The 72,089-nt window shown below is 46.8% G+C and overlaps 1 protein-coding gene across 1 annotated transcript; it reads right to left on the reverse strand.

The window, feature by feature from the left end:
* Positions 1-5,008: 5,008 nt before the first annotated feature.
* Positions 5,009-32,708, reverse strand: LOC147732629 (uncharacterized). Its single transcript, XM_086954294.1, has 4 exons — positions 32,250-32,708; positions 17,813-18,098; positions 9,196-9,255; positions 5,009-5,385 (listed from the first exon to the last, which is right to left on the reverse strand). Exons 1-4 carry the CDS (start codon positions 32,706-32,708, stop codon positions 5,009-5,011), a joined length of 1,182 nt encoding a protein of 393 aa, XP_086810420.1.
* Between the last annotated feature and the right edge of the window lie 39,381 nt (positions 32,709-72,089).

Raw genomic sequence — 72,089 nt, forward strand, 5'->3', positions numbered from 1 at the left:
CACCGAGGGTCCTATTTAACGGTAAGACGCCGGATTGATTTTTATCAACAAGCTAAACCCGGAAGTTTTCATTCTGTGTTTCATTGCGGTATAGACCGCCATTCATTGGCCTTTTGTGCTTGTTTCTTTTCTAGGACACCTCACGGCAATAACCCCTTTAACAACAATCAAAGTAACAAACAAGTAAGCGTTTTTTAATGTTCTTCCGCCTTTTTGTTACTTCATTAGTCGATCATTGCGCTAAGAACAATTTAAATTCTTTTTGTAGATGGCCTAAGGGGACCTAATACTGGAAATAATTATCCAACAATTGACTCGTGGAGTCCGGTTGGAAATCAGATCTCAAGGTAAATTCACTTTCCCACATTTTACCAAATATTATTGGAGCCAGCCCTTAAGCAGAATACCATCATTCACTACATCAATCTCGCTCTCTCGCAGGTTGATTTCCACGGTTGCTCGATGACATTTCAATAAAGAAACATGTAGACCAGTCTGTATTGGTCAAATAAGGTATGTCGCATCGTTTGATGCAATCATTTGAAAAAGCACTTTTCCATCATTCAAAAGGTGAACCCTTTTTAAACAAATTTTCCCTTTCCTTTCCCTCACACAGTACCTGCGGATACAATTCCTTGCCCTGATGAGAATCCAATGATTACAACATTAGGATTCGAAACGCGTCGGCACTAAATCAGGCATTCAGTCATTCATGCTTGTCAAAAATTGAATGTTTTGACTATCATTCCTGTTGCTAAGTACATAAATCACTGCAATAATATTGTAACAGGATTTTGGGTTGTGTAATGAATAGTACTTACCTCCTGAAACTTTATGCATTGACTTATTGACATCGCCTTTGTACTGTCTTTTCTGACAATGGTTTTATGATTGTTGGTAATATTTTTCGTAAAAGCACATTTGTATGGTTTGTCTATTTACTTTCTTCTACACATTAATTGCATTGTATGTTGTTTTTGCTTTTTCCTTCTAAAAATTCGTGTTGGGCTTAAAGTGAAGTTGACAATGTATTTTCCTCGCCCCTAAATGTGAAACATACAACGAAAAAAAGCAATGACATAAATAAATGTCTGGGTTAACTAACTAATCATGGTTTCCCTTTGTTCAGCATTAAATGTCCTTTTCATTGCTGTTCACAGAGGCATAGGTAAATCCCCCTTTTGAGACTGACAAGGGCAGCATTGGTTGAGGGATGTATGTTGCAAGTGGTCTCAGTTGATATCTGTGCTGTGTTCCACACATACATCAAAGACACTACACTACCAATGTAAAACTACGCTGGCATAGTGGACATAGCACTGGAATGGTCCAACTGTTTCTTACCTGCCACAACCTTTCATTTAATGCATACACTCTTCAACCTCCATGTTTCACTAACATAAACTGGTTGTGTAACATGGTGCAATTCTCACAACAACAACATTTTCATCACATTAGAAAACATTACCTGCAATGTGTGTCATGTGATGGATGAAAGTATAGTAATACACACTTGTAAGCTTCACTCTGAAATCACCGTGTGCAGGATGCACATTAGCTCAGGATAGAATCTTGCAGGTGGTGCAGGGTGGCTCACTGCCAACTGCACCAGGTCAATGCTACTAAGTCTACATTATTTGATCTTGTTTGATCTCCTAGCCCCTACACTGCTGTAAAGCCATTGTTAGGCCACGGATCTTTGAGTATTGCAAGCCTCTGCTAGAGAGGCGGTGATTTACCCCCTACTTAAGCTGGGGATGTCCTCTGAGGACAACTCACTAGATTGCAGAAAGTCCATGCTCATGATGTATTTACAATGATTGACCTGGTGTCACGATTCCCCAGTCCCGCCTGTTCCTTCCTATGGAAACATGCAAGATACCCATCAGTAATGTACACCTTGTACATAACTGATTTCTTTCTCATCAGAAAAAACCCACCCCTTTCCCGTGCACCAGCACCTCTTATGTATGTGTGTCTTTGTAAATGCTTGTGTGCTTGGTAAAATGCTTTTAAATACGTTTGCTAAAATAGGATGGCTATAACGATGTAGTTGTATGAATGCTACGTTTAATCTCATTTGTGACCTCGCTTCAGGCATGTCCGTGAGTCATTTGTAGTATTTAACCTTGTTTAGACATTGTTTAACAGAAAGCTTTCACACGCGAAAGACGCGTGTGCTTTGATTCTGCCGTCTGCCGTCTGAAAGCAGAAAGCCTTCCGCTCGCGCTGCACGCGGAAGGCTGAAGGCGGTTGCCACGTGCAAGCGCACGTTGACATTTGGTGCGGAGGGTATTTAAACCGCACCCTCACCTGGAAACTCGCTTTGCCTCTGAGTTTTCAAGAAGACAGCATCGCGAACTTCATCTGCAGGATCCTGGTTCCAGCGCTCCACAGAGGACTTCGAGGGAATCGTCCACTAAAGCCTTTTGAACAGCTTATCCTGCGCAAGGACTGGAGAACTTGGCAAGCAGCTCAGGAATCCTGACGACCTACAAGAAAACATTAAAGCTAAGTTTCTTTGGATATTCTCAAGGCGCCCAACGCAAGAAAGAAAGCTATTTTAAAAATAGGATTTGACAATTATTAGTGTCTTTTGGGAAACTATTTTGAATGCAGACATTGTTTTTTGCCTGCTGAGATTGTTTCAGAATCTGATTAGTGATTTATTGTATTCACATTTCCGTTTTCTGTTTTGAAGGAATTCACAAGAAATTCATTGTGATTCACAGATTATGTTTTAGGACAATTAAGGATACGTACTTGTCAAGGAATATTCACAGAAGTCATTGTGAATTGTTTTTGCTAGAGTTGTTGTTTTTCTTGGTGAATTTCATTCTCTTAGGAAAATTTACACTAGAGCTCATCAGAAACCACCATTTAATTCTGGAAGAAAGAGTTTATCAAGTAAGTGTTAGATAACTGAAAAGGGAGAGAGAACAAGGAGAAAGGAGAATAATAGTGAAAGGCTGGATTGTTAATATTTTATTTATTTTAATTCACAGACTTCTAATCTAAAAGGACAACTCCCAAGACTACGTCCCTGACAAGACAAAGAAATACTGGACGGTGGACAGAACCAGACTGATCGCAGGTAGGAACCAGCTTAGGGAGAACTTGCTCTTACATAGAGTAAAGGGGGAACTAACTAGAAGTAGGAATACTATAAAAATAGAGTGGATACTGAGCTTTATTGTTCTTGTTAATCTGCAGGTCGACAGTCAAAGGCATAATCCTCCAGTCAACGTCCAGTACCGGCCCTCCTCCCGAAAGTTCTAGTTAATGCTTAGCTGTAAGTTTAGTCAGCAAGTTTTAGTTAGAGTTTTCTGGAAGTTGGTCCCTTGCGTCTCTGCGAAAATCTCTACACTGTCTACAAAGAATACCAGTCATTACTAAGGTAAGAGACAGCGTACTTAGGTCTTGACACCTGGATACTGCCCACTTGACTCCTCTTGCATATTGTGCCTTACATTCATCAAGATCAGGCATGATTTCTTTACACCCGTTACACTGCTGGCAATGTATGGCATTTGTTATGAATACTGGGAGAGACCTATGATGAGGAGAGGATGGCAGTGATCCACTTAGTGGATGTTTCAAAAGCCTTTAGTGGTCTCATCTATTCTGAATGATGAGGGCCTTAGGACTTGGGGAGTGTCATCTGAGATGCAAAGACAGGTTGTATTCATAGGCAAGCACAAGGGTGGGGGTTGGGCGGGGGTCTCCTTGTGAGATCCAGTGGGGCAGGGTACTCGTCAGGGTTGTTCCTTGTCCACGCTGTTGTTTCCTATTGACATATAACCGTTGTCACCATGCATATAATATCACTGTATGCTGAGGATCTGTAGATGTATATGATGGATGCGGAGTATGCCTTGGAAGGGGTGCGTTAGTTGCAATGTAGCTGAGCTCCACCCCACTGCTCAATAGTGAATGTCTACAGGATAAGTGTTGGACATTCCTCTATCACTTTGGCTGAGCGGTGTGAGGAGGTGGCAGACATGACCTCACAATCTCCCTTCAAATTTGAAGAGCAGACCTAAGTGATGTCCCCATATGCCTTGGCCCAATGAACTTGCTGCCCTGGTGAGTGATAGCGGTGACAACATTCCTGGCAATTGTGCCCTGAGGCACCGTATGTATTCTGTGGGACATGGTCAACACTGGCCAGGCGGTAGAGTCTGTATTTGAAAATGAGGGGAGAGACCTGAAAAACATTGTTTGAGGCCATCTGCTTGAAGTTCTAATGTATGCACAAAGCTGCCTGACATCTTGGACAATATTTGGCATCACAGGGATTGCCAGCACATGTACTCACAGATGCAGCTTAAACATAGCAAGATCATAATAATGACATGCACTCAAACATGAAACTTTATCCATTCAATGTGTCAACTTACTCACACTTCTAACATAGTAAATGCAGTACGTTAAAGAAGAGATCACAAAGTATGTAAGTAGAAAATTTAAATTACTTTTACTTCACAAACACACTTGTTCAAATATGTACATTACTAAAAAATTACATAAAATCAAAAAAATACTAACACTATCTATACTATATAAACTTAACCTAACCTAACTTATCTTAACCTATCTAACTTACATTACTATGCCCTAACTTACTTATCCTAAAATAACCTAGGTTGACGCAGGACAAGTAAACATCAGCCCCCACCCCCCTTAACACATAAATGTACAATAGACATACACATACTTATCCTAAACATAAACTACACACTAATCTAATCAAACCACAAATATATATTTTTTTGTATTTTTTTTATTTTTTTTAAAAACACATATAACACATCTAAGAAAACCCACCCACCCAAATAGTAAATGTAAAACCCAGCAACTACCTAATGAAAAAGAAGATATAGAAAAAGGAAACCTAACTAACTACCTAATCTAACTATCTAAACCTATATAAAATATTTAAAACAAATATGCAATAACAGTGTAGTGTAAACAAAAAGTCTTTGTCCACACATTGTCCACATACTAATTAAATCATTGAGATAATTTGTTCCAATGTCTGTTGAACCCTGTCAAGTTTCTTATCCAACGCTGAAATTTTTGCCTCCAAAGTATCAATTTTACTCTCCATGCCTGCTAACATCGTAGGATCAACACTTGCTGCCGTGGCTGCAGCGGATGTGGATGCTTGTGGGGCAGCAGCACCACCTGCATTACTGGAAACAACATGTGAATGTCCGTCAGTTCCACTTTGGTGTGTTGGTGACTTGATAACCCAGGTCTTAGCCAACTTTCGCTTTTGATATTGCCGACCCGACCACCGAAATCCCTTCGCAACTGCAAGGATGTGTCCATAGCGAGCTTTCCTGATGCGGAAAGCCCGCTCCTCCTCTGCATTCATGTTATCTGTATGAAAAAAGGGAACATGTGTAAGGCAAGCAGTACATGATGGACATCAGCATGACCTAAGTTGTACAATCAAGAGTGAATGGAAAGTGTCATGAAAATATGACCAACACTTGTGTGATGACACTCTGCAAAATTGCCATCTAGCATATGCATCCAAAGTCACATGACCACGGGCCACTAGGTGGTGCCCAAGTGGAATGACTGCCATTAAATGACACACCAGCATCTGGCCACATACATACTGTCAAGTATAACAGATGTGCTTGTCTGCTCATGCGGGGCCTTGGTATCCCACGCTGGTTTATGTTGAACTATCTTGTCTTACGTTTTTATATTGCAAAAGATACTTGTGAGGGTATCATAGCGCCATGAATCCTTGAGGTGAAGGAATGCAAGTTGAGAGGATGGGAAAGATCACATTGGGTGAGGCGTGGATACATTGTAATGGAAGAGCACGCAGTCTTAAGTCCAAGGTATATGTGGGACAATATAAAGCAGAATACACAGGAGGTGCACCTTGTTAAGGGTAAAATCTCCATGTGGGATATAATTGTAAGCGTATGAAAGGCAAAGCAGATAGGTATGTGTACACACTGTCTCATATTATTTGGATTCATATAGTGGCCGCTGATACACATAGTGGCCAGTTACAGGTTTGGGAAGCAGAGGCACAGGCTTTCTTTGAACACCGTGTACGAGGAGCAGGTGTACGCTCTTGGTAAGGATATAATGGTGTGGAAGTCCGGTGCGCTGTAAATGAAGTGGGCCTGAACAAAACCCCTGGGGGCTGATGGTCTCACCATCAAGTTTGACTTGGGTAATGTCACCATTCTTGCACCTCAGATGCTATTGATGTTTATGGAGGCTGGCCAACTGGGGATGCTGCTGTCTACGACTAGGGTAGCTATTATAATCCCTTTCCTCATACAGTGTGAAGTCCAAAGTGAGTTTTGTGGGTACTGTCCCCTAATCATGCTGACCATGGATGATGTGATGACAAATCTCATCCTGTCTGCACGAGTATTCCCACACACGTTACACTTGATACACCCTGATCAGGCTGGTTTAATCCCTACCAGCAATATGGCCAATAGTCTATGGACGTTGATATAAATGTTGAATACAGACCATGCGGTGGACTATTGTGCAGAGGACCTTAATTGGATATAGCTAAGTCATTTGATTGCTCAGAGTGGCCCTACTTGTTTGCTGTTAGGAGGGTTTTTGGGCTGGGAGAGGTAAGTGTCCACTGGATTGTAAATTTCTATTTGTCAAGCATCCCCACAGTAAAGGTGTGAATAATCATGTCCTCCTAATACCCAGTAGGGCAAGAGGGTTGCCTGCTCTCCCCTCAGTTATTTGCACTGGCTGTCAAAACATGAGCAACTTGTGCTCAATTGTGTAGGGTGGTTTGTGGCCTGAGGCTCCCTGATCACAAGCACTTCGTCTCATAGAATGCGGATGACCTTTTGTTCTTTCCAGTGGACGATGGGGAGGCATTGGAGGGGGTGCGTGCTCTCCAAAACAGGTTTGGAGACATCTCTCTTACTGGGAGACACATGTTTACCATACCCAGGAAGAACAAAGTGATGTGAATATTGTATGAGTTATGAGAGTGCTTTGGAGTAGCATGCAATTCTGGTCAACGTTGCCACGGTTGTAGGTGGGCCGAGCGGCATTGGTGACGATGGTGGCACTTTCCTGTCTGTTGTACTAGTACCATACATTACTGGTGTGCATAGAATTCTGTTATATGTTGACCGTTATTCTTACGGAAACTGGACGTGGAAGGGTGGCGTTGGAGACCCAGATGCAGCACAGGGCAGAGGGGGTAATCGCTGTCCCAGATTTTTGTTTGTACTTATTGTCAATTCCACTGAAGGGGCTCACCCACGCAGTGGCGCAGGACTTTATGCAAGCTGAATCTAAAATTGAACCAGAGGTGGCACGGCACGTCTCATCCTTAGTGATATTTATCACACAAGATAAGGATGGATTCATTGACTGAGTAAAAATTGACTCCGACACTTTGTTGTAAAAGCTACCATGGCAAGATGGGAGTGCAATGCCCTCATGCCCCAGAGGTACCATTGGGCATGTGTAAGCCACTTCCACATGTGGGAGATTGGTTGGCCCTTGCAACATGGATGGAGCTTGGCCTGTAGGGAGTGGTAGACCGGAATAGCAAGGGAGTTCTCCTGTAAAAGGACAAACTGCAGGATACATTTGGGCTGTCACGGGCTCATTACTTAATCCATACGCCCTTGGTTCAGAGTGATGGTGGGATGGGCCTGTTTCAACCACCAGTGAATGCTGCATGGCAATATGTAAGGATTGGTGTGTGTGCGATCAAGGCAGTAACCTGTTCATATTGGCAAATAATTTTGGTTGCAGAATGTGTGCCCTATGCACATGTTGTGGTATTGAATGTATTTGGTTCACTTACTATGAGGACATTTTCACAGTTTTAAAGCATATAATGGAACACAAAAATAATCAGGATAAGGGAACATGTCTCTAACATTTCTTTACCCACACTAGCAGAACAAAATTGACACGCAAATTCCTGGACTAGGGGTTGGTGTGGGCCAAATGATAAATAACGTTCCTTCAGCAGATCCTGGTGTGGCCCAGTGTCATTACACGGAGGGATGCTGTGCTTACATGGGCGAGGAGTGACAGTGTGATTTTGATGCAGCATGCAAAAAGTATCACACATTGAAAAGGCACTACATGCACTGTGGGCATGTTAAGTTTTGCTTAAATCACTGAGGGCCTGATTTATTATGCTGTTGCGCCGTAATTGGGTCAATTTATTTTACACAACAGCGGCACAAACAATGTGCCCTATTCACAACGTGACACATCTAGGAGATGCGTCACTTTGTAAAGCCCTGCGCCATAAGGAGGTGTTCCTGCGCAGGGGGGGGGGGAGGGCGTTCCTGCGCAGGAAAGCCTCCTGAAAGTGGCTGATTGAAATATATGAGATTTCACTCAGTCTCTTTTTGGCCAATGCTGCGTCAAAACCCTGTGCCTGCTTGAAGCAGGCGTAGGTCTTGATGCAGCATTGTGTAGATGGGCCAACCCCAAGCCTTGCTGGAGCTGTATTGCGCTTGCGACGCAACTCCAGCAATGCGCCACCTTTCTGGCACAGATGCGTCACACATCTGTGCCATTTGTGGCCCATGGTGCACCGTTATGTAAAAGGGGCGCACCATGGGTGGCGGAGCTGTGGCGCACTATGGCGCACATTAACTCGCGCATCCCTGGGGATGCAACAGTGAACATAAATCTCCCCCTTACTGATTTGTTGGTCTACGTGTCTTGAAAAACAGTGATTGTGAACAAACCTAGAAAGCCATGTGCTTCCACAGTACACCTGATTTTGAGCTTACACACACACTGCAACCCTGGTACCACAGCCTGTAATAATTATTCACACAACACATTCACTAAACACATGTAGTGAGCACTGTGTTCAGCATGGCTTACTGTACAGATGTACGTGTAAAAAAATTGCATTTTCATGTTGAATTCTGCTCCCTCAGTGTCAAAAATAAACAGGCATTGACTGTTACTTTGTTCCTAGGGTAATGGGCTGTCTGACACTTATGTGACTTTCATGTTGTCCATGCATGATTCAACATCTGTCACAAACACTCACAAAATGTTACATTTACTTAGAGGGTGTCAGCAAACATTTGATACAAGTGGATGCATTAAGCATGCCATAGTTGGGCACATACACAGTGCAGCTTGCTTCCACACACATTACTTCAATCTCTAGGAATTAATACATATACTCACTGGTTGCATCGGGGTCCTCAAAGCGGTGAATCTCCCCCTGTGTGTATGGCGGTGGACCACCTACAAAACATGTGCAAATATGTACATTAATGCATGGCATTAAAAATGTGATATATTGCAGCGTGCAGATTGTACGGTAACACATGCATGACATTTCTAGTCTATTACTACCCTTTCACTTGTCCAACAAAATTTAGCTAGAAAATGTACATGGACACTGGTAATGCATGATGACCTCCACATGAGTGTACATTGTTTGACCATGCTTTACAACTCACCCCCGTGTAAACAGCTCCCGTTCTGATGCAAATACCCCTGTGGTCCAACCCACTTGGCCCCATTCCCCATCCCCAGCATCCCGCCTCCCAGCAGCTTTGCCTTACCAGCTAACATTGTAATGGCATTAGGTGGGTGGCCGAAGGCGCGCATAAGGCAAGCCTGTATGCACATGTCTGGAGGGTGGCCAGCATCAGAAACCATGGACCACGCAAACGCCACAAGAGCAGACTCCACAGCGACACAAGCAGCCTCCACGTACTCATGGCAGGCCAAAAGCACTACACTTTGAAGGACACCCTGAAACGGACCCACGGACCTTGCTTGGCCCACACATGCAGGTTCACCTGTGAGTGGACCACCAAATGTCAAAGGACTGAACACACACACCTCCACAGCATACTCCACTACACCTGCTCTGCTACATTACACGCTGGTCTGCTCTTGGATCTGCCAGACACCTCTGCCCCAGATGTGGCCTTCAAGACTGACACCTGGTGGAACTACTCCTTGCCCAACAACATTCCTATAGCCATCCCGGACGTATAGAAGATCACCTGCATGGATTGTCCCAATGGAAACCGAAGTGGAATAGGTATCGTAAACAATTACACCATCAAGTTTGGTAGCCATATAGACAACACCCTCTACACTGGCAAACACATGTACTTGCAGATCCACAACAACAACAACCTCACCCTCTGAGGGACACTAATTGACACACCCCCTGGTTCCCTGGCTTAATGTACTGACTCCATTGCCAACCTTGCAAGCAGCCATGCACTTGCCTTCATGGAATAAATCATCCTTGTGGACTTGAACTTCCACCTTTACAACAATTATGACGCCAACCCTGCCACCCTGATACACAACCTTCCGAAACTTGGCCTCAGACAACTCCTCACAACACCCATCCACACCCCCATCCACACGCTGGACTACATCTTCTCCACAGGCACTACCTATACTCTTGGGAACATCTGCTACCTGCGTGAATGTTTCCACAATACAATGCAGTCCAGGATGACCAGAATACATATTGCCTACTTGACTGTTGAAATGTACATGCATTCCTGTTTGTGATGTATATTTCTGAACATTATACTGTATTAAAAATTGTGAAAGGCAATACATAGAATACAATTAGATCATTTAAAAAATATAACTAAACATCAGTGCATTTGTTCATCCATGGTGTGCTGCATTGAAAATCATAGGCACCAATGCTGGGTGATCAGCCGCACTACATACGTTGGGAATCAATAATGAAGGCCTTTTGCCAGTGGTGCGTCACTTTTTCCCCTTTTCAATGTAAGGCAACAGTGTTGCAAGATGTGCATGGAAGAGGCCCGTGGTACATCCCTGCTGATATGCAGGGATGCCCCAAAATATGTAAGTGCGCCCCTTAATGTCTGTGATACGTCACAATCCTGTGTGATATGACAGGAGGCCTGAGGGTTTGCCTTCAGCATTACGTCATCCAAGTATCATTTTGAACCCAACTCCACAATTGCTCCACCATGGCATCACAGTATTTCACACACATTGTTGAAAAATGTTGCCCCGGGATGCAGCTTACAAAGTAAAACACAATTGGGGTGGACCAGGGAGGGAAATGAGTGTTGGATGTGTGATGATGCATCCCTGCATATTTCAAAATATGCACCACAACACAGTTATCAACATACAATGGCAATGGTTGTGTTTTACTAGCCCACTGCACCACAAGTACGTCAGACTTTTGAAAGTAGTGGTGGCGCAGAGTGGTCCTACTAATTTAGAAGGAGAGGGAAACCCACCCTGTGTGACTTCACCTCTCCTTCAAAATACAGACCCTTCACACGCAGCACTGTGCGTGGAAGGGGTGTTCCATGGATGTTGCTGTGGATGTTCACAGGCAACACCTATGGAGGGAGACACATTTACAATTTGTTTGAAAATGTTTAAGCTGGAGTTGCGTAGGAATGCTACGCCACACTAGAGGTGGGGTAGCGAGGCACATTGAGAAATGTTTCCATTTCTCCATGTGTGCTCCACTTTCAATGCCTGCTGCATTTCAAAGCACTCATTGAAAGTGGAAAAAGTGCAATCATTTTTTTGTGCTGCATCTTGGCCCTCACTGTACTTACCATTTTCTCCCCATGGCGCAGGCATCCTTGCATCATAGTGCAAGGGTGCCTGCGCCAGTGCATGGCTACAGTTAGTGCTGGAGCGCAGGGGTATGCACAGACACACAACATATGATTCTCAATATGTTGCATCTCTGTGGTTTCTGAAGTAACGCAGCACAGCGCAGGAATAACATTTGCGTGACCTTGTTGAAAATTTGAGACATACTTTGCTTAATTTTGAACATTGAAACCTTTTACATATCTGTACATTAGTGAGAATGACAACATGAGTAAAAATAGAAATGTAGGAGGAGGAGCTTCGCGGGCAAGCAAGATGGCCGCGTAAGCTCGGAGATCCGGAGACCCTCCGACCCTCCGCATAAATCCTGATCGAAATCCTGATCCACGGTGGTGGATTCTTGTTGGTGAATGGTCGCTGAGACGGGATCTGCTGTCCGATTCAAAATCCGACACTTATAGACGAAGATACGTCGTGCTGAAGATTCGTGCCAGGGACGGACCATTGTCTCGGTGATGGCCGACGGCAGCGACACTGAAGCGCATGATTGATATGCCGAGTGAGTGACTCCTGCGCCAGCCGGCGGAGTAAGCGAAGTTGCGAAGTGGCCTTTCGCTGAATAAACATCTGCGGCTGCTACGCTCCACACTTGCTTGTGTATTCGAAGAGGTTTTGGTGTACCACCCTTTGTTCACTCCCCGGCTCCAACATGGTGGGCAAGGGCGACCCAGACAGAACGGTGAACCGGGTCAGTAGGAAGACGGTCCAACCCCAGACAAACAAGATTGATCGCTATGCCCAACAAAGGACCTCGCCGAATGTGGCCGCCCATTCAAAAGACACTCTACGGGCGGGTTCGCCGGCGAGTCAGAGCCGACACTCCGAGACATCATGGGGGCTATAGCTGGCATAAGAACGGAGATGCACAAGCAACACGAGGTCCTGACGCACAAAGTTGATACTCTGGCGATCGTCCTCAACCTGATCAAGGCCGACCTCGGCAAGACCAATGACTGGGTGAAATCGCTAGACATCAAAACTGCGAGCCTCACAACTGATGTCTCGGACCTGCAGACGGAGGTCCGGAACCTGAGGTCTGTCAACGATCTGTTTTCAAGGCGGCTAGAAAATTTTGAGGGACGTGCCAGGCGGCAGAACGTCCGAATTATTGGGGTGCCGGAGGGCGCAGAGGGCTCGGCCACCGATCTCTTCGTCGAGGAACTGATAAAGACTCATCTTGCCCCCTCAGGCCTCAGCCACTTCTTTTCAGTTGAGCGGGCCCACAGAATGCCGGGTGGACCGCCCAAGTCGCACGCCCCATCATAGCCCGCCTGTTTAATTTTAGAGATCGGGACGTGATCCTACAGGCCTCGAGACGACACGGGCCCCTCAAGTTCCAGAACGCGGATGTCAACTTTTACCCAGACTTTACTAGGGCGGTTCAAAGACAGCGCCAAAGTTTTGCGGGAGGGAAGCGGCGTCTCAGAGACTTGGGGATGAAGTACTCGATGATGTTCCCCGCTAGACTGCGTATTGAACATAATGGTCGTGCTGTGTTTTTCGGCATGCCTGAAGTGGTGAGCGACTGGCTGGACACCTTGCCGCACGGACGCAAGGAACGGGAAGAACATTCGGAGGGCGCCTCGGGAGGCCCCGAACGTCAGGAGTAGAACTCATTTCACTAACTTTGTCGGTCGGTGATCCTGTTGACAATGACCAAAAGCCATACTGATGCACTTTATGGTGTATATCCTTCTTCCTAAAATGGAGGGTGGCGGGGGGGACTACGTGATCTCCTTTCTCCTCTAGGGTCTTCTTGTAGTTTAGTTCATGGGGCGACAGGCACACTGCTGGTTGGGGGGGCTATTTAGTCTGCTGCAGGGGTGTTAGGTGGGGGATGGTTCGATGGTTGGTTTTGTTTGCTTTCTTTGTTTCTCCTTTCTTTTTCTAAGGCAATGTAACAAATGCTCTAATTCTTTCACTGTATCTATGAGGCCTACTGGGGTCGGCGAAGGCCCGCGATTTGATGATGGGGGAAGGAAATTAAAAGTTCTGTGTTGGAATGTTAACGGCTTGGGTGATCGCATCAAGAGAGGGGTGGTTTTGCAATTGTTTAAGAGATGTATGCCTGATGTTATTTTGTTACAGGAGACGCACTTGGTGGGAAATACGTGTTGAGCGCTTAACAGGAAGGGTTTCAAGATGGTGGCACATTCAGGGTTTTCCTCAGGGTCCCGGGGGGCAGGGATTATGATGCGCACGTCTCTCCCATTTGAGATTGACTCCAGTGTTGTGGATGAGAGGGGCGGTACGCTGCCGTCACGGGGAGATGGGAGGGGCGGTCCCTGATTCTGGTTTCAGTTTACGTTCCCCCGGGGCTACAAAACAACACTTTTCAGGACCTTGGAGGCGCCATCTTGGGCCTACCCGAGGGGTTGCTTATTGTGGGTGGCGATTTCAACTCAGTCTGCTCGGGGACCTTGGACAGACATCCGCCCAGAGATCTCCGTAGTTCACAATCCTGGTTGCCCGATTTCCTCAACACCATGGGACTGATTGACTGCTGGAGACTTATGCATCCTACCCAGAGTCAATACTCGTTTCACTCCGGGGCGCACGGTAGCCTCTCTAGAATAGATTATGTCCTGGCCCTGGCAGGACATGCGCCGGCGATTTCCGAGGCTCGCTTGCTGGAGAGGGGCATCTCGGACCATTCCCCGGTCTGGGTGTCTTTCGACTTCGACATTGTGGTCACCGAGCGGCTTGTAGTAGTTAACCCGTGGTATTTTCGAAACCCGAAGACGTGCGGACTCCTGGCCAGAGCTATTGAGTTCTATTTCTCTGAGAATACTGGGTCGGTCGCATCAGCCACCACCTTATGGGAGGCGTTTAAGACGGTTCTGCGAGGTGAGGCTCTCTCCCTTATAGCGGACGTCCGAAGACATAGAGATGCCGACATGGTGCGCATCGAAGGAGAGATTATGGAGCTGGACTCCCAATTGGAAGCGGGCCCGACGCCTGAGCTGCTCCATGCTCTTTTGCTTAAGCAATCAGAATATCGTGATATTGTCTCCGATGCTGCCAAAGTCATGGGTAGGGAACAACAGGGTAGAATTTACGATGTTGGAGATAAGGCGGGCAAGCTCCTTGCTTGGCTCGACAAGAAGGAGAGAGCTGGTCGCGTGGTTCCGGAGGTGTTGGGGGACGATGGCCTGCTTTTCACCGATCCGAGGGCAATAGTTGAGTCGTTCTCGGACTACTTTGAGAGCATTTACACTTCGGTCTCGGACCGGTCTGAGACCGACTCCAGTGCACTTTTGGCGGAAATAGATCTCCCGTGTCTGTCAGAGACGAACCGTGACGACTTGGATAGGGACATCACTGCGGACGAGATAGCCCTTGCAATTCGTTCCCTCAGACCTGGTAAGGCGCCCGGCCCCAATGGTATTCCAGTGGAACTGTATAAAATCAAGCCCGATGTCGTTTCTCCACCCCTACGGAACATGTTCTTGGAGGCGCGAGAGACGGGCATGCTTCCCCACGACCAGAGGCTGGCCACCATTGTGGTTATCCATAAGGAAGGGAAACCCAGAGATTTGTGTCAATCGTATCGTCCCATCTCTCTGTTGAATGCAGAGCCTAAGATTCTTGCCAAATTGCTGGCCAATCGTCTGATTGGCGCAATTGGCGACTTAGTGCACCCGGACCAGTCGGGCTTTATTCCACATCGCAACACGGCCCTTAATCTTCGGAGACTCCACGGAGCCCTGGCTAGGGCTCACACACTCAGGGAGCCAGCTGTTCTGGCGTCGTTGGATGCCACAATGGCGTTTGACTCCCTCGAATGGAACTACCTGTGGGCAGTGTTGTCGAAGCTCGGCTTCGGTCCGGAATTTGTAGGGTGGGTTAAACTTCTATATGCCAGCCCGCTGGCTAACGTGACAGTCAATGGTCGAGTATCCGCGTCCTTTGCTCTTCATAGGGGCACTAGGCAGGGCTGTCCCCTGTCGCCCCTTTTGTTCGCACTGGCACTTGAACCGTTGGCAGCCTGGATACGGCACCACCCTGACATACATGGCATTCGCTGGTCCCCTGGATTCGAGGACCGGGTATCAATATATGCAGATGACATCCTTCTGTATCTTACCTCCCCTTGCAAATCTCTCATCGTAGCATGTGACGTGCTTCGACTCTTTGGCCGGCACTCTGGCCTGGTCATTAATTGGTCGAAGTCGCACTTATACGTTCTGAGAGGGGGGACACCTCGTCTTCCGAGGGACTGTGGCATACAGGTGGCGAGACAGGGATTTAAATACCTGGGGATCTATATTTCAACTGACCCCAAGGCACGCTACGAGAACAATCTGCTTCCCCCTCTTATTTGTCTCCGACGTGACGTAGAGGGATGGCGTAAACTTCCTCTCTCCCTTCTTGGGCGCACGGCGTTATTTAAAATGATGTCCCTGCCCAGGTTCCTGTATGCCCTGCAAAATACTCAAGATCCGGTCCCGGACAGATACTTTGGGGAAATCGAGAGCTTGCAACGTGCCCTGCTCTGGGATGGCCGGCCACGTATTGCTATCACGAAGCTCACGCTCCCGTGGTATGATGGGGGCATAGCATTGCCCGACGTGCGGAGATACTATTGGGCCTCTCAGTTGGTGGCCCTTAATCACGGTCTTTACGGCCCGGCAGATAGTCCAGGTTACGCCATGGATCGGTGGCTCCTAGATGGCGGGAAATACCATAGGGCGCTCTACACGAGATCTCTTGATAGGCGGATGTCTGGGCGAACGAAAACCGCTGTGCACATCTGGAGAACGATCACAAAGGCACAGGGGTGGAAAGACAAGCTCACAATGGCAACTCCACTTTACGACTCCGAGATTCTGGGTAAATTGTGGCACACTAAGGGATTCGACAAGTGGGACATGATCGGAATCTCTAGGGTGGAGGATATGATGATGCGAGGGGAGGTGAAGTATTTTGCCCAACTACAGACGGAGTTCCAGCTGGGCGGAACGGCATATTTTCGGTACGCTCAGCTGCGGCATGCACTCCTGTCCGCCATGCCCGAGGGCTAGGCAATCCCCGAAAGTTCTTCCCTGGAAGATCGAGTACTGGACGGCCACATGCCGGACAGCACTATTTCCCTGACGTATAAAAAACTGATTAATATTCGCACGGATCTTCTACTGGGGTTGAGAGATCAATGGGTACGGGACGGGATAGAGATCGACGACGAGGACTGGCAATATGCGGTGTCGTCCCCCAAGGAGGTCCCTATCCCCGCCCGGCTTCGATTTGTGCAATTGAAGATTCTGCACAGAGTCTACGTCACTGGCCCCAGATTAATACATATGGGACATTCGGTTGACGGCCTCGGTCGGCGTGGCTGCGGCGCTCTGGCCACCTTCATGCATATCATTTGGGAGTGCAGTGTGATGGCTTCCTACTGGAGGCGGGTGCACATGATCATGAGTGAGGTGACCGGGGTGGAAGTACATGCGGAGGCCCGGAGATGCCTCTTGAATATCTGGGGTCCAACGGATTACAACACTGCACAAACCCAGTGGGTTACCCTTGGGAATATGGTCGCAAAGCGGGACATTGCACAAATGTGGGGAGCGACGACAGCCCCGAAGGTGGTACAGTGGAAGGCCAACATGGATTGGTGTATGTTCCGAGAAAAGACTGTGTATGTAGCCAGGGGTAAACCCAAAAAATGGCAGAAGCTGTGGGGGGCCTGGAACGAGTATAGGGGGGACATCTGCATACCACCGGAATCCACCCCACTGGAAGAACACTTGACTGCATAGCCTATAACTCCAACTGACGATTTGATATCACTACTATCCTGTGTTTCCTTCCCCCCGTGGTTCTATGCATCCATATTGTTTTGAACCTAACTGAGACCACTGTGCCTAACCGACTCCTTGATTGGGCCCCACTGCATAATAGTTTAATTGCCTTCTTTCTTAGCGCTAGTTTTGGCGCCTCTTTCTGTACTTGTTTCTTTTTCATAACAAATACAAAAAATGGAAAATTATAACCTTGACACATTCTGGTACCTTGCTTCTTGCACTTTGACCCATTGTTTTTTTGAGTTGCTGCCTAGCCTCCGGGATGTAAGGCTGAATAGCTGTGTGCACTATTTGAAAATAAAGGTTTTAAAAATTAAAAAAAAATAAAAAAATAGAAATGTACTCACCGGTTGGGCCTCCGACATCCACTCCCAGATGATCCAGTACATCACCCTCACGGCTGACGGTGTCCTGCCACCAGTGCTTTATCTGATGTACTGTCCGCTGTACCGAGTACAATTGTTCAAGGTGTCGTTGAACAAGCATCCATCTGCCTCTCCGCTCCACTGTGGGGTAGCCTTGGCTCACACGGCCACCCATGCTCACCATCCTCGGGAGATAATGCTGAACTAACCACAATAGCCCCCCAAACTCACTGTCAGTTAGGTTCTTAGACCTCCCTGACATAGTGTGCTATGAAAATGTTTAAAAATATAAAAGAATGTCAGAGACCAAAGGAAACTTAACATAAAACTGAGTGCTAACAACTAAAAACCCCACCCCTATTAAAATCCTAACTACCCCTATTGGCACACACCCCTTGACACAAAATACAAATAGACACACAAGACTAACAATAGACAGACCTAATAAGTACCAAAGACACAATAAACTGACAACAAGATACAGGAAAACACAACTCTCAGTCGCAACTCTCAAAACACCTCCAACACCAAGCACACACCCAAAGAGACTAACAGAAAGTGAAAGCAAAATCAACTTCCTGGTTTGGAAGAATCTAGAATGATGACATCACTTCCTGCCGGAGTTGCGTCACGTTTTTATGATTTGCAACACGCATTTGACGATGCGTTATTATTTCTATAGCTAGGTAAAGTATTTCAGCACATGCGTCACGTTTTCATATTTTGAGTGTCGCATCGTGTGTTACCATGCATTTACAATTATGAATGCGGCACATTTGTGATAGTGCGATGCATTTTGTCGAGATGCGACACGTTTTAGGTGATTTGCAATACTTTGATGGTAGATGCAACACTTTTACTGTAGCTTGCTATTAGTTACATTTGTGTTGATGCTACACATTTGTTTAATTGAGACAATTTATGTAACGATGCGACACTTATCTTGATTTTGAGTGACTCTTCTACAAATTGAGTGAATATTGAATTTTAGAGACTCTTGCCAAGTTAGAGGGACTCTTTAGACAAGGTTGCCTATACATCAGTGCTTGTGTGTGTAGATGTCACAATTTATTGGAGTGGTCACTTTGATGCAGAATGAGGTCGGACAGTGCAGGCTTCTGTATATAGACGTTTTATGCTACCTTGCTGTGGACTGCCATGAGACGCGCCAGTCCAGTGACCATTTTGACCATACGTTGCTCCAGCGCTTCCCTGGACGCCTTCATTAAGACCCCAAGAAGGTCCAGGCTGGTGTCTTGTGTCCTTTTTTAATATAGGCGGTACATAGTCCATGCTGGAGGAGTGCCGGAGATATTCCGACCCTGTGGATTGGACGTCTGCATTGGCACAATATTCTTGACCTTAGTCTGGATCCTGCCCATACCCTGGTGTGCAGGGCAGCGATTGTACTGTTGCAGTGGCCCTCACTCTTCTCCGGCGTCAGGATATGCTTTTGACTCCTGCTGTAGTTGTGCAGATTATGGTTGCGGCCCTATCAGTGTTGCTTGTGAAAATGGCCAAGCAGGAGTTTGCTGCTTGTCACGGTCACATTAGCACCGAGCAACATACTGCCCGGTGACCCTTATGGATATGCTACTGTGCTGTTGCTGTTAGGCTGGTAGTGAGGTAGTTCCCTCTAAGCGCTCCTATGTCCATTATTTTCCTCAGCCAAGGGGCCCTCAAGTATGCGTAAGGCGTTCAGAGAACAAGTGCAAAGCCTGTTGTGTCTTAGTGCGCCCTATGCATTAGGTTGTGCACTTACATCATGGTCGCCGATTTTATGTAGTATGCAGGACCCACCTCGTAGACGCCAGCAACACTATGCCACGTTTTGTTTCCTTGGATGCACTGCAGGCTACTGCTTCCTTTCTATTTCTACTTCGACGTTGGCCACATGGGTAAATGTTAGAGGGCAACAGCAATATGGCGCCCGCCACATTGGTCCAATTAATAACATGTGTGTCCATAGCCTATCAAACACTGGGTTGTTGGGCAGGATTCAGGAGCTACACCCACCGCAGGGCTCCCAATCAGGGTTAGTGTGTAGAGCCCACTGCAGGCTGGTCTCAAAATCTACATTCAGCAGGTCAGGCATGCATTCTCCGTGCCACAATTTTAAAGGCGCCTACCCCAGGGGACCTCAGAATATTGGCTCCGATGGCCCTGGGGGTTCAAGTTCAAGTTAAAGTTCAGGAATTTATATAGCGCACTACTCACCCAGAGGTTCTCAAGGCGCTTGGGGAGGGGGTTGATTATTTATCGAATAACCAGGTTTTAAGTTCTTTTCTGAAGGAGTTGTGGTTCTGTCTAAGGCGGAGGTGAGTGGGGAGTGAGTTGCAGGTCTTGGCCGCCAAGTAGGAGAAGGATCTCCCTCCCATGGTGGATCTTTGGATACGTGGAACTGAAGCGAGGCCTTGATTGGAGGATCTTAGTTGTCGGGTGGGTGTGTCGAAGGATAGTCGAGTGTTGAGGCATTTAGGCCCTAGTTTGTAGAGGGCCTTGTGTGCGTGGGTGAGGAGACGAAATGTTATTCTCTTGTTGACGGGAAGCCAGTGGAGATCTTTCAGGTGGCTGGAAATGTGATCTTGGCGAGGAATGTCCAAAATGAGTTGCGCTGATGCGTTTTGGATGTGTTGGAGTTCTTTATGTAATTGGCTGCAATTCCGGCGTATAGGGTGTTTCCATAGTCTAGTCGGCTCGTAACCAGTCCGTGGGTGACAGTCTTTCTTGTGTCGGCGGGGATCCAGTGGAAGATTATTTTGAGCATAGGAAGTACGTTGAAGCAGGAGGATGAGACGGCGTTGACTTGTTTGGTCATCGAGAGTGAGGAGTCTAGGATAGAGCCAAGGTTACGTGCGTGGTCTGTGGGTATGGGTGCTGAGCCCAGGTCTGAAGGCCACCATGAGTCGTCCCAGGCAGACGGGGATGATCCTAGGATTAGCACTTCCGTTTTATCTGAGTTATGTTTTAGGCGGATGTTTGTAATCCATACAGCTACTTCTTTCATGCCTTCGTGAAGATTGGTTTTGGGGTGTTGGGGTCTTTGGTGAGGGAAAGGATCAGCTGGGTGTCGTCAGCGTAGGAGATGATGTTAAGGTTGTGTTGACGCGCAATTGAAGCGAGTGGACTCATGTAAACGTTGAAGAGGGTGGGACTGAATTTGAATTTTGAATTTAAAATTTCTTATAAAGCGCACGTATACCTGCGGTTTCTTGGCGCTGTTACTAACAGGATCCTAAATTAAAAAGCTGGGGGAACAGGAAAGTTATTATTCAAAATATTTTGTGAACAGGTAGGTTTTGAGTTGGTTACGGAATTGTGGGTAGAGAGAGATGGTACGGAGTTCAAGGGGAAGGGAGTTCCAGAGGGTAGGGGCGAGAGTGGCAAATTTAGAGCCTCCCCACTTCTTTCTCCGGTAGCGTGGGATGGTGAGGAGGGACTGGGAAGATGAACGAAGTTCCCTGGTGGGAACATAGGAAACAATCTCGGAGGAGATGAACGCAGGTGCGAGTCCGTGTCGGGCCCGAAAAGTGATGGAAGCAAGCTTGAATTGAATTCTGGCTCGCACAGGGAGCCAGTGAAGTGATTTTAGGAGCGGGTAGAGTGGGGAAATTTGGGGAGTTTGAAAACCAGGCGGGCCGCCTGGTTTTGGATCTGTTGTAGGCGACGCAAACTGTAGGCGGGGATGCCGGCATACAGGGCGTTGCCATAGTCCAGGCGGGATACTACCATGGCCAAGATGATGAGCTTTAGAGCAGAGAAAGTGAAGAAACGGGACACCCTGCGTATAGTGCGCAGTGAAAGAAAAGAAGAAGACACCACAGAGCTAACCTGGGAGTGAAGAGTGAGTTGAGAATTAAGTTTTATACCAAGTGTTTTGACTGAGGAAGCGGGGGTAGTAGGGGGGCCAAGAGAAGGGGGCCAGAAAAGAGGGGACCAGGGGCTGGATGAACCACCCGTCAACACCAACTCGGTTTTGTCGGGGTTGAGTTTAAGGTGATTGTGGTTCATCCAGTCCCTGATGTGAAGCATAACAGATTGAAAGTTTAGAACAGAGGAAGGAGAAGATAGATTGAAGACAAGCTGGAGGTCGTCCGCATAATTAAATACGCCGACCTCCATCTGTTGAAGAGAGAAGATTAGGGGAGCAATATACAGATTGAACAAGAGGGGAGAAAGAGAGGAACCCTGGGGAACCCCGCACTGAACTTTCCGGACGTCCGCCGTGAAGTCACCCAGGCGAACAGCCTGGGTGCGGTCACTCAGGAAGGAGGACAACCAGACCAGGGCAGTCCCCCCGATCCCCGCCGCTCCGATACGGGAGAGGAGGATGGTGTGATCCACCGTATCGAAGGCGGCTGAGAGATCGAGGAGTACAAGGGCCTGGTGCTGATTAGTGTCCATACCCTCCCTGAGGGTGTCCAAGACCGACAGGACAACGGACTCCGTAGAGTGTGCAGGGCGGAAACCGGCTTGACGGGGGGCAAGAGCACCATGATTCTCCACAAAAGAGCTCAGAGCACAGGTGACGTGGCGCTCGAGCACCTTGGCTAGGAATGGTAGGAGGGAGATAGGACGGAAATTGGCGGGGACAGAAGGGTCTGCCCCGGGTTTTTTTAGGATGGGCACAATTACCGCAGATTTCAAGGGTTTAGGAACGATGCCTTGGGCAAGAGAGCTGTTGAGAAGGTGAAGGGGAGGGTCAGGGCAGGAAACAAAGATATGGCGGAGAATGTGAGCGGGACAGGGGTCTAGAGGAGAGCCGGATTTGACCAGGGGGACCAAGGTGATCAGGCTCTCCCGAGTGATAGGGGGAAGTGAGGTAAGCACGCCCTTGGGTGCCCTGAGTGATGATCCTTGTGGTACACCGCAGATGGTAAGCACGCCCTTGGGTGCCCTGAGTGATGATCCTTGTGGTACACCGCAGATGACTTCGGTGGCCTCTGATTTGAATGGGGGAAGTGGGACTCTCTGAGTTCTCCCAGCTAGGAACGAGATGATCCAGTCCAAGGCTCTTCCTTTTATGCCGATGTTGGTGAGGCGTTGTATGAGGGTGCTGTGACAGACAGTGTCGAAGGCGGTGGAAAGGTCGAGAAGAATGAGGGCCACTGTTTCTCCGTTGTCCAGTAGTGTTCCGATGTAGTCTGTTGCTGCGATGAGGGCGGTGTTGGTGCTGGTTTTGGCTCGAAAGACTGATTGTGAGGGGTTGAGGGAGTAGTTGGATTCGAGGAAGGCGGCAAGTTGGCTATTGACAGCTTTCTCGATGACTTTGGCTGGGAATGGGAGGAGGAATATGGGGCGGTAGTTTTTCTGTTCAGAGGGGTCTGCTGTGGGTTTCTTCAGGAGGGCGCAGACTTCGGCATGTTTCCAGCTATCTGGGAAGGTAGCAGAATTGAAGGAGCAGTTGATGACAACACGGAGATGTGGTGCGATGATGGAGTCTGCTTTGTGGAAGATGTGTTGGGGACATGGGTCGGTTGGTGCGCTGGAGTGGATGGAATTCATTAAGCGGATGGTGTCTTCAGTGGTGATTGGGATCCAGGCGCTGAGGTTGTTAGAGGTTGGTTTAGGATCTGAGGGGGGTGGAGAGGATTGTTAGTTGGAACTGTTTTGGAAGCTGTCATGTATGTTGGCAATTTTGTTGTAGAAGAAGGAGGATAACGAATTGCAGAGGTTTTGGGAGGGAGTGATGTTGTTTGAGGCTGCGGTGGAGTTGGTGTATTCTTTGACGATGTTGAATAGTTCCTTGCTGTTGTGGGCCTTGTAGTCGGGTCGGTCCTTGAATGCTGATTTCTTGGTGGAGCGAATCAGCTGGTTTTGTTTGCGTGTGGCTGCCTTGAAGGTGGTAATGTTGTCTGTGGTTGGGTTTTTTCGCCATGTTTTCTTGCGACTAGGGCATAGCTTCTTGGATTGTTTAAGGTCATCGTTGAACCAGAAGCCTTTTGGCTGTCTTGTTTGGTGTGATGGATTTTCAGGGTTGCTAATTCGTCAGCACTGTGACTGATCCATTGTTTGAATTTGATGTCAGCTTGGTTTGTGTCCGATGAGAGGGCGGGTGGATTTTTGTTGAGCGATGTGAGGAGTTGGTCGGTGGTGATTTTGTTCCATTATCTTCGGGGAATAGGTTGTGGGGGGTGGTGAGTCGAGGTGCTTTTGTAGCTGAAGTGGACACAACTGTGGTCCGTACAATGGAGAGCTGTGGTGCGATCAAAGAAGATGTGTTTGCTGGAGGTAAAAATTGGGTCAAGCGTATGTCCGGCTACATGGGTGGGGGTGTCAACAAGTTGTTTGAGGCCGAGAATGGCCAGGTTGTCATGAAGGATGGCGGTGTTGCTGTCGTTTTTATTTTCCAGGTGGAAGTTTGAGGTCTCCCAGTAGAATGTAGTTCTCGGAGGCGAGGGCATGTGGGCTGATGAAGTCAGTGATGTATTCGCTGAATAGTTTACGGGTTCCTGGAGGCCTGTAGATGAGGGTGCCTCTGAGTGTGGTCCTAGGGTCGGTGTGGATCTGGAAGTGGAGTTGTTCGGCATTTGTAAGGTTATTGTCGGAGATGGTCGTGATTTTGATGGTGTTCTTATGGACGATGGCGATGCCTCCTCCAGTTTGAATGGAGCGGTCTTTTTGGATGATCTTGTAGTTGTCCGGGATGGCTATGGCGATGTTGGGTGTTGATGATGCGTTCATCCATGTTTCAGTGAGGAAGGCGATGTAGTGTCGAGTAGATCCCTGAGTTAGGTGGCGTGTCTCTGGACCAAGCGGGTGTTCAGTAGGATGCACTTCAGGTGGTTAGAGTCGGAGCTGAGTTTGGTGTTAGTGGAAGTGGTATGGGTCTTGATGCTGGTAAATTTGCAGGAGTGGCAGGCGAAGGGTCCATGGGATGAGTCCTGGGGCAGCAACGCAGCATAGAGGTGTGCATCCAGGGTTAAGGGCTAGGAGGGTGGCGGCGTCATACTTAATGCTGTGGGGGAGTGCTTTGCGGGGGCCAGGGGGTGTGGCGCTGGGCGCGGTGCAGGCACGGACGGGCGTAGACGGGCTTAACTTTGGCGCCTCTTCCGCGCGCATGGGGTGCGTCCGCTGCGCGTGAACGCTGCGCGGGGAGGCATCTGTCATATATGGATGGTGGAGGGGGCGGGCGAGGGAGGGGCAGCTGGGAGGCCTTAGCGGGGCGGGGAGGCTGTCCACGAGGAGGCACAACTAACAAAATGGCTACAAAAACAAACATCCGCTCTGGCTGTCAGCGCTCCTCCAGCTATCTCACCACCCCAGGTTCCTCCCGACCGCCCAGCTGCCAATCAGAGCCGCACTGCGTGGCTGCATCACAAGTGCCTGCAATCGGCTGGCCTCATCATCTCTGGCTTACTCCACCACTCACGGCATATGCTTTTGCTCATGTAGCAGGCTGCACAGGCGCAAGTAGGCGTGTCCGTTCAACAGCAGCTTACAAGATCCGTAGATGGTGGTCAGGAGGTTTCGCAGTCTTCCGTTGCACGCAGAGATTGTTTGACCAATTGTGGAACATGGGATAGTCAGGATATGTAGCTTATTTGCCGGGCATTGGACGGAGCTATTCGGAAGGACGTACACCATGCTGGCCTTGTGTCCACCCCCCCTCAAGTAAGCAGTTAGATGGCCAAGACTGCCGCTGATACGGACCCAGCTTATGGATTTGGCCGGTGCACCATTGTAAACTTATACCAAAGACACAGGAGGTGAGATTGACTTTGGAGTTGTTTAAGATTCCATCAGTGCACTGTTGTTGCCTCGTTGAACAGAAGATGTGCAGCATTCTTGGGACGCTGGGAACTCGAGGTGAGTGTGACTGTTTGGTCTGCTGGTCCCCAGCAGTTGTGGATACCTCCAGGGGCGCATCGGCCTGTGTGTGTGGAAGAAGTTGTGTGGTGGAGAAGACCAGCTGTATTGCAGAGGACCTCCAGAAATAGGTTTGTGGGGCAGCACAGCACAATTGCACGTGCTACAACATTCAGCCTCGTCCCTGGCCGGGAACACACAAGGAACCAACAGGCGGAAATGCTTAGCTGCCCCAAGTGGACGCAGTCCTACATGGTGACCCCGGGTGCCAGTGGACATCACATGCGGGAGACACACGTTCCACACCATTACCCCAGTACTGATCCCTGTAGCTACAGTTGAAGAGTAGGGCGATCTATTGGTAGACCATAACAACTTGCAATAAAGCAGCAAGGGACACAAGGGTGATGACAGTGCTCCAGCTCTTTTGGCTGGGACCAGTATTGAGGGGTTTCTGTGGGCCCTGCCACCAGGCGGAGATTGGAGTTGTAAGTGCTGGGGGGGCAACATAATCACAGAGGCCCACCTGTGCAGATGGTGGGTGCACTGTAGCTGACCTTCACTTCCGAACTGTGTCCTAGCTGATGGACTGAGATTTGCACAATCATCAACACATCTGGGTAACTCACCAGATGACTAAGTGAGTAGTTGGCATTATTGATCTCTGATCATTATCCCTGATTGGTGTTGGTCCAATGGACTGGGCAGGTGCAGGCAATTACCACCTGCCATTTGAATGCGCTGGCATTCTAGGATACATTCTTTTCAGCGTTATTGCAGGAAGGTATGGTGCGTTACTGTGACCATGATGATGTGACACCATCGTGCAAGGGCCCTTGAATGGGATGCTTTAGAGTAAGTGATTAGTGGACTTTTTATCTCCTCCACAATAGGGTGTCTGACAATTCTTGCTAATGGTTTTTAGGGAGAGCGAGGATCAGTTGCGACATGTAGAGCAGGCCAGCCATGCTGCTTCAATGTATGACGAGGCGGCTTTGGCTGCACGTGAAGACATCCCTAGACAAATGTAGGAACTCCGCTGTTTAGTTCATGAGGAATTGCTCATTTGGGCTCACGCTGAACATGATGAGGTTGTCTCCCTGTTGGCCTGGTTGGGTAATCCTGCTGCACGCTATTGTCTCCCTATGTACTTTGGAAGCCCGTTTGGTATGTTCCCATGAAGTACATCATGGTAATTCTTCACTTATTTTGTCCCCCTCCATAGGAACGCAATGGCAGACAGACCTGCGGACCTTGTTGATTTGTAAGCCGCTGCTCAACTGCCACGCATAGATCAGCAACTGGAAGATTGCTTAGGAGGACAGATGACAGAGTGTGATATTTGTACAGCAATGAAAAATTTCTATTTACATTGAGCTCCTGGTGCAGATGGTATGGCAATCAAGTTTGACGCAACATATGCTGAAATGTTGGCACCACGCTTGGAAGCAATTTACAGGGAATGTTGGGACAAGAGTGCATTACCTGCAACTGCCCAAGAGGCACTAATGATCTTCTATCTTAGATTTCAAAGGCCAAGTACTGACTTTCACTGTAATGCAGGAACACATCAACCTCCACAGAGGACAATTATGTGTAAATACGCATTTTTGTGCAGTGTTGGAAAACAGTCTTGACCAATAGATACTGAACCTTCCATGCACCCGGTCATTCACATGTGAGTATAGATGTTCACCGAGCAGCATTTCCTTTATTGTGTAATTCAACCATGCCATTCCTTGATGAATACTCCCTTATACCCCACCAGGTGATGGTAACACAAACTTCCAGACACATACTTGCTAATCATATGGGCTGTACAGTTCAAAGAATAAAAATAAAAAGATGTTCCTACGTTAATTTTCATTTAGAAATTTATTTTACATAATTATAAAGTAAAGAATGATTAATCATGAAAAAAATTGAGAAACAATGTGTGTGCGGCGTCTGATCCCTGCTGCAGTGTTGCAGATGTTTTGGCCTCCTGCTTCATCTCCATCACCATTATCCATTTCATCAGGGTGTTGGTCCTCTTCGTCCCAAGGGACATTTGTTTTCACACATATGTTGTGCAGTATTGCACAAACGAGTACCATTTTGCACACTGTTTCTGGGGAATATAGTAGCCTTCCACCAGACACATCAAGGCAACGGAACCTGGATTTCAGCATGCCAAAACTTCTCTCGACAATGTTCCGTGTCCTACAATGGGCATAGTTGTATGCCCTTTGAGGTTCCGTTTTTGGGTTGGCAAATGGAGTCATCATCCACGTCTGTAGACCATATCCTTGATCAGCTGCAAGTAAATGTACATATCTTACTTTAGTGTTACTTCTGCATACATATCATATTTTGTACAAATACTTTGTGAAGTTTGTCATGGTGAATTCATTTGTGGTCAATTGCATGTTGTGGTAGATGTTGCTGATCAACTTTACAAGCCCCTGACACTAGTTGTTTATTTTGGAGTCTCTGTCAGAGCAGTGCACTGCACCATATCACTATGTACTGACAGAGACCCCCGGTTGGATTTTTTTATCATTGATACTTACAATCATTTACACACAGCACTTCCCTCACAGAAGCAGTGGTCCTTCTACTACTCAATTTCAAAGGGACTCCATAGTGCCAAACTCCGTTACGCCCTGCTGTTTTTGCACACCTCAAAGTGATCAACAACAACAAAACTCACTTCTTTGACAGCCCCACGGACGTGGAGGAGTGGCTGGAAGTGATGGACATCAAGGAGGACCTAAACAATAATCAGGACTCATCGGCCAGCACATTCAAGGAAGGAGCGGACCACGCAGAGAACAGGTCAGGGGCACGTGGTGCACAATCAAAATGGCATTAGCTTTCTGCCGATAGACTTGCTAGATGAATTGATGATTCCAACCATGACCCAGGAGATCCAGACGTCCCTAGCAACACCCATAACACAACTGGAATTCAAAATTGCCATTCACACACTGAACCAGCATAAGTCTCCGGGTATGGATGGCGTGCCTGGAGAGTTTAACCAAACTTACTCCGACACGTTGGCACCTGTATTGAAAAACATTATAATAATATGTTTATGAAGTTGCCCATCTACCAGTCACGACTATGCAGGCCTTAATCATCTCCATCCCACAGCCCGGCAGAGACACCCTTGACGTGAGAATTTTTAGACCCCTGTCCATGCTCTCCTGGGAGTATGAAATCCTTAGCAAAGCTATCACCTTACAAATAGAAGCCCATCTCCCTGCATGATCCAAAGAGATCAATGTGGCTTTCTCCCCAAGAAGAGTACTTCCAAATATATGAGCCAACTCCACATCCTCATGACAACCACCCCACAGGGACTTGGGCACGCTGGCTGCATGGCCCAGGACCTCAGACAAGCATTTGAGTCCCTGACATGGGACTTCATGTTTGAATCCTTAAGTCGCTTCGGATACCAGAAATGGCATGATGAAATGGATCCTTGTACTGTACACGAACACAACAGCTACAGCACGCACAGGCAGGCCAAGTTCAGACAGTTATTACGTCCACAGGGGCACCCGACAGAGGTGCCCGCTGTCACCGTTACTGTTCGTACCCACACTAGAACCCCTAGCAATTGCACTCCGCACTAGAGCAGCAGAGGTGGCCATTCTAGTCGTAGAGACCCATATTTCGATCTCCATATATGAGGAGAATATAATGGTGTTCCTCCAAAATCTGCAAGGTGACCCTACAAACCTAGCAACCATCTTTACGCATTTAAATTGGATTTCTGCCTTGGCGGTAAACCCTGGTAAATCACTGTGCTTCTTTTCCCAAGACGGTGTGCAACCTACCCATATACAGTTTGGCACTCACGAGATCCAGGTATCTGCAACTACGTTTCAATACCTCGATATTGACGTATACCAGTGCCCGGAAGACCAGATTGAGGGCAATGTGCGGCAAGCAAGCAACGGCCTCCAAAGTGGCGTGACCTTTTGTACATCCAGGCCCCTTTCTGTAATGGGCCGGGTGGCTTTCTCAAACATGGTCCTCCTCCCCAGAATACTGTAGTACTTTGTGAAGTTGCCAGTCCTACTCCCACAACCAATTTTTGACACACTAAAGACGTTAGTGATGATTCTCATTTGGGGGACAGGGAGACGGCAGATCAGTCTCAAGAAGTTACAGCTGAACACCAGACAAGGAGGCAAAGGTGTACCAGACCTACAATGCTACTATAATGCTAGCCACCTACAATGGTTGATGAAATGGGTGGCGGGTAGAAATCTCCACAAGATAGCTTTGACGGCAGCCAAATTGGCACGCGGGTACCTTCACTCCCTTTTACTACCTACTGGCAGGATTCCCAGGGACTGCCACCCCCTACTGCATGTACCTCTGAGATGTTGGTGGACAGCATTAAAGTACAGTGCAGGAACCACTCCTTACGCAGACAACATCCCCCTGCTTGGACTCCCAACTCCACAAGGGAACCTCACACAACGCAGATTACTACCCTGGACAGATACTGGGATGGACAGAGTTGGAGATTTGTTTCTAAACAACACCATACTAGATCATGCTACCTTCCTACTATCCACAGAGGCCCCGCAACCACTGTACGTTGTACACGCCTCGGTGACCCACTATGTATGACGCACCTGGGCTCCACAACGCACCAAGCCAAACCAATATGAAGTGGTGCAAATCCTCCACTATATGTTGACGGCTGGACACCTAGTAAAGTGGGTATATGTGGGCATTAGGGAACATGCATGTTTGCCCCTCACCACACTCAGGGAAGCTTGGATAGCAGACACAGGGGAGGCCATGACAGACGGCGAATGGCCAATCATCCTGGCCCACCCTAGGCCGGTGTCCAAGAATGTCAAATTCACATTTATACAGGCCATGCTTTTGCATAGAGCTAATCTCACTCCCCAAAGGCTACACAGCATGTTTCCAGCCACTCCCCACAATTACCCTAGATGTAATAAGGATGACACAAATATTCTTCACATACTATGGGCATACCCAAGACTACGCAACTACTGGGTGGGAAATCACAAACACAATATACACTGTAAGAGCTCAGCAGATCCCTGAAGGTGCACTACCCTGCCTGATAGGTAACAGTACAAGATCCAAGACCTGTAAGGCACTACTGAAATTTGTGGACCTGGGCCCCCAGTTGGCACTCCAAGCACTGAAAATGAGATGGAAGTTGCACAGACCCCCTAATGTCGAAGTATGGCAGTCTGATATGTTGAAGTGGGCCAAAGCAGAGACTGCGGCACTGCGTAGGGAGGTAGAGAAAGGACTACATATATACCCTATTGCACAGGACTGAGAACAAATGTTAATAGAGTTGTGAGATATAGACTAATGAATAGCACAAGGAGATACTGACTGATCACACAAGTGCTATGTGTTGTGCCTGCACGAGCAGCTACCTGGCCTGGGTACAACGGTAGCCATGCCTATCGACTGACGCATCCTCTTGCGAACAATCAAAGCTGATATATCCAACTTACAGACTATGGGCCTCATGTATGAAGGCCTTGCGCCACTGCTACGTCACTTTTTCACATTTTGAAAGTGACGCACCGGCGGCGCAAGACCTTCATTTATAACGCCCCATATGTAATGAACATAGCCAGTAGACATGGAATGAGAGGGAAGGGTTGCGCTGACAGTTTATATGCAGGCAATACTGTACTTCAAATGCAAACCATAAGTGTTATGATGTAGAGCCCCTACTGCATCAAAACCCTGTGGCAGCTTAAAGCAGGCATACGGCTTGGGGCAGCATTACAACAATGAGGCCAACATAGAGCATTGCTGGAGCTACGTCACACTTGCATCACAACTCCAGCAAAGCCCCACTGTTACAGGCCAGATGCATGAGACATCTGGGCAGAATTGCCACCATGGTGCATCGCATTGTAATGGCAGGGCATCATGGGTGGTGGAGATGCTGTGCACATTTACTGCTGCATCCCTGCAGATTAGCAGGGTAGATCCACTAATTGTGAATCTGGGCCATGAAGTGATAGTTAATGTTTCTTTCAAACCAACTTATATGTGTCACCCAAAAAAATAATACTTGCATTTCTTACTAAGCAATGCACAATTCTATATTTAGTTTGTGTTAGTTGTCATGGAACATTTTGACATTGACTCGCGCATCCCTACATACCAACAGAGGCACCAGTTACTCTGCACCACCCTTCAAGACACATTTATGCACAGCATTTACGATGCAGCACACCATGATGGAATGACTTGACTGATGTGTGAGTGATCTGTGCCATGACAGTGGTACATTGCAGATATGTAATTGCAACCACAACACAGCAACAAAAAATGCTCTGGGGGGGCATGATTGTTACAAGGCAACAACAGTCCTTACACCTGCTTACAGCACGCACAGGATTTGCATCAACAGTCGCACTAAAGTGAGCACATGCAATCCAGTGGAATTGACTCTGCTACTTTTATGGGACATCCCTGTGCAATACCCCCCCCCCCCACATTGACTTATTACATCATGGTGACATGCCGACATGTGGTGTGGCAAAGTACGAAGTATTACTGCATAGTATACTTATATCTTCAACAAATTTGGCTTACCTACTAGGAGACCATTGCCATATTGTCCATTCTGAAAACGGTCATTAATGATGCAATTTCTGAAAATGTACGCATCATGGACACTCCCTGGATACTTTGCCAGTACATTGAGATGTAGTCCACGATGGTCCACAATGGCTTGCACATTAATGGAGTGGGTATGCTTCCGATTTCTATAGAGGTGGTCAGTTGCAGCAGGTGGTACAAACTGGACATGTGTGCAGTCTATTGCTCCTAGCACATGTGGGAATCCAGCAATGGCATAGAAGCCCTGTTTGATGTCCATCTGCTGCTGGTGGGTGCTTGGAAAATGGATGTACTGTGGCGTTAGCTGGAGAATTGCATCCAAAACTGATGGCAGGAAGGCGGAGAAAGACGCCTGTGAAACCCCTGCCAATGTAGCTGCAGTTGTTTGGAAAGAACCAGACGCCAACATGTGCAATACTGCGAGTAGTTTGGTCATCGGTGGGATGTTATTACCCCTTTCATTTTCAGACAGCAACTGCGGTTTGATCTGCCGCAGGAGGGTCAAAATGGAAACTTTCTTGAGGCGATAAAGTTTGATTATTTGCTTATTGCGCAATCCAGCCAGTGGGGTCCTCACACGGAATACGCGCTCCTTTCTCCTGCTCGGCCTTGGGACTAATGGCCTTGGCTGAGGTAGTGGTAGTACCTGTGCAGGTGGTTCTGCAACTCCCAATTGCAAAATTAAGAGATCCATTTTTCTTCAGACTGTGAAAAAATACTCTGCTACACTCAATCAGACTTGCGATATTTTCTGCGCGTGGGTTTCTGTGGCATAGGCTTGCGAGAGTTTTTTTTGGTTTGCGTGAACCATTTTGTGGATGCGTCAACGTGACGGAATGTCGTAAATATGGATGCGACGGAAATGCGTGTCTTTGTACGTGGGAACGCCTACCTTGCATATATTTAATCTTACGTGACGCAGCCAAATCTTGCGCAGTTTGATTTCGTCGCATCTCACGTTGCGTGACGCATTCTCATGGATGCGTCACCTTGCTGATCTGGCGCAAGGAAAAAAAACACGATGCGTCATGATACGTGACGCATCGGTGGCGCAAGTCCGTCATAAATCTGCCCCAAGGAGTCTTTACATAACATCAGTACCCACTCCAGGTGCATGAGTGTCATGACCATGAAGACAGACGTTGTGGGGCTGAGTCATCAGAATGTGCATACGTGTATGACGGAGCTCTGTGATGGACAGGAGCACCCTGAGATTGAAACATGCGCATTGGTTCTTCAGAAGCAATTTTATTTCACCTAAATTAATGGCAGCTTGCTTGCATGAATGATCGGAACTGCGGGCAAAGCTGCACCTTGCCATTTGGGCACGGTTTCAAACCATTTAACCTCTTATTGCCGGATACGAATGTTGGGGGGCTTTTTGAATTAGGAGGTGGGTCTAGGGCAAAGGAGAAGGCAACAGATGTAGCGCACACTAAGTTTGCAGAAGGAGTGGGGCCTCATAAATAAAAAAATAAAAATACTCCTTACGAGATGCGGCATAACAGCTAGAGCTGCCGCCGGTGGAGGAACATAATACATAATAAGTGTATCCTCATATAATGCAACTGGTTCCCGAGTAAAGCGCTCTGATGCCCCATACCTTCGGGGCAAGTTCATGCTAGAAAAAACTCTCCCGGTGTGTAGCTCCACCTGAGTACCCCAACTGCATATATTAAGTATTTGTTCTTATCGTAAACAAGAATGGAAGATGTTATGGCTTCCTATCTATTCACGGCTACTAAAGCAGCAGTCCCCACTGTCGAGCACTCTAACTTTGGAGCATAGTAAGATTGGGTACCAAAGAAGCTGCCTTTATACAGAGGCATGATTTAAACACACTGGGTGTGGAACGGAAACCAGGTTTGGAGGTGCAGTGTCTCACACGTTGAATGTGATAAGTTCAAGTGTGCTGTTTGGGCAAAGTACTGTTGGTTAACTAAACACTGCACAGGACACCCCTTCCAGTGTAGTGATAAACAGTATGATGTAATGTTGTGAAGAAGAATTTGTTTAAATGCTTTGCCTGCTGTTGCTTTTCATGGCAAAAAAAATATGTATGGCTCGGTGCCCAGTGCACGACGACCGGAAAATGATGCGTTGTCAATGGCGCTTCATGGCTGAAAAATGGGGCGGTGCCTAGCGCCTTGTGGCCGAAAAAGGGTGCGTTGCTTTGGGAAGAGCATTCTGAGGAGGACGCTAAGTACAACAAGCGCTGAAAGACAAGCGCTGCCGTGAAAGTTAAAGCGACGCGCTTGTTTTCCTTTCCAGTAGTAGTAATACTGAGGTTTCAGTGGAGCGCGGCCGGAAATCCATGTACAGCGTTTACCTTGCGGGAGCCAGCAGCAGCAGGCGCCATAATTGCTAAGAGATGGCGCCGCTGCTCGCTCCCGCAAGGTAAATGTCGTACATGCACGAGTACCCATTGGAAACAGTGCAGAACATGCACGAGTTTCCACAAAAGCTTGGAGCGATTTCAAAAGGTCACTCCAAAGCAGAGCTTGCGCACTGCATAGGCAAGATCTAAAAAGGTAAAGCAACAGACTCAGTGTCCCAGGCAAGCTGACCTTATTACTCCAACTAGACACACATCTGACAGCTTGTAACTCCTACATCCTATTGCGCTCCTACACCGAACGTGAAAATATTCACAATATTATCAGTAACATGTTTAAAATCAGTGTGGCCAACTCTAATATAACCATACCAATATGGGTTTGTGAAGTGAAAAGGAAAACATGAGATAATATTGGTTTGTTGGTGGATGTAATCAACACAGTGGAATTGACAAGCATCTTAATGAGAAGGCATTCAATAGGGCTGATTGGAGCCTGATAGCGACCCTGTTGGGCAAGGTAGGCATTGGTCCAGTGATGAAAAAGAATCTTCATCATCAAATACAAGCGTCCCACAGTACAGTTACAGATAGGGTGACCAACTGGCAGGGGTGCACAATTCAGGACATTGAGTGTAAAAATTCAGGACAAAGGGTTCAAAATTCAGGGCAAAAATTCATGACAGAAGGTCAAAATTCAGGACAAAAGTTACGTTTTACAGAAACAACAGAGGAGGTCGCACAATAGCATATAAGTAAGTAAATAGACAACCAACATAAGTACAAGTCAAAATGAATTTATATTAGGTTGAGACAATCGTGCACTTCATGGTTTTCCTGTATGCACGCAGCTTTGAGCAACGGTGCAGGTCTTTTTGTGGTATTTCCTATGACCATAATCTATTTATATGGTTACTACACCAGGTTGTCCAGTCTGATATTTTGTTCACAGTTCATGGTGCTGAGCAGGTATGTTCGGTAAGAGAAGTGGTCTGGAAGATCTGCTGAGATGGACTTTGTTACTAGCATCTCATATCTGAGTGCCATTTTGAGATGTAAAGCAGCACGTATAGAATGTAGCTAATGGGGACCTGCAGTGCTGGACTAGAGTGCAGTCCTCCGAGTGACCAGCTTTATGAGTCAGATTGCTTCAGGTATTTGGTGTCTTTTCAAATGGTTATGATTGGTTTAGGGGCTGGTACACTACTGAGTGATCGATAAGACCCATAGCGGACAGGTCTTTTGTGAGGGTAAGAGCATTAATCAGGAAAGGGGTTTTATTAACCAATGTGCATGAGCTATAATTGGCTGCAGACCTCTGAGTGTTATGGTGTTATTGCGGGTTAAGACTGTTAGATAGAAGTTGACATTACGACATAATGCCCTGGCTAGCCATATATTAGCTCTGCTTATTTTATCGGTATATTGGAAATAGTATACTGATAGGGCTGTTTCATTTCTGTGAGCTGTAAACTGCCAATGCTCATTCATGCACAGAAGTGTGCTACAGACTACAAACTGTATACACTATTAAGGCATAATTGTAGGTCAGAAGGAGGCACTGTCTTTTACATACAGAACATTTTCCATTGCATGGAAGAAAAATGACAATATGCAGTTTTACCGATAAAACTATATAGTGCACCAATGATAATGTGAGGAAATGTGGTTTCAGCAAATATGTATCATTTGGACATCACCAAGTAAAGTGCCTGAATTACAAATAAGTGGTCCATTTGCGGTTTTCTATATGCTGATCTGTTTTGAAACATTTGCACAGTTTATTTACAGGTATTTAAAAGTTGTTGTGTGTTACAAAAAAAAATGACAGCTTAGAGCCTTTGTTTTCACACGCACTTTACCACCACAATAAGACTGTCAACCAGTCCATTTTAATATTCTGACTTTGACTGCAAAGTTAGAGAATTTTGCAAACAACAAACCACATGTTGAGGCAATAGGCAGAAACTTGTCAGGTGATACAGCCTGACTTTTGCCCCCAATTCTTGAACACATAGGGCCTGATTCTGAGTTTGGCTGCATGCCGTCCCGCTCCCACACTGCCAAAGGTCACCGCTGGCCAGATTATAAGTTTTCTCACTGTCTGGTGGGCAGTCCTTTGGTGGTCCCATGGCGGTGCCTATTAAAAAGGCACCGCAATGGGAACGCTAAAGCAAGTTCCTGCAGGGCACACTAGGTGCCACTCTGCATTCATCTAAACCAAATGGTATGTGGGTCCGCACTCTTGGTTTTTCCACTATGTTGATTTTAAACGTTTTCTTTATAATTTTCTTTGTGTGTCGTAGGTGCATAGATTGGCAATCCAACTGAGCATAAACATTGACTGAATTAATGATAGATATGTGTTTCCTGTATCACAAGATGAACTCCAACCTTGCACTCTTAGATATTTTCATTAAATTCAAACACGATTATTGAGCACAGTTCATCTTGATTCATAAATTTATTTTTCAAAGTAACGAAGATTTTTTCTTTATTGTCTTTTTCAATCACATTTTCATTCCATATCCTTTTTTATGTTTCTGCCCAATGCATTTCGAGCATGATGCCCTTCTTCAGAGGACTTTCACAATTCTGAAATAATACAATATAACTTGATTGGTACATGAAAGAAACAACACTTCTAAACAAACACGATATTAGCCATGTCACTCTGTTGTTAACACTCTGTGTCGAGTCAACATACTTATAACGAGTATGTGCTATTTAATCACCTTATACCCCTTTTGTGTTGAAAACCAGGTTATACTTTGTGCTCATGTCTTAACCTGACATCGTGCACCCAACGGCATTTAAATTATAAGCGCAGCGCAAAAACTGACCTGTTACTTTTAATCAGCTTTCTTCATACTAAAATGTAAAAATTAAATACCGTCAATATCCATTTAACAGATATAAACGAGTCTTAGCAATAAAGATCGTAACATAACTCTGTGCTTACCGATGAGTTTGAAGTCTCTTAGCCTCCTCTCTCCTTGTTACTATCGGCGTGCGTCGCTCTATCCCTGCTGCTCTATTTACTTCGTTCCGATCACATGGGAACGGACTTTGATAAACATAGAAGACATCTTCTCTGCACTATATCGGAACTACTATTTTCAACAAACTTTATTGAGGGACACTCAAACTTAGTGTCCTCGAAAAATGTTCGTCTTACTACGTGAGTGTGGGAAGTTAAATTCAGCAGCACTGCAGAATAAATAGGTGTTATTCAATATAATATTAAACGCCTAGATTCTCTGCCGGTCGGAAAATATAATAATGCGGGAAAATTCCATTGATTGTGACACTGACAAAAAAGTGTCACTAGCAATATACAGTCAGTTGTCGGTGGGTATGTGCTGTAAAGGTGACGGTGATAAGCTCCGGTCTCCCGGTCAACAAGTACATAATTATACATATGCGAAACATGATTATGATCCAAACTCTGTCCATATGTCTATTAAACATTGTCCACGTTTTAAACATCATCCTAAATTGTACATTATTAACATCATCCTAAACTGTACATGCAATCCATGTGAGCCAATTCTTTACAAGAAGCAATTTAAATCCATCCTTTCCTTTAACCCTTTCGGGTGAAGCGTACATAAATAATGTATCCAGAATACTTCTCGTCTGAGTAGCTGACTTGTATTGTCTCTTCCTGGTAGTATTGCTACGTTTTCAAGAATGCAGAACTTTAATTGACTTGCATTGGGTTTCGCCTCATTAAAGTGCACTGCCACTGTCGAATTCAGATTATTTAAACGGATATTACTTTTATGTTAAATTATTCTGGTTTTGATTTTCCTTTGTGTTTTCCCCACATATGACAATCCACAAGGGCATCGTAGCATGTGTATTACATTACTGCTGTTGCATGTTCCTGATACCTTCAACTTCACCGGCGTGCCTTTGGTGGGATGGTTGATTACATTTCTTTTGATTATAGCTGAACTATTTCCACAGTTGTGGCATGGTAATGTGCCTCTGTATTTTCCATATTGTTCTAATCTACGTTATTTAATGAGTTCTTTTAGTTTTTTTGTTTTTTTATACACAAATATCGGTTGTTTGGAAAAGATGCCTTTGAAGTCTTCTTCTAGTGCTAAAAGTGATCAACGGTTTCTGATTGATTTTTTAATCTTATGACTTCTCGTCGAAAATTTTGAAATGAATACCATTCTTTGTTCTTCTTGATTTGTCCTAGTAGACAATAGGTGTTGCCGTTGTAAATTGTCTGCTCTTTCTGCTGCTGCTTTCAAGAGGGGTTGGGGATATCCTCTTTTCTTGAATTTATCAAGAGTTTCTGTTTTGTGTTTCAAGTACAACTCATCTGTAGATGCTATTCGCTTAATCCTTAGGAGTTGCGAGAAAGGTAGATGCTTCTTCAGTGGAGTTTGCTGAAAGCTTTTATAATGCAGTAAATTATTTCTGTCCGTGGTTTTCGTGAATACACTTGTGGTGATGGTTCCCTCTTTATTAGTTATGAGTACATCCAAAAAGGATATTTGATGTTTATTGATAGAAGATGTAAATTGTATGCTTTCGTTCACATTGTTTAGTTGCTGTATAGCTGTTTCTAAGCTATTTTGACTTCCTCTCCATAGCACAAATATATTGTCGATATATCTTCTGTACAGTATCAAATTATTTGTCCATTCTTCATATTCAATATATTGTCTAACTCAAACCTGTGCATGAATGTATTCGCATATGTTGGTGCCGCACAATTACCCATAGACTTGCCAGACGCTTGAACATAAAATGTATCCCTCCATTTGAAGTAGCTGTGAAACAGCGTGAAATGGATTAGTTCCATCAAAAATATTTTTAGTTCTTCTCGTTTTTCTTCATAGATCAAGAATCTTAGAAGTATTATTTCAGAATTGTGAAAGTCCCCTGCAGAAGGGCATCATGCTCGAAATGCATTGGGCAGTAACATAAAAATGTATATGGAATGAAAATGTGATTGAAAAAGACAATAATCAAAAAATCTTCGTTACTTTGCAAAATAAATTTATGAATCAAGATGAACTGTGCTCAATAATCGTGTTTGAATTCAATGAAAATATCTAAGAGTGCAAGGTTGGAGTGCATCTTGTAATACTGGAAACACATATCTATCATTAACTCTGCATGCATCCTCATGGTCCTGAGACACCAGGGGGCCCTATAGGGCCCCCTTAGTTCCCTCACTACCAGCCTTTTCATGGCCAGTTCACTTCCATGAAAAGGCTGGCAGTGATGAAACTTGTAACATGCTTGTCCGTGCCGCAGCTGCACCGTCAATATATAACTGCCTCACAACGCTGCAATACTGCTGGGGAACAGTGGTTCCATGGTGGTGCAGCGGACCTGCAGCAGTCCATCCTCCAAACTCAAAATAGGGCGGTCAGACCCCCAGTGTAACGGCAGCAGGTAATGAGGGAGAAATCCATCCAAGGCTGCAGCATGAGGCCGTTGCCTGGCAGGTTACAGTGTGGCACTAGAAAAGTTTGTTATGTTATGTTATGTTAGACATTTCTAATTGTGCTCTTCGTTCTCCATTAACTAGAAATGTTGAAATAAAAACTGTACAGAAACAGGGATTACAATAAAATGAAATCTCTCGGTTCATAGACTATGCCTTGCAACCAGTCCATCCCACAATCAGCTCCTGAAGTGCATTTGTCTTAGGGCCTGGGGTACTGCATAGGCTACAGGAATGATAACTACGCCCATGGTAGGGCTGGTTTTACAACTGATTCCACCCATTGTGACAATCTTTGTTGGTGCCATCCCACCCCAAAGACCTAATTCTCCAAGGATTCCCTCAGTACCACTATTCAAGTGTCCCTCTTTTCTCCATATACCCTCTCCCATGTGTATTTAATTTATTTTATAGTGGTACTGATCCCAATGTAGAGAGTCCAGAGCACTTCACATCCACCACTTATTCTTCAGAGACAATGACTCATATAAGTGTGTAAGTCAATGTAGAGGACATGTAACTTAAGACAATGAGGGCTGCATGATGTAGGAGTTATGTCATTCATACTTATAGGCATTATATGCATAATAAATAGAACAACAAACCACCTATCACTTGTAAACAACAAAGATACGCTGGCAAAAAGAAAACATTTGTGGTCAGTAATAAATGGATACGTAAAAAAGAAAGTACAGGAATACTTGGAAATACCTTGGTCTGAAAAAAGTAAACAATGTCTGGTGAGAGCAAGATTTGGGATTCTACCAGGCCTTAGTCACGCCCCGCCGTGGAAAAGAACCAGCAGTAGCACATTGTGTAGACTTTGTAAAAGCGGAGAAGAGAATATTGTCCACCTCTTATGTATCTGTCCCGGACTCCGTAAAGAAAGATGTGCAATACTTAAACCCCACTTTAATATGCGTGGAACAAGGACATGTAGACATGCATTGAAAGTTTGTCTGCATTCGAATGATATAGTGATGAACGCAGCATTTGTAAAGTTCCTAAAGATTGCATCTACAAAACTGGGAGATTAAATTTGAAAAAAAGCTTTTATAAATATATTTTTTTTTAAAAAGAACTTTTTTATGATATCATTGCTTTTATTCTATTGTATTTATTGAATATGTTTTTGTACTGGAAAAATTGTAAGATTTTAAATAATCAAACAATAAAGATAGAACCATATGCAGGGCCACTGGAATTATGCAGCAGAGTTGACTAAAGTATATAGCAAGTAAAGGCAAATTATGCAGCATAATGCAGCACACATTTTGTAGTATTACTTCATTCTTTTTTTATTTTAATACATGGTAAATTGGTAACGGTGTCTAAGCTGAGATTTTCCCTTATCAGTACCAGCTTATCAAATAAATACATAAATAAGCAATGGAAAGTGGACCATTGAAGGGCCTTCCACAACACGTGAACTCAATACACCACTCTTTTAGTACCTTTTGATCCGTTTCAGCTAGAAACAATTTTTTTGCAAACATTTGCAGATTATGAAACAGATAATGGGTTTTGTGGTAGATGCGACAAATCAATAAATATGAGAAAAAACCGTCAGTCGCAGAAGTGCATATCTCAGTTTCCCTGATTAAATGTTAACATTGCTTATATGGGAGAAATACAAACTCAGGGTTTAAAACGTAACATAGCGGTTGGGAGTTGTTCTTACTAATACATATTTATTATTCTCCGAATGAACCCACCAAACTATCTACATAAAATCTATTTTTTTAACTAAATTTTACTCTTTGTGCTCTGCAAGAGGCACATTATCCTTCTGTTCTACTTTACAACTGGGATTAGTTAAAGCTCAGATACCTCTCAAGGAGATACATTAATCACCAGAGTTAAATTGACATTTTTATGTGGCAAAATAATTGCAGGCTGGCAAATAACTCAGAAGATTTTGCCCCTAGCACTGCTGTCTATTTCAAAATGCAGTGCACCAGGAACCCCAAAGCTTGGCTCCTATTTCAGTTGCACTTAAGTTGAACTTAGTTTGTTATTTATTCATCGTTCTGAACACCAGACAGAATTTTACTATTAAGTAGGTGAGCAAGAAAGTAGTAATAAGCGTGTCTCTGAAAGCCTATGCATTCCACCACAGTTGTAAACTGTTGTTTTCAAAATCAGAATGATTGATTGATTGATTGATTGATTGATTGATTGATTAAGTCACCAACACACCACATGCTGTAACTCGAGCATGGCCCATTGTCATTCTGTATGAGAGAAATGCCCACAGACAGAATAACAAAGGGGCTAATTGACAGTCTGCAAGGTCCGGGAGGAGCTGCTGAAGCCTCTTCACTTTGAAGAAATGCGAGCTGGTAACCAACAGTGAGTGCTGTAAATCTCATGAGGCTTCTCACTAGGGGCATTGCAGATTCCTGGAAACCCCAGAATAACAGACAAAAGGCATCTATAAAAAGAATTATAATGGAAAACGGACTTGGCAGTGAAATGATGAACAGTCTGTGACATTTACGGACGGTTGGTCACACTAGTTACAGATGATTGGCAAATATTCTGCAGAACTCAGTGACTATACAGACAGGGCTGCCCCCTTCTTTTTGCTCCTTTCTTGGAAAAACGAATAAGGACATTTTGTGACATCCCAGGCACTAGTGATTTGACAACACACATAAACAAGCATTTGCAATGCACTAGGTTTCGCATTTGCAAGAGTTTGAGCTATTGACATTGTAAATGACAATGCCTTTTTTAAAAAGAAAATGTAAACATGGAAGTAGTGGGTAAACACGCACATTGCACTCCTTGGTTACAAGAAGCAAGGCTTTCTGAAGACAGGAGACACAGTTACTCACACTGAAGACAGGAAACACTGTCACTCACGCTGAAGACAGGAGACACTGTCACACACTGTCACTCATGCTGAAGTCAGGAGACACTGTCACTTATGCTGAAGACAGCAGACACTGTCACTCATGCTGAAGACAGGGGACACTGTCACACACTGTCACTCATGCTGAACACAGGAGACACTGTCACATACTGTCACTCATGCTGAACACAGGAGACACGGTCACTCATGCTGAAGACAGGAGACACTGTCACTCATGCTGAAGACAGACAACACTGTCACTCAGGCTGAAGACAGAGGACACTGTCACTCAAGCTAAAGAGAGGCGACACTGTCATACACTGTCACTCATGCTGAAGATAGGGCAAACTTTCACTCATGCTCAAGATAGGAGACACTGTCACACACTATCACTCATGCTGAAGACAGGAGACACTGTCACTCATGCTGAAGACAGGAGACATTGTCACACACGGTCACTCATGCTGAAGACAGGAGACACAGTCAAACACCGTCACTTATGCTGACGACAGGAGACACTGTCACTCATTCTGAAGACAGGAGACACTGTCACGCACTGTCACTCATGCTGAAGACAGGAGACACTGTCACACACTGTCACTCATGCTGAAGACAGGAGACACTGTCGCACACTGTCACTCATGAGAAGACAGGAGACACTTTCACTCATGCTGAAGACAGGAGACACTGTCACTCATGCTGAAGACAAGAGACACTGTCACTCATGCTGAAGACAAGAGACACTGTCACTCATGCTGAAGACAGGATACACTGTCACTCATGCTGAAGACAGGCAACACGGTCACTCATGCTGATGACAGTTGACACTGTCATACACTGTCACTTATGCTGAAGACAGGAGATACTGTCACTCATGATGAAGACACCGGACACTGTCACTCATGCTGAAGACAGTCGACACTGTCCTTCATGCTGACGACAGGCGACACGGTCACTCATACTGAAGACAGGAGACACTGTCACTCATGCTGAAGACAGGAGACACTATCACTCATGCTGAAGACAGGATACATGGTCACTCATGCTGAAGACAGGAGACATTGTCACACACTGTCTCTCATGAGAAAACAGGAGACACTGTCACTCATACTGAAGACAGGAGACACTGTCACTCATGCTGAAGACAGGAGACACTGTCACTCATTCTGAAGACAGCAGCCACTGTCACTCACGCTGAAGAAAGGAGACACGGTCACTAAAGCTGAAAACAGGAGACACTGTCTCTCACACTGAAGACAGGAGACTGAAGTACTAGAAAAATATACCATAGAGCTATACTTACCAATAGCCCATATACCTTATTTACCATACATAAATTAGTCGGCAATGAAAAAGGTTCAATCGTTTATTTTGCAAAGTGCCCTGTACAGGGGAGCCTCCCTCCGGTCACAGCTCGCAAAGGTGTGCAGAGGAGGCTGCTGGATCGCGTTCAAAACAGTGCATATATACTTTCGACATACCTCATAGAAACCCCATACATGGAAAAGTACCAGTTCTGGAGAAACCAACAGGAACACCCATATAAGGCACAATAGATTGGTTCGAAACTCTGCTAAAGTTATTCCGGGGGTAGGTCAGTAAAGGTGCCTCCCTTTCGTTCTGGTACATGGGAGTACAGGCATGGTGCCTGCAAGAATGTGCTCATCCTACAAGAAAGAGCAGATGTGACCTTGAGTTTCCTAAGTTAGAATCAATGCTCTGTTCATAGCCTAGGCCGACCTTTCAGACTCTCCTCTTAGCAGCATGTCACGTGTTTTCCTTACTAACGAAAGAGGCCTCGGGAAATGAATCCAAGATGGTGTTTGTTCAATTCGGCCCGATTCTTAAGATGTACATGGGTTGAGTGTATTTACAAGGGGCTTCTATCGAAGTAGCAGATATATATTGGATACATTATGACAACATTATATAGTATCGATTTTATATTTCTTCAGACCACCCTTTTGGCGTGATGTAGCCAATATATACCGGCAGGTCTTCTAATCTAAAAACACACCGTCATCTATCTGCATTAGGTCGGCCACCTCCTTCTGCACTAACTGCTTTTCAATTTTAGTCTGTTGGGAAATTGTCAATGAGGAAGTAAGTTTGACAGCACAATAGGAGCAACATGCCGGCCCACAATGAACGATTTAGAAAAGGGGGTGGTGATGAACAGAGTGTCTGAGTTAAACAGACCACTCTTACCCAGTCCAAAGATCAGGGCTTGATCCATCACCGTTATTTATCTCACTGCCCCATCCCAGCTCAGAACCTGGCTATATGCAAATCAGTCTGTCCCTGGCCCAATGCATCATGGGAACAGGGCAGACTAAACTACCAAGCCAATTCTTCACCAGAAAGGAGACAAGCTACCGGGGACCGGTTTCTGGCATTTCAGCCTTCTTCGGCCCGGCTTGCTTGAATCCTGATGGAGCAGTGAGAAAGGGACTCATGTCTGAGTATACCCTGCCACACCTATAGTGGCCAAAAACGATTTAGAAAAGGGGGTGGTGATGAACAGAGTGTCTGAGTTAAACAGACCACTCTTACCCAGTCCAAAGATCAGGGCTTGATCCATCACCGTTATTTATCTCACTGCCCCATCCCAGCTCAGAACCTGGCTATATGCAAATCAGTCTGTCCCTGGCCCAGTGCATCATGGGAACAGGGCAGACTAAACTACCAAGCCAATTCTTCACCAGAAAAGAGACAAGCTACCGGGGACCGGTTTCTGGCATTTCAGCCTTCTTCGGCCCGGCTTGCTTGAATCCTGATGGAGCAGTGAGAAAGGGACTCATGTCTGAGTATACCCTGCCACACCTATAGTGGCCAAAAACGATTTAGAAAAGGGGGTGGTGATGAACAGAGTGTCTGAGTTAAACAGACCACTCTTACCCAGTCCAAAGATCAGGGCTTGATCCATCACCATTATTTATCTCACTGCCCCATCCCAGCTCAGAACCTGGCTATATGCAAATCAGTCTGTCCCTGGCCCAGTGCATCATGGGAACAGGGCAGACTAAACTACCAAGCCAATTCTTCACCAGAAAGGAGACAAGCTACCGGGGACCGGTTTCTGGCATTTCAGCCTTCTACGGCCCGGCTTGCTTGAATCCTGATGGAGCAGTGAGAAAGGGACTCATGTCTGAGTATACCCTGCCACACCTATAGTGGCCAAAAACGATTTAGAAAAGGGGGTGGTGATGAACAGAGTGTCTGAGTTAAACAGACCACTCTTACCCAGTCCAAAGATCAGGGCTTGATCCATCACCGTTATTTATCTCACTGCCCCATCCCAGCTCAGAACCTGGCTATATGCAAATCAGTCTGTCCCTGGCCCAGTGCATCATGGGAGCAGGGCAGACTAAACTACCAAGCCAATTCTTCACCAGAAAGGAGACAAGCTACCGGGGACCGGTTTCTGGCATTTCAGCCTTCTTCGGCCCGGCTTGCTTGAATCCTGATGGAGCAGTGAGAAAGGGACTCATGTCTGAGTATACCCTGCCACACCTATAGTGGCCAAAAACGATTTAGAAAAGGGGGTGGTGATGAACAGAGTGTCTGAGTTAAACAGACCACTCTTACCCAGTCCAAAGATCAGGGCTTGATCCATCACCGTTATTTATCTCACTGCCCCATCCCAGCTCAGAACCTGGCTATATGCAAATCAGTCTGTCCCTGGCCCAGTGCATCATGGGAACAGGGCAGACTAAACTACCAAGCCAATTCTTCACCAGAAAGGAGACAAGCTACCGGGGACCGGTTTCTGGCATTTCAGCCTTCTTCGGCCCGGCTTGCTTGAATCCTGATGGAGCAGTGAGAAAGGGACTCATGTCTGAGTATACCCTGCCACACCTATAGTGGCCAAAAACAATTTAGAAAAGGGGGTGGTGATGAACAGAGTGTCTGAGTTAAACAGACCACTCTTACCCAGTCCAAAGATCAGGGCTTGATCCATCACCGTTATTTATCTCACTGCCCCATCCCAGCTCAGAACCTGGCTATATGCAAATCAGTCTGTCCCTGGCCCAGTGCATCATGGGAACAGGGCAGACTAAACTACCAAGCCAATTCTTCACCAGAAAGGAGACAAGCTACCGGGGACCGGTTTCTGGCATTTCAGCCTTCTTCGGCCCGGCTTGCTTGAATCCTGATGGAGCAGTGAGAAAGGGACTCATGTCTGAGTATACCCTGCCACACCTATAGTGGCCAAAAACGATTTAGAAGACGGCTGTAATGCCAGAAACCGGTCCCCGGGAGCTTGTTTCCTTCCCAGTGTAAGAATTGGCTTTTGTAGTTTGGTTTGCCCTGTTCCCATCATGCACTGGGACAGGAACAGACTAATTTGCATACAGCCAGGTTCTGAAACTGGGATGGTGCAGTGAGCTAAAAAACGGTGTTGGATCTAGCCCTGATCTCTTGACTGGGTGAGAGCTTTCTGCTTAATTCAGAGACTCTGTCCCTCACCACCCCTTGTAAATATTTTTGTCCACCCTAAGCGTGGAAGGGTATTCTCAGATGTGAGACCCTTGCTCATTGCACCATCAGGATTCAAGCAAACCGGGCCGAAGACGGCTGTAATGCCAGAAACCGGTCCCCGGGAGCTTGTTTCCTTCCCAGTGTAAGAATTGGCTTTTGTAGTTTGGTTTGCCCTGTTCCCATCATGCACTGGGACAGGAACAGACTAATTTGCATACAGCCAGGTTCTGAAACTGGGATGGTGCAGTGAGCTAAAAAACGGTGTTGGATCTAGCCCTGATCTCTTGACTGGGTGAGAGCTTTCTGCTTAATTCAGAGACTCTGTCCCTCACCACCCCTTGTTGTAAATATTTTTGTCCACCCTAAGCGTGGAAGGGTATTCTCAGATGTGAGACCCTTGCTCATTGCACCATCAGGATTCAAGCAAACCGGGCCGAAGACGGCTGTAATGCCAGAAACCGGTCCCCGGGAGCTTGTTTCCTTCCCAGTGTAAGAATTGGCTTTTGTAGTTTGGTTTGCCCTGTTCCCATCATGCACTGGAACAGGAACAGACTAATTTGCATACAGCCAGGTTCTGAAACTGGGATGGTGCAGTGAGCTAAAGAATGGTGTTGGATCTAGCCCTGATCTCTTGACTGGGTGAGAGCTTTCTGCTTAATTCAGAGACTCTGTCCCTCACCACCCCTTGTTGTAAATATTTTTGTCCACCCTAAGCGTGGAAGGGTATTCTCAGATGTGAGACCCTTGCTCATTGCACCATCAGGATTCAAGCAAACCGGGCCGAAGACGGCTGTAATGCCAGAAACCGGTCCCCGGGAGCTTGTTTCCTTCCCAGTGTAAGAATTGGCTTTTGTAGTTTGGTTTGCCCTGTTCCCATCATGCACTGGGACAGGAACAGACTAATTTGCATACAGCCAGGTTCTGAAACTGGGATGGTGCAGTGAGCTAAAAAACGGTGTTGGATCTAGCCCTGATCTCTTGACTGGGTGAGAGCTTTCTGCTTAATTCAGAGACTCTGTCCCTCACCACCCCTTGTTGGCCCACAATGAAGGCACAGACAACAGACAAATACCACTCTCAGTGCTCCAGCCAGAATCATGAAAATCTTCTGAGAGAGGGAAAGATTTTACTATATAAATATCCTGGGACATTCTTATCACTTAGCTAGCATGAACCCCTGTGTTGGCCCTACTGTTCAGAATTATAGACCTTGGTTAGATTGGCCAGAGTACTGCCATTTTGTGTTAAGAAAGCAGAAAGCAGGTCTGACCAAGACTTCACCCAGCCCCACTTGTTTGCGAAGCTTCTCCTCCTGTTTTAGAGCCCCCACCCAGCTTGTGTGCTGAAGGTCAACTTCCACCCAATTCTTTCGACATAACAGAAGGCCACATCCTCAAACTGTATTTGAGAAAAGAGGAACTAACAGCCTTATTCATGAAGGCTAAATCGGCTCGCAAAGGGCCGGATTCTGAGAATCCGGCCCTTTGCGAGTGCGATTTTTGCTTTTGGGATTCAGCATCCCAAAAGTAAAAATCGCTAATTGCGATGTCGCAAATGTGCGAGGAAATGACATTTAAGGAATCTCTATTTGAGATTCCTTAAATGCTATTCAACATCCTATTTCAATTTGCGATTTCGCTATTTCTAGGCGCAATTTACCGCGAGGTCAGACCTCGCGGTAAATTGCGAAAACTCAGAAAAATGCATTTAAATGCATTTTTCTGAGTTGCATGTTACACACACACATGTCCTTTGGACATGTGTGTGTGCAACACCTGTGTCACAGATCATTTGAGGGGTGCTACAGGGTGTCCTGTGGACACCCCTGGCACCCTTCAAATCGCAATCTTATTTGCGATTAGCTAATTGCTAATCGCAAATAAGGAATACTCCCCATTCATTCCTATGGGCCTTTTGGCCCATAGGAATGAATGGCGAGTTATTCCTTATTTGCGATTAGCAATTTGCTAATCGCAAATAAGGAATCAGTAGGAATCGCATTTTATTATGCGATTCCTACATGATTACCGTTTTGCGAGTCCTTAATAGCGAATCGCTATGATTCGCTATTAGGGGCTCGCAAAACGGCCCCTTCATGAATAAGGCTGTTAGCCCCTCAGCAGTGTCATGCAGCTTTGATGGGTGTGGTAACAGGATGTACAGATGGTGCATCCTCACATAAAATGTACTCCCTTTTGTGCAAGAAAGTGCTTTTTCTGTTAGGCTAAAGCTAATTTACGGTATGCTTCAAGTCAACAAGGCATGACCTTTAGTCTAGCATAAGTGCCACGTTTGCGAGAAAAGGCTGCTCTTCGAACATATGGATGGGAAGGGTACGGATCAGACCATAAATGACACAGAAAGAATAAATAGCACGAGGTGGCTCAAGATGACCTTACCATAGACCCCTCACTACCTTGAAACATATAAAAAGGAGGTTCACAAAGACCTCTTTGAACTACTCCTCGTAAGAGAGTCTTTCCCAAGGGTTACTTGAGAGCCCTTGTTAATATTGCATTTTCTATATTCTCTTTTAACCCTGCTTTTTCCTTTGTTATATTTAAAGTTATATTCTGCCATATGACATATTGCATTTTGCTATGTTATACTTGCTATGTTCTCTGTGACCTTGTTTTATCTCCATTGCATTTAAGGTGTTTAAATTGTAATTGCAGGATTTCTCACTTATAGGCAGATGTGAGTATTCCCAGATAATATGTACTTTGATTTTTAATGTACTTTGCCTCAAATGATAAATGTGTCTTAAGGTTTAGACTTACTCTCTCCCTGTCAGGAAATTGTCATTCTGTAAATGATATCTGTTCCACGAGGCTATATGAGAATGCGGAGGCCTGGACACAGAATTTATGATTTGTATGCCTTTGTATTAAAATATCCTGAAGTTGCATCCTCTTAATAAAACTGTTAACCTTTCAGCTTTGGTTTTCACGGCTCACATATCTGTTTTATCTATTTTTAGAGCAAGGGTTCCTGCACACCCCGGTACAAATTAAGGTGCTCCTTTGTCCCTAGCTCACTCTCACAATCATCCCAGCGCCCAGCCCCTTGCCCTTCTGCCCAGTAATAAATCTCCCTCCAACATTTTGGTGCCGTGACTTTCGGGTAGCAGCACTAACAGACAGGAAGCATCTGGACCGAGAGGAAATACAGGCTGCTAAGCGATCATGCCCCCCTTTCTGACTGAGCCATAGGAGGAACACAATGCACGGGTAAGCTTATAACTGGATTGCCTGGTGCGATTGTCTTCTCTTGGGTTACGGTGGAGAGGTGCGTATGTTTGCGACGCAGCTGTATCCCTGCCAGGCTATCGGTTTGTTTCTGTCTGTTGGTCTCCGCTATAGATATTATCAAAAAGGGGGAGAGTAAGTTGTGTGACTAGTGGAATTCTGAAGACTGAAAGTGAAGTTAGGACATTAATGTGATTTACGTGTTTATCTTTCCAGGAATAGACACATGTTATTACTATGCCTTTTGTAAAAACAAAGTAGAAAAGACTGCCTCTGGCGTCTTTCAATGCTCATTTATTGCTGTGCCTCTCTGAAACACGGGAGGGCCTCTGACAGATCTAAAAGATTGCCAGAGAAGGGAAGGTGGGTTGGCACCTTTCAAGTGCTTATCTATATGCTATTGCTGTGCCTCTCTGAAACAAGGGAGGGCCTCTGACCTATCTAATAGATTGTCAGGGAAGGGAAGGTGAGTTTAGCGCCTTTCAAATGCTTCTAAGCCTCTCTGAAACAAGGGAAGGGCCTCTGACCCATCTAATAGATTGTCAGGGAAGGGAAGGTGAGTTTAGCGCCTTTCAAATGCTTATTTTTATGCTTTTCTAAGTGATTCTAAGTGGGTCTCTGATAAGGATACCCTCCATGTCAATAGTCAATGGAGAAGAAGCTAAATATAAAATCCGCGTAGCTAACGGTATTTTAGATGTCGCTTATGTAGATAACTAAGTGATTCCCTGCTAAGTGATTTTCCCAGGAAGATTATGTATCTTTGTTGAAAGCATTGTATTTTTGGCAGTTAAAAAGTTTTTTTGCATTTTTTTGTTCTCTTTCTGCACACCATTTGCATAGGAAGTACTTTACCGCCCTCTAGTGGCCGAAGTGCGCAATTATTGTTTAGAAAACACGAGATATTTGCATTTTGCTTTTCCTTTTTTCAAAAGGACATGTACAAATGTTCGCTAATTGTTAGGCAACGTCAGGACTGTATATTATAGCTTAGTACCTAGCGTTATAGATATATAGAGGTTTTTTTTTTAGGTCTGAAAGTGTAGCTTTTTTTAAATTATTGTTTCTTATGGTTTTGTATTGGAAGTCACTGGCTGGTACAGAGGCTGACTCTAGCGAACCTATAATATCTAGGCGCACATTGATTGTTTTTTTGATTCTTTGTTTGATTGTAATCACATGTATATTGATTGTAGAATAATAGTTTTGTGGCTGGCCCCATACCAATACTATCACTTAAGGGTAAGGGCCCGCTTGTAGGCTGCTGCTAAAAAATATTGTGTGAACATTGTTGAAGGCCACTGCCAAATGCAGAACACTGGTTTCTTAGTGAGATTCAATAATTAGGGAGATTGTCAATCCATTTATATATCCCCATGTGTATTGAGATGCCACTGATTAACTGAAGAGATTCTGTAAGCCAAAGCATCTTGAGCACCACAATTGTCACAGATATACTATTTTAAGGCTGCTACTTTCCTGGGTGCATATTTGTCACTCAGGAATCCTCCCCCCCCTATTAGCACTGCAGACCTCGCTAGGTAAAATCCAGTGAACATTCACTGCGCCATTAAAAAAAATAAAAAAATCTGGTAGATGAGCAGACAGCCGACGCAAAATACAAGACAACAGATCATGGTACACTTAGAAAAAGGCTGTGTTACTGCCCTTTCTGAGGGTCTAACACAATCCTCTGTTCAGGTTTCACCATTAACAGGTGCAGTCATCTTCACACTAATCTCAGACCTGGGAATTGACACAACAAACTTGCAGCAGGAGAGACTGACTATAGCACCCAGTGGAGTTACACCTTTATCCCTTTCTACACACAACGCAGAAGAATAATGCCGACACCCACAGCAAATTCACCAGCCTATGACACAGATGGAATGTATCCAGGACAGGTTGTCAAGACTGACCTAGAACTCCTGTCAAATGCCCAGGCAGCCATAGGCCATGACGATGTCTCAGTCCCAGACATCTCAGATGATTCACAAGACAGTAGACCAGAGATTACACAGGGCCAGCTATCCATAAGCTCCCAAAGCCCAGTACTGCAGGGCTCAGCATCAGGAATGCCAGGTCAAAGTGACACGCTATTTACAATAAAAATGACACATGCTTCCAACTCTGCAGCCCCCCAGCAGGAACAGGACCAAGAGAGCGATGGAGCCTCTGGCGGTTCACAGCATAGCTCCCACATGCCACTGCCCAGACTTAACCGCCCAGCCCGCATCCATCACTAGGGATCACAATACCACCAGAACAAGAACTAGACATTAAGGCCCATTTCGATCCCCTAGCTTGCAGCATTACAATACACACACACACTATGATGGGTGGCACACCCTTAACACTGGTCCCAAGCGACAGGAATAACACCTGCTACAGTTCAAGGAAGAAAAAAGAGACAGCGAACAGTATCCCTCTGAGGTAGTAACTGAGGGAGACAGTGGCAGGTGGACGACAGAACGCGATCTATGCCAAAGAACTGGTATTGAAGCAGGGGACATGTCACATGAACAGTATCCAAGAAGCCCCACTGGCAATACAGCCACACTTCAGCGACTGTCATTACATGTAGGCAGTGTAGAGGATAGAATGACTGAACTGATGGGTGGCTTGGGCCAATTTAGTAAGAAACAACAAGCACTGAATGAATTAGCAGGCGCTGCAAACGTAGCAGGGTCACACAGTGGTGGGATCCCCACTATCATACCACAGCAAGGGCCATGGATAGACTTACATCAGGAAGCCCAAAGTGTAGCCCACAGAGCAACACCACAGCTTCTCTAGTATACCCCAAGCTCTACCTACAGTCATTAACTACTACCCCCAGGTGACACCACCACCTACGCTTGTACCTCAAGTGTCATCTCCAGTAGTCACACCACGTAGGCCAGTAACGCCACAGCTAGACCAAGATAATTTGGATCAAAACAGGAGAAGACAGAGAAGAACAGAGATAGAAAATATTGCAGTGTTAGGTAACGATGGGCGACCTGAGGACACCTCACAGGAATATGATGTATCAGGTACAGCACGTCTGCACACCACCAGACCTAGAGCACTGCACCAGATGACCCTTAACAGGCCCAGACCACCACTGACCAATGGTCTAATGCCAAGTGATATAGTGGTACTTGGAGAAGGGTCTGACCATTATATCGATCCATTCTCAGATAACTTGGCAGGCTGGACAGAAGTTAATGCACCTCAAATGAAGGTGTGGCCCGATCCGGATCTTTTAAACTAGAGGAAATGGACACTGCTAAAGAGTGTATCTTGCAGTGGACAGGAGACAAGGATTGGGACTATGAGTACATGCGCCAAGGCCTAAGGGTCTGGCAGAAATACGCATGCAGGTACGGTCACACAAGACCTACAGGGGTAACACACCAGCTGCCCCTGCTGTTCAAAAATGTCAATGACCCCCTCATCTCTGTCTATTGGTCCCTAATGGACAAAGAAAATATGAAAAATGAATTCCCAACCCTCACAGAGGGTGCGGGAAAGTGGATGGAAGCCTTTGAAAAGCACACTGCAGGTGTGTCATTGGCTATTAGGGATGTGAAAAGTCTGCTGACCTCCCAGATTGGAGAGGATACAGAGGATATGTTTACACGCATCGACACAAGACTTTCCACCACTAATACAAAATTAGATGATGATCCTTTTAATAAAATAAGATCCTCGCTATGGAATGAACTGCGCCGGAAGTTTTCCGATGTCCCAGACATCGGATCTCTAATGTCACAAACATGGCAATTAGCAATTGAAAACACAGATGCTAAATTAGTACAGCAAAAATTAAAGGAAAGAGAGGCTCTTGACGCAGTTATGTTAGCCACACCAGTGAGTCAAATGGCTACTGTCACTAGTTTTCTACAAAGTGCCTTGAATGTACTAGGAGGTAACACACAGGTAACAGCACAACACATACAACTACAGCTACCTCAGCAACACATGCCTGTGTACCGAATACTGTTAGACCCAGTAATGAAAGGCCATTATCCTTGTGAGCAGGCTTTATCAACAGCAGCATTTGCTGTTGAGAAAAGCACACCCATAGTTATGGGCTCCCCTCTGACACTGTATACTGAGCATGCTGTCTTTGCAATAATACAAAAAGCTAAAACAACCCTTACCACACAAAGAGTGTCAGGATACGAGGTCATACTGTTATTGCCATCCTTGAAGGTTGTTAAATATCACACTGTGAATTCAGCCACATTCTTTGCCCATCCTGTTGCCACCGATGATGATGACACTCATGATTGTGCCACATAATGCCCAGATGAGTCAGGAACAGCAAAAGAGGACCCATTAACAGACAGTACAGTCTAGTTCGTTGATGGTTCTTCTGATCAGGAGACAGGAATAAGATACACAGGAGCTGCAGTAGTCAGAGCACAACAGAAAAACTCCTCAGACTCTCTAGACATTGTACAGCAGATAGCATTGCCATAACACTACTCAGCACAAGCAGCAGAATTAGTGGCACTGATTGCAGCACTCAAACATGGAGCTGATGAAAGAATTACTGTATATTCTGATTCTGCTTATGTCACCACAACAACACATTCCAGCATTTTGAGATTGAAAATGAGTGGATTTCTTAAAACAGATGGCACGCCTGTGATGCATAAACAGTTACTTGAAGGACTAATAGACCCATTGTGCTTGCCCACAATGCACCCTCAGCAGTGCAAAGAGATACACAAGATACAACTGATGATCATAGTGAGTCACCACTCCGGGGGCGTGGCTTAGGCGCCGATGTAGGTGGAAGCGGGACTCCGGAGCTCCTCTGCGCCCGCCTCGCACCGCAGCATATCCTGAACCCCGGCTCGAACCCCGGACCCCCACGCAAGTATAGGAGGGTCCAGGGAGCACAGGGGGTGTACCTGGCGGCCCAGAAGTCCAGGCAGCTGCCTACAACGAACGCCTTTCGAGTAGCGCGGTGCCCGGAGTGGAGGGCGCCCAAAATGGCGGCCGCTGTTCCTGCCTGAAACGCCTGACGACGGGACGCAGACAGAGGCGGGGAGCCCGGGAGACCGGGAATAATCACCCACACGACAGCGGAGGTCCCCCAGGGTTGCGGAAGGTAGAAGACATAGCCTGGCATCGCAGCGCCGATGGGACCGGAGGGTGAGGGGCTGGCAGGCTGCCTGACTCCAAGATGGCGCCGCCCGCGTGACAGAGGCTGCCCTAGCTGAAGGCAGCGGAGTTCCTGAGGCCTCAGAGCGTGCTGGCCCCACTCTACTGCTGCGGGGGAAACCCTGGTGCACCTCGCCCTGAGAAGTACAGCGCCTGCATGGTCGGCAGGTGGGCGGTGAGCGGGCTTACGCAGTGGGGCGCACGGCGGCGGAGGGACCTGCCATCCACTTCGGAGGGGCGCCCGGGCCGATAGGAGTGAGGGGCTGCTTCCTGGCCGGGGGCGGCGGACCGCTGAGAGCCCACACACCAGTAGACACCCTGGGAATAGCGCTCGGAGGCGCGAAGAGGTCTGTGGCGCCCCAGAGAGGAGAGACTCGCCCTGCGTCTCGAGCGGTGACCCTGGTGCCCCACCATCCTGGTGAAGCGAGGCCTGATCCCTGAGCTGGTTGACGGATTGAGGCTCTGCCTGACAAGGCCCGGTGGCGCGGAGGTGCCCAACAACTGCGGCGAGACCGGAGTGGCGTCCAGGGGTGCTTTGAGCCACTGAAGACCACAGCAGAGGCAAGCAAGACTTACCACCCGGCAGAATGATGCGAGGTGACAGGAAAAAGGGCTTCAACGCGCTGAAGCTAGACGACCCGGGCCATTTCGTGGAGGAGGATGCACCGGCACCTGGAGCGGGAAGCTCGGCCCGCCCACGAGATCCATCCTTGGGAGACATCATGCAGGCGATAGTAGCGTCGCGGGAAGCTCTGGAAAAGCGAATAGACACCATCGGATCAGACCTGACCCTATTGAAGGACGATCACAGGAAGCTGAAGGAGCGTGTGACGACCTCAGAGGTAACCTTGAAAGATTTGCCTGGGGAGGTGGCTACTCTGAGAGCGTCATTGGCGGAGGTGGCGCAGAAAGTCCGGGTGCTGGAGCTCAGAGCCGAGGACAGCGAAGGGCGCTCCCGACGGAACAACCTCCGCCTCGTGGGGGTCCAAGAAAAAGTGGAGGGCCGGGATGCGGTCTCCTACCTGGAGGGATGGTTGCGGACTGAGGTGGCTCCAGAAGGACTTTCCCCGTTTTTTGCCCTAGAGCGGGCCCACAGAGTCCCGGCGCGCCCGCCCAAACCGGGAGGACCACCGTGGCCGATAGTGATGCGCCTCCTGCACTTCCGAGATCGGGACCACATCCTTTGGAGGGTCTGAGAATAGATAATAGCAAGGTCTTGGTCTTCCCGGACTTCACCAGAGAAGTGCAAAAGCAACGGGCCCCTTTCCTGGCGGTCAAGCGTAAATTGAGGTCGCTGCAGCTGCCCTATGCCATGTTGTTCCCGGCTCGGCTGAGGGTCATCGCTGGAGGGCACACCCACTTTTTCCTCACACCGCAGGAGGCTTGGAGCTGGTTAGATGCCAGGGGGGAGACGGGCGCGGATGTCCCTCCGGAGACTTCGCCTGGGAAGCGCTCTGCCGGAACGACGCCGACGCGGAGGTGTGGTTCCCCGTCGGGATGGCAGCAGGAAAGAGCTAAGGCAGTGCTGGCAGTGGTGGCCATCAAGAATCCCTGTTTGAACAATTGTAGGCTAGTGTGGCCAAACAGAATAGTTCTGGACGGGGTAGGAGATAAATGAGTGATTATTCATATCTAAATTAACTCATAGTAGGCTGTTCAAGCAGGCAAGGACTAAACATTCACACAGCAGTATTCAAAAATGTATAAAATATATACTCCACGGGTCAAGATTTGTTGGTTGCACCAAAATTAAAATAATTTATTCCCTCCCAGTATGGGTTACAGTCTACACATAATAAAAAACAGTGAGATTAAAAACCACAAAGGTGGTGATACAATTACTATATGAAAGAACAAAACAGTCGACGCGGCGTTTCGGTGTATTTCTAATTCTTCACACCTTCTTCAGGACTTTTGTAAAATATTCATTCAGTATCTGATTTGATACGGACAAGGCTTTAAATTTTCCTTTTCTTTAAGCTTGAATTGCTTTCAATAGTGTATCATGGGCTTCGCATTAAATTGAAGAGAAACTACGTGTACACAGAGGAGCCACCGTCAATGTGATAGAATGGTCATCTTTTTCTTATGATCTGTTTATGTTTATTTCACAGAAAACTTTTGGCCAAGGTATGATGTTCCCGTTGTGCCAATCTTCACCTTCTTACTTTGATGAAGTGGTCTCTGATTAAAAAATCGGCCTCCCTGCTCCTCCGTGTGTCAGGACTCCATGCGGATTCGAAGTAGGTCTACTTCGAATCCGCATGGAGTCCTGACACACGGAGGAGCAGGGAGGCCGATTTTTTAATCAGAGACCACTTCATCAAAGTAAGAAGGTGAAGATTGGCACAACGGGAACATCATACCTTGGCCAAAAGTTTTCTGTGAAATAAACATAAACAGATCATAAGAAAAAGATGACCATTCTATCACATTGACGGTGGCTCCTCTGTGTACACGTAGTTTCTCTTCAATTTAATGCGAAGCCCATGATACACTATTGAAAGCAATTCAAGCTTAAAGAAAAGGAAAATTTAAAGCCTTGTCCGTATCAAATCAGATACTGAATGAATATTTTACAAAAGTCCTGAAGAAGGTGTGAAGAATTAGAAATACACCGAAACGCCGCGTCGACTGTTTTGTTCTTTCATATAGTAATTGTATCACCACCTTTGTGGTTTTTAATCTCACTGTTTTTTATTATGTGTAGACTGTAACCCATACTGGGAGGGAATAAATTATTTTAATTTTGGTGCAACCAACAAATCTTGACCCGTGGAGTATATATTTTATACATTTTTGAATACTGCTGTGTGAATGTTTAGTCCTTGCCTGCTTGAACAGCCTACTATGAGTTAATTTAGATATGAATAATCACTCATTTATCTCCTACCCCGTCCAGAACTATTCTGTTTGGCCACACTAGCCTACAATTGTTCAAACAGGGATTCTTGTTTTCTGTTACAAAGACCCCCTTCCCTGCTATAGACATCAGGGGTACCTCCTTCTGTTTAATTCTAGTGGTGGCCATCAGCCAGGGAGACGCCAGCCCTTCCAGTAGTACATCGGAACAGTCGAAGATCAGTGCTCCCAGTCCTGGCTCCAGTAGTGGGCACGATATTTCGGAGGCAGATCCTTGGCTGATGTGGACTGAAGGACACTGGACACATTTGTAAGGTACTGGGTTGTGAGTGGAGGCTGCCTTCGGACGCTGTGCGGAGAGATGTGGATGCCTCCTGGGACTTATTGCTGTGATGTGGGGGGGGATGAGCCGTGGGGATCCTTCTGACGGTTCCAGGGGGGTGGGGTGGGTGCGGGGGGCTTCGGGCCTGTAGGGGTCGGCGTCCTGGCCACCCTAGCCATATTTTGTTGCGATACACCTTCACTACTTGAGTTTGGATGGGGATTCCACGTTGGTTGTCTGTCCTGGGGTGTGGGAGTTGGGGGAGTTTGATTGAACAGGTTGGGGGGGGGATAGGGGTGGGACCCGGGCGTGTCGGGGAGGTCTCTGAGAGTGTGGACGAAGCACGATGGGCTCTACAATGGGACCCGACTTAGGCTACAAATGTCTCACGTGGAACGTGAGGGGGATGCACACCATGCATAGGCGCCACAAGATCCACTCCTATTTAGTTAGACGGGGCATTCACTTCGCCTTCCTTCAGGAAACGCACCTGCTAGCTAAAGAGGGGAAGGCACTTCAGCAGAGATGGCGAAGGCAGGTCTACCACACTGGTCACTCGGCATATGCTAGGGGGGTGGCCATGTGGATACGGGCGGGGGTACCATTCCAATGCACACAGCAATTAATCGACCCAGAGGGGACTTATGTTATGGTGCAAGGCAAACTGGATGGAAGGGATCTGACACAGGGTTGTCTGTACGCCCCAAATGTGGAACAACCTGCATTTCTCTCCTTGCTGTCCAACAAGCTAGCCCCGTTTTTGGTAGAACCCTTGCTCCTTGGCGGGGACTTTAATAGCGTAACTGACACTGCCCTGGACAGGTCGCACCCCCCCCACCTAATGCACCGGCTGGCAAACTGGCACTTGCGCGTTCTGCGTGGCAACGCCAATGGGATCTGGTCGACTCGTGGAGGGCTAACCATCCGTCAGATAGGGACTATTCATTTTTCTCCGCCCTTCATGAATTACACGTCTGCATCGATGCCTTCCTGTGCTCCCAGGACGTGCATGCAGAGGTGTGCCACAGTGAATATCTCACGTGCACGATCTCAGATCATAACCCGCTACTTGTGCAGCTGCGCTGGTCACAGTGCCGCCCGCGGGTCCCTGCCTGGAAGCTGCGCCCAGAGGAGCTGGAGGATCAGCTCTTCCGATCCACAATAGCCTCGAACATCGAGGCGTATTTTTAGGTAAATGCGGGCACCGCGGGCTCAGCCGCGATTGAATGGGACGCCTTCAAACAGTGGTGCGGGGGCAATGCATTGCGACGGCGTCGGGCGTTAGGATGACCATACTAGAGGACATCACACAGGAGGACGGGAAACTACGGGTGCTGGAGAGAACGAGACCTGAGCGACCGGACACGCATGAGGCCCTACTTGAGGCGCGGAAAAATGGTGGCGGCGACGGTGGAGCGCCTCTGGTGCTTCGACTACAAGGCCTATCTCACACGCGCGCATTCGGAGCGCAATAAGACAGGAGCTCTCTTGGCCTGGCTGGCCAACCCGGCTCACCGGAGCTCGGTCATACTTGAGCTCAGGGATCATTCAGAAGGGGCGCGTTTTGACCAGCAGGGGATTAATGAGATATTCTACGATTACTACACGGAGCTTTACCGTAGCAGGGTCCTGCACTCGGTGGACGAATTCCAGGGTTTCCTGGAGGGCCTAGATTTGCTGGAACTGGGAGAGGAGGACGCGAAGCTGCTTGGGGGCAAAATTGAGGAGAGGGAGGTGAGAGTCGCCATCAAGAGTATGGCAAGGAACAAGACGCCGGGTTCCGACGGGCTTCGAATGGAATTCTATCTCACTTACGCCGATCTCCTTGCGCCCCGACTGACGTGGCTCTATAATGAGGCGAAACGGCTGGGTAGCCTGCCGGTGACCACTGGTGAGGCGCTCATCGTCCCACTGTTAAAACCAGGCAAACAACCATGGGACAGGGCGGCTTATCGCCCCACAGTCCATGCTCAATCTGGACTATAAAAGTTTGAGTAAAATCTTGGCGACGCGCTTGCTCCCCCATATGTCCACGTTGATCCACGCGGACCAATCCGGCTTTATCCCGGCCCGCAACACGGCGCTTAAAGTACGACGGCTCCTGCATGTGTTGGAGGCCGATACCTATGACGGCGATGAGGCGGTAGTGTTTGCAGTCGACATGGTGAAGGCCTTTGACAGCCTGGAATGGCCCTACCTCTTCCATGTCATGCGCACGCTGGGTTTGGGCGAGGGATTCGTGGATTGGACGGCACTGCTCTACCGGAACGCAACGGCGAGGGTCCGCACTGGAAGAGTTATCTCTGAGATGTGGGCGGTGGGTAGGGGCACCCGCCAGGGGTGTCCTCTCTCCCCCCTATTGTTCGCTGTGGCCGTTGAGCCCCTCGCGGCGCGGGCCTGGTTGGGACAGGCATATCAGGGGCTGGATGTCTATGGACAAATTCACCACATAGCATTATATGCAGATGACCTGCTGATGTTCTTGGCGGACTCGACTGACTCTCTGCGCGGAGCTAAGTCCGTCCTACAATCGCTGGGCAGGGTGTCAGGCCTCCGGGTGAACTGGACGAAGTCCTACCTGTTCCCGACACGCCCATGCAGAGTATGTCCACAGTCCACGGAAGGGGTGGCGTGGGAGGAGAGGAGTCTTCACTACCTAGGGACCTCGATCTTCCATGACAAGGCGGATATCCTTGAGGGGAATATTGGGTCGGCAATCAGGCTCACCAAGGTGAACTTTGACTTTTGGAGCACGCTCCCATTGCCACTAATGAGGAGAGTGGCGCTCCTCAAGATGGTGACCCTGCTGCGACTGCTTTATTTCTGCAGGACCCTCCCGATCTGGATCCCGGCGAGTTACTTCCGGCGGCTGAGATCGATGGTGATCGGCTTCCTATGGGGGGCAGGCAGGCGCAGAGTGGCGCACAGCACACTTCTCCGCCCTAGAGCAGAGGGGGGACTAGCAGTGCCAGACTACGAGCTATACTACCTGGCGGCTCAGCTGCAATGGCTGACACAATGGGTAGCGAGGGCCAGGAGAGGGAGGACGAATCGGGGAAGCCGGCGGATCCGGTCCAGGTGTTATCCCGGATAGTTCTGGGACTCCCGATGGGAGATTTCCACCTCACCCAGGAATTTGCGACGGCTCGGAAATGCTGGAACAGATATCGCCGGAGGGGCCATATTGCAGTCCCATATGCACCTGAGATCCCGCTCAAGCTTTGTGGGGCACTACCGCATGGAGGTTCATGGCACCGGCTGGAGAGTTGGGAGCTGCAGGGGCTGGCGTCCATGGGGGACCTCTATGAGAACGGGGTGCTCCTGCCCTTTGACCTCTTGAGAGACCGATTTGAACTGTCGGGGGGGGGGGGCTTCCTCCTTCATGCGGCACTATCGACGGCGATCCGCAAGCATTGGAAGACGGGCATGTCGGAGCCGCCGCTGTCTCTGGGCTGCCAGTACGTGGTGATGATGGCGGGGCCGGTCAAGGCAGTCACGTGCCTATATAGGCACATGGTCTCAGAGACTGTCACCCCACTGCTATCCCTGAAGGAGAGATGGGAGGCCGACCTGATGACGGAGATCCCTGAGGAGGCATGGGCTAGCATAGTGGAATGGGCCCGAAACGGAACGCGCAACGCTAGGTTCCAGCTGGTGCACTTTTACATCCTGCACAGGGCCTATCTGACCCCTGCCAAGTTGCCTGAATATTTCCCGACCCATCCGGCGGCCTGTCCACGATGCCCAGCGGACCTGGCCGATTTCCAGCACATGTTCTGGTCCTGCCCAGAGTTGTGTTCCTTTTGGAGGGAGGTAGTGGATAGCCTGAGGGAGGTCAGGGAGAGGGATTTGCAATTCACCACGGCACACTGCATCCTACACTGGTTCCCGCACACATCAAAGAACAAAATAACTAGCAAGTTTCTGGACCTGGGTCTCCTTTTAGCGAAGCGTGCCATAACATCCCAATGGAAGGAGAATAGGGGCCCCACGGTGGAGAGATGGAAGGCTGAGCTTCACAAATGGGCCCGATGTGAGGGGGACCTCTGCATGCAGGCTGCGCTTAAGGCAGGCAATGACGCGGCTCTGGAGAGGGCCAGGGCCTGGGAGGGATTAGTCTTAGACCTTACACTTTTGGACCTGGATGAGGAGGACACCCCTGCGCATAGCCCTGCTCTGGTGGAGCAACCACCTGGGGGGATGGTGGCCTAGTTTCCCTCCCTTGTTTCCCTACTTCCTACGTGATGACTGTCAGCTGTTTGTTGATTGCTCCTGTTTGTCTGCTACGGGTATGGATGAGTCGGGATGGATGCAAACTCGCACTGGTGATACTTTGACACGCCTGGGGAGGGTGGGGGGTAGAGATAGGGGGTAGAGGGTAAGGGGTAGGGATGGGGAGAGTTGATTTGGGAGAGGGGGAAGGGGATAGGAGGGGGCGGGAGTGATGGGGGGAGGGGGTTGTTGTTCAGGAATAGGGAAGACGACAGAAAAGCAGCAATGCCATTCTCCGACTGACTGGTTGTCGCTGACCCATGATGTATTCTCCAACACAGGACTTTCTCCGCTGCTACACCGCTCGACCTCCGGGGTGTGAGCTAAATGGCTGTGTGACACATACAATGGAGAACCATAACTATCATGGTCAATAGAGGAAATGGCGCAACTGTTTTGATTGTCCCACCTAATTTGCTGCAATAAAAAGATATTTACAAAAAAAACAACAACAAAAAATAGTGAGTCACCACTCCCGGATACACCTGATCCGTCACATCCATACAATATTGATAATACACAGCACTATGATCTCATTGCACAACTGCACCTCAGAGAGATACCCCACCTGAAGAAAAAGAGTTGTGGAAAAAGAGGAGAGTACAACAGGATGCATCGGATTTTATTTACAGACAGACAATGACAGGAAATAGCACTCACCCAGCTGCACCTTCCTACACATGTCCCTCATGATATCATGTACACAACTTTGCAGACAGAGTGGTTCATCCCCAATGCATATGAGCATATACAACTCTTTGTTCATCATCATTTGTCAACAGTATTCCCCTAATCCAGCTATGAAAACAGTCGCATCAACAATACCAAGGCCCAAGGGCCCTTTTAGAGAGCTCCACATTGACTATGTAGACATGATTGACAGATGCCAGAATTACCGATACCTCATTGTAGTGGTATGCCCTTTCTTACAGTGGATTGAAGCAGGACCATGTGTCCATTGTGACGCAAAGGCTGCAGCCACCTTCCTGCTTCGTGAGGCCATATGTCGCTGGGGATTACTGGATGCCATTCACAGTGACTCGCAGTGACAATGGCAGCCATTTTTCAAACGCCATTTTGACACATTTGCGTGTTAGGAGTAAAACATAAGTTGACTTCAGCTATCACCCCCAAAGCAACGATATTTGTGAGCGCCTCAACGGCCTGTTCAAAGCCAAGATCAGTAAGATAAGTGCCACAATTGGAAAGAAGTGGCTCTACGGCGTTCCCATTGCTTTGTTTACACTTAGAAACACTCCTAGCTCTGATCATCACCTCACACCTCACCAGCTTGTCACTGACAGATCAATGAATGTGGTTGTTCTCTCCACCAGACCTAAACAAGACGCTGAGCTTTCTTCTGATATTGTGAAAGCTGAATTATTTGTTCATTTATGTGCCCTAATACGTGCTTCAAGTTCTATTCCATTCAGATATCAAGGACAAAGAACAAGGGTCCTACTTCTAATGAACTTCCGCCTATCTGCCTTGGGACACACATCTTTGTAAAGGAAGCAGTCTGGAAGAGGAGAGACCTCAAATTCAACGAACACTTGCAAATTGACTTTTCACCCACAGCTGTCCAAATAGCCAAAAAGGAATGGATTCATCGAAGCCACGTGAGGATCCAACCGGCACCGCCGAGATCTGAACATTGACCGAGAGAAAGACATCATGTTGCAATGGACTATCCAGGAACGAGAGTATGGAGATCGTATGATGCCTACGGACTGAGAAGCAGCAACAGACCCACCTCCCATGTCAAGATTTCCCTGAAAAAGATATGTACAACCGCTATTATTTTCTGTGTTATGGTTGTTGTTTCAATAGATGTGTTCCACTGGTTTACAGTGCGATCAGAGAGAGAAAGAGAAGCTACTAGCAATGTTAGATCTCCCGCCACAACAGGGCACCCCATGCCCCAGACACTTCCTGATAACAAGGAAACTGGGATAAGCACCAGCAATAGTTATGACACCCCCTTTCCCACCTTGACACCTTCCTAACCCCATGTTGACCCCACAGAATGGGACTTGGTACCTGATCTCACCCTGAAGCCCCCTATGATAGATACACCTAAAAGTTTCCGCCAATATAAACGAAGTGTCAGAGATAAAATGGGTCGCGAGAAAGTGCAAGTCAGATATACTTCACGTACACAACGTAAGAAAGAACAGACTGCGCAAATTTCAGACTGGGTCAGTAATCTCCAAAACACAGTTGTTTACACCTTCGACCATCACACAATACATGATAGTAAGCCAGCAGAGGATAATGAGATTCACAACGCTCTATTAGACAACATGTGGTAATTTCCATCTGGAAAATCATAATTCCCCTGACACGATCCATCTGTTAGACTCTTTAGCTTCATGCGGCCTGTCACAATTAGTGACTAGTTCCACCCATTTAGCTGGGCACACTTTGGATGGGGTATTTAGTAACGATTCTCGCCTCCAGGCCGGCACCCCCTTCCTTTGTCATGGTCAGATCATTTCGCCGTTCCCCTTGACTTCTCTTTCTCCTCTCCCACCGGCCCACAGCCTGATTACACCAAGTGGGCTTTGAGGAGGAATTTTGGGGAAATTAACAACGATTCCCTTACCCCCTTTCTATCCACTCTTAAATCCCAGCCTATTGGGGATGCACACACTGCAGCTCTTGACCTATCTAACACCATAGCGGAGGCTGTCGATTCGCTTGCGCCAGCCTGGCAACGCTATTCTGCTAGGAAACGGCCTTCGGCCCCCTGGTTCTTGGAATCCCTTAGGATTTTCAGACAAGGTTGCAGGAGGCAGGAAAGGCTCTGGAGGGCACACTTGGACCCCATAGAGAAGAATAAACATAAAATCCTTCTCAAAGGCTATAAAGCCTCGGTTCTGACAGAAAAACAGGCGCACTTCTCCAAATTAACGTCCTCTCTTAAGTCACCTAGGGATCTGTTTAAGATAGTGGACGACCTCTCCCTTATTCATACATCTAATCCTATAACAGCCTCCCAGGATCTGTGTGATCAGATCTCCACATTTTTCCACGAGAAGATCTTGGATATCTACACAGACCTGGAAGCCCTTAACTCCAGCTCCCCTCCTTCCATTCCCTCAATCCCTATATCAGAAATCCAACCGCCTGTCCCTTCCCATTCCCTCTTTCAGTTTCCCCCTATCACTCTTGAACATCTTAGTACGCTGCTGGACAAGCTTAAGTCCGGGTCGCCACTTGACACCTGTCCTCTAGGGGTTCTTAAAGATTGCAGACAGACCATTCTCCCCCCCTTGAAGGATATAATGAATCTGGCCATTGCAGAGGGGGAGTATCCTCTGTCTTGGAAACTGGCCATTGTCAAGCCCTTACTAAAAAAATCCACTTTAGATCCTGGAATATTAAAGAACTTTCGTCCCATTTCCCTTCTCCCTGCCCCTGCTAAACTCCTGGAGACTTATCTTAACTCTCATCTGAGTGCTTTCCTTGACAGTACCAATGCTCTGGATCCCTCACAACATGGCTTTCGTAGGATTCACAGCACTGAGTCGGCGCTCACAGTGGTTGTCGATAGCATCCGGTCCAAGGTCGATACCTGCCAGACCACCTTGCTGGTGTTATTAGACCTCACGGCGGCCTTCACTACCCTGTCCCCTACCATTCTGGCCAACCGACTCAGTGAGCTGGGAGTCAAGGGTCCTGCACTTAGCCTTTTATCATCTTTCCTTGACCAACGGAAACAGAGGATTAAGCTGGACTAGTTTATGTCACCCATCAAGCCTGTGAAGTATGGGGTGCCTCAGGGCTCTTCTTTGAGCCTGACGCTTTTTAACGTCTATGTTGCCCCACTCGCCAGGCTCATAAGATCCTTTGGGTTGGAAGCCCTTTCCTACGCCGACGACTTGCAGATTATGGTCTCTATCTCTCAATCTGTGACCATAACTGCCCATAATTTTAAAAACTGCATGGAGGCGGTCGCCAGATGGATGGTCAAGAACTTCCTTAAGTTGGATGGGGAGAAGACGGAGGTCCTCATTTTTGGGGGCAAGAGTGAGATTTGGTCAATGGACTGGTGGCCTTCTTTTCTTGGTACCTGCCCCATGCTGTCCATCTCTGCCCGTAATCTTGGGGTCATCCTGGACACCACTCTCTCGCTTGTCAAGCAGGTCAGCAGGACTGTGTCCACCTGTTGCAATGCTCTGAGGATTCTCAGGAAAATTATTCATTACCTCTCCCCCGAGGCATGCAAACAGGTTGTAGTTGCGCTTATTGCATCTAGGCTAGACTATTGCAATGCGCTGTACTTGGGCATTAGCAATGGTCTGGTCCAGCGCCTTCAAACTGTACAGAATGCGGCTGCCCGGTTTGTTGTGGGGGCTCCTAAACGCTCCTCTGGCACGGACATTAGAATGAACCTGCACTGGCTTCCCATGCAGGCGAGGATTAATTTTAAGGCTCCTTGCCTTACACATCGCGCCCTTAATGAGTCTGGGCCTGAAGCCATTCGTGCTCTTGTGGCCTATTACACCCCCGGTAGTGCACTCCGCTCTTCCAGTAAAAATCTGCTGGCTGTTCCCCGTATATCTAAAGCTAGATGGGGGGGAAGGGCCTTTCGTTTCCTTGCTTCCAGACTCTGGAATACGCTCCCCAGAGAGCTTAAGGGGATCTCTTCCCATATCTTGTTTCGCAAAGCTCTTAAGACCTGGCTATTTCAAAAAGCATATCTGTAACTTTTCCCCTGGTGACTCTTGAGTTCTTGAGCTTTCTTTTTACCATCTTCCAGCGCCTTGATGCCTACGGGTTAAGTTGTGCTTTATAAGTCCCTATTAATATTAATAATAATAATAATAACAATAATAACAATAATAATAATAATAATAACAGAGACATGATGGAGGTTGGAAGAAAAGTCACAAATGAGTCCTGCTTTGTATGTTCACACATTCCTCATGCTGTAGGTGCAGATAAATTGCTCTTTCCCAAAGAAGTCTCACCGCTCACAGCCAAATGCCTCCTTCACCTGTTTCTTTGCTGCATACATTGTCAGATACAGCTCCACTCAGCCATAATAGATGATGCATTTGTAAACACCACCGAGTGGGATGACAAGTATGTTACATTCACAGTTGTAACTAGCCCATTGGAGTTTGAAAGGAAAATGGAGGTTTACCGTGGTATGAACGTGCCTGCCGACATATTGTAGGTTTGGGAACATCACTATAAGATACTAGGGTACTTCACCTTCCCAACACCCCCATCAAAATGCCACTCACCCGAACATCAATGAGCTAACCATACCCATGACTCATGCCCTTGTCAGTGGAGACCAATTCTGCACCTGAAGGCCAATCTTTATTTCAACAGCAAGTGGAATGGCCCACATGACTTAATATGTAAGGCAGCCTCCTTAGGTAGCCTAATTGTAGGACAAGAGCACAAACATTATTTCAATTAAAATATTGAGAAGGAGTGTACTGAGATATGGGCACAGGAAACTAGAAGATACACTTTCAATGAGGGTACACCATACAAACCGAAAAGAGCATGCAAGCTAAAGTCTTCTCTCCTTTGCTTCCTAGGTGATATAACAGTTACTGTGGGTCAAAATACTAATTGCAGCAACACGCATTACAGTTTGGACCTTAAGTACAGCACCTCCAGCCTCATGGACATCTATTGGGCCTACGGAGAACACATCTACCCGCAGCTGCCTCCCCACTGGCAAGGACTTTGTTCCATCGTCACGATGCATGAACTGCATCTGGTTGTTCCAGCAGCGAACATTTCCCACATTCATACCCACCCGATGACAGGTGATGTCACCCTGCTCCACCACCAGAAAAGGGAAGTTAAGAAGTAATTCTCAGATGGCCCTTTTCATGAGATACAACAAGAATTTCGCCTTTTCAACGATCCTGAACTTTTCTTCGGGATGTTATCCCCCTGTTCCAGACCAAAGCCAATGCTCGCTGGCTCCAAGTGACCAGGTACGAGCTGATGCAGCTTGTCAACAACACCTGTGATGGGTTCAACAGCGTGAAAGAAGAACTACGACCTTTGAGACTCATGGTTCTGGAACACCGCTATGTTCTTGACCAGTTAACTGCGATGAAAAGTGGTGGATGCGCCAAAGTGGGAAAGTCATCCTGCTGTTTCTTCATATTGGCCAATGATGCGGACAATGGAACACTTACAAAGGCTTTGAAGGAGTTGGACAATTTGTGGATATAGATGCCTGAGGAGGTAGGTGCAAAAGCAGATCTTTTTGCTAATTGGTTCAACTTGGACTGGATGCCTTCATGGCTGTCTGCAGTACTGACATTTTTAATGTCAATATTAAACGTGTTGTTGCTGTTGTATTATGGAACACAGATTATGCTGTATTGTGTTAAGAGATGGAGGTCTAAGGTAGTTGAGATGAACTATGAAGACTCAGGGGAATACACAGGAATACGCACAGGAAAGGGGGACGGTAAAGAGTTAGCAATGTTAAACATAGTAGAGCTTACCATCCCTGACTCTCGCACATTACAGGTTCCTCTGGATAGTAACTACCAGGCCCAGGTTCATAGTGGCCCACCACTTCCCTCGGGGAGAGACTTGGTACATCCTTATGAGACAATGTGTGACTTACTAGGGGGATCACATGAGGACTTAGGAGCTGCCCTGAACAAAAGCCCCAGGGAGCCGGTCCTCCATGACTCACCATGGTCACTACCCCCGGCGCCAGCTACACATGCGGTTCGAATGATGTTCAATAATGTTCAATAATATGAACAAGAAGGGGAAATGAGAGAGGGAAAGATTTTACCATATAAATATCCTGGGACATTCTTATCACTTAGCTAGCATGAACCCCTGTGTAGGCCCTACTGTTCAGAATTATAGGCCTTGGTTAGATTGGCCAGAGTACTGCCATTTTGTGTTAAGAAAGCAGAAAGCAGGTCTGACTAAGACTTCACCCAGCCCCACTTGTCTGTGAAGCTTCTCCTCCTGTTTTAGAGCCCCCACCCAGCTTGTGTGCTAAAGGTAAACTTCCACCCAATTCTTTCGACATAACAGAAGGCCACATCCTCAAACTGTATTTGAGAAAAGAGGAACTTAGCCCCTCAGCAGTGTCATGCAGTTTTGATGGGTGTGGTAACAGGATGTATAGATGGTACATCCTCACATAAAATGTACTCCCTTTTGTGCAAGAAAGCGCTTTTTCTGTTAAACTAAAGCTAAAGCTAATTTACGGTAAGCTTCAAGTCAGCAAGCCATGAGCTTTAGTCTAGCATAAGTGCCACGTTTGCGAGAAAAGGCTGCTCTTCGAACATATGGATGGGAAGGGTACGGATCAGACCATAAATGACACAGGAAGAATAAATAGCACGAGGTTGCGCAAGATGACGTTACCATAGACCTCTCACCACCTTGAAACATATAAAAAGGAGGTTCACAAAGACCTCTTTGAATTACTCCTCATAAGAGAGTCTTTCCCAAGGGTTACTTGAGAGCCCTTGTTAATATTGCATTTTCTATATTCTCTTTTAACCCTGCTTTTTCCTTTGTTACATTTAAAGTTATATTCTGCCATATGAAATATTGCATTTTGCTATGTTATACTTGCTATGTTCTCTGTGACCTTGTTTTATCTCCATTGCATTTAAGGTGTTTAACTTGTAATTGCAGGATTTCTCACTTATAGGCAGATGTGAGTATTCCCAGATAATATGTACTTTGCTTTTTAATGTACTTTGCCTCAAATGATAAATGTGTCTTAAGGTTTAGACTTACTCTCTCACTGTCAGGAAACTGTCATTCTGTAAATGATATCTGTTCCACGAGGCTATCTGAGAATGCGGAGGCCTGGACACAGAATGTATGTTTTTTATGCATTTGTATTAAAATATCCTGAAGTTGCATCTTCTTAATAAAACTGTTAACCTTTCAGCTTTGGTATCCACGGCTCACATATCTGTTTTCTCTATTTTTAGAGCAAGGGTTCCTGCACACCCCGGTACAAATTAAGGTGCTCCTTTGTCCCTAGCTCACTCTCACGATCATCCCAGCGCCCAGCCCCTTGCCCTTCAGCCCCCTAATAAATCTCCCTTCAACACTTCCAGCCCCAAGTAGAGAGGAGAGCCCAAAACCACCCGGTAAAAGACCAAGTGCCAGTGTCAACATGGACTTCTGCAGCTAAGCGATGTCATTTTTGAATAGCTAAATGTATAGTGGGGGCAGAATCTGGAATATATACACAGCAGGAGCTGCCCATCACGCGACATGCTCCTCCTCGATCAGCTAGGATGACGTCCAGCACCATCCGATTTTGAAGCGAGACAAGCCTCGTAGCCCGAAGCTCTACGGTGAGGTTAGTCAAAATCCCAGCAGCAGTTTGAACTACATTTTCTACTACTCTAGAGAGACGCCTAATATCTCTACTAGTAAAATTTGGGACCCCATATTGGAAAGAGACCCTTCGCTATGTCTATAAACTGCTGAGCAGCAGTATCAGTCTGATCAGTGCCTTCAGTACTAACACTTCCGCATACTCGGTAAGGATCTAAACTGCGTTTAGTCAGCTGGTGTGTTTTGTGATAGTTAGAAGGAGCTATATACACTGTAGGATACAAGAAGGACAGGTAACATTTTCCGGCCCACCCTCTCGGAAGCCAAGTATAGGCGTTCTCTCCACATACAAAATATACATTGGGAGGAGTAATTAGAGGTGGTATACTGGTAGTATGCAAAATGAAGTATAGTTACATCTACTATTCCCTACATTAACGTGACCTTTCTCTTGTATACAAAAGGAAGCAGTACTATTCAGAATAGG

Source organism: Lissotriton vulgaris, chromosome 2_1, assembly GCF_964263255.1.
Source record: "Lissotriton vulgaris chromosome 2_1, aLisVul1.2, whole genome shotgun sequence".
NCBI lineage: Eukaryota > Metazoa > Chordata > Amphibia > Caudata > Salamandridae > Lissotriton > Lissotriton vulgaris.

What these genes read in the sequence shown, in the direction of transcription:
- LOC147732629 (XM_086954294.1), bottom strand. Translation starts at nt 32,708, where the DNA reads ATGACCAAACTACTCGCAGTATTGCACATGTTGGCGTCTGGTTCTTTC. An exon ending in GGATGTCGGAGGCCCAACCG is followed by an intron (nt 9,256 to 17,812) that starts GTGAGTACATTT and finishes CATGTTTTGTAG; the next exon opens with GTGGTCCACCGCCATACACA. An exon ending in TGAGGACCCCGATGCAACCA is followed by an intron (nt 5,386 to 9,195) that starts GTGAGTATATGT and finishes TTTTTCATACAG; the next exon opens with ATAACATGAATGCAGAGGAG.